Here is a 70,400-nt window from a genome sequence, read left to right as displayed (position 1 = left end):
GGAATGTGGAGGAGGATGTGCAGTGTCTGAAAACAAACTGCAGCTTCTTCTCTTCCCCCATTCACTCTCTGAAACTAGTCTTAAAGGTGCAAAACTACTTTTCAGCATGAACAGAACAAGATGATTGGGGATAAAAGCATCATAATATCAATCTAGGACAGATGGGAATTTCCATGTTTAAAGCTCTTTTTGGTCGCCTGCACAAGGGTTCAATGGAGTTCAACTTTGATCCTGCACTTTGATATTGAGAAGGATTTATTTCTGGAATTAAAGAATGTAACAAATTCCCACTGAAAAGATAAGGGAATGTTGCTGTCCCTCCCCAGCTCTGCAGCCCTACCTGGTGTCCCTTCCCATCAGCTGGGAATGCAGGGCCGGCTCTGCTGGACAGAAGGGGAAGGATGCTCCCTGTGATCCCAACCCCTCTCCTGCCATCCAGAGGCACCAACCCTGCAGGGATTTGGGAAATCTCTGCCACCCCGTGCTGGGTGTGTCCCCAGGGATTAAGGTGTCCCATTCTTTGCAGGCAAGAGCTCCCTGAAAACACCATGGAACTCATCTGCTGAGCCAGAGGAGATGGAGTTCATTCCCTGGGGCTGAGGCCATGAGGGTCATTGCATGGGGAATAGAGCTGGGGAACAGCACTGAGCCCAGCTGCACTGCTTGGAGCCATGTGGATCCTGGAGGGAGCAGGAAAGCCATGCTCCAATGTTCTCCCTGCAGAGCATCCCACAAAAATCACCCAAGGCAATGCCTGTGCTCCCTTCTACTGCAGGAATACAACATGACGGGTAGGGTGATCCTATGGATATTGATTAACTGGGAAGAGCCAGGAAACCTTCAGCCTCTGTGCCGAGGTCCTTCAGCAGAGCAGTGGAAGTGATCAGCAGGCTCACACCCCCATGTCCATGGCAGGATCATCTCTGTGGGCACTGTTTCCTTCTGGCTCCTCAAAGACCCTCTGGAGGGAGAGCCGGAAGGACTGCACGGAGCATGGCCTCCAGCGCCTCCCTGCCAAGAAGTAGATGAAGGGTTTGATGCTGCTGTTGATGCAGGTGAGCAGGAAAAAAACCTGTGAGGACACAGCGATGTAACTGAGCTGCTGCAGGAAATTGCAGAGGCTGAGGAGGAGAGTGAAGAGCACCATGAGGAGGATAACAATGTCGCGCCTCATGGGTTGCTGCAGCTGGGGGCACCACTTGGCCTTAATGAAATCTGTGCTGGAAACAAGCATGGGTGCAACAAAGAGGAGTAAGATGATGATGTTTGTGGAGATGAAAACTGCCTGGCAGTGCTTCTGCTGGTGTGATGGGCACAGGAATGTCACAGTGGGAATGACAGTGAATACAGCAAAGATGGCACAGTATTGGACACTGTCTACCACCCACCTCAGGCGCTCGGGAAGCTCCCTGCAGCAGCAGCGCCAGCAGAGCTTGTAAGCATTCAGCAGAGGGCTGCCGAGCATCAGCCAGAACAGTGCCCAGTAGTAGGAGACCACTGAGAGCTGGAAAAGGAAACTCAGGTACAGCGGGTGCAAGATAGGAGAGCAGGACACTTCCTCCACCAGGAAGAGGAGGGTGGAGGGGACTGTGGAGAGAAGGAAGAGGAAATCAGTGACAGCCAGGACAAAGAAGCCATAGTTGGGGCATTTCCGGTTGAGGAGGCAGAGCACAGCCCCATTTCCAGCCAGCCCACAGAGGCAGATGAGCAGTGTCACACTGTGTATGGCCACGCTGGTGACATCCGTCTCACACAGATCATCTCCTTCAGTGGGTGAGGCAGGAGATGGGGACACGGTGGTCACCTCCATGGATGGACGCTGGGCAGGCAGTGGGATGTGGCCCTGGCTGTGGTCAGAGTGGCTGGGCAGTCGGTGCTTGGAGAATCCAGGGATGGACCATGTGGCTCCTCAGCAGCTCCCTGCAGTGGGAAGGATTCAATGGGGAGGAGTGAGATGTGCAGGGGAGGAGGGCAGTGACAATGGTGGGGTGTGAGAGGGAGGTGGGAGGGTTTGGCTGTTTGGCAGAGGATGCAGAAGCAAAGCTCAGGGCAGACAAGGAGGGACCTGGGTAGGGCCCTGCGGTCAGCAGGAGTGGGTGTCAGGAACAGAGCAGCTGCTGCAGGAGAGGAAGGTGGGGTAGGGAGGAAGGCAAACATTCCACTGCCCTGTTCCCTGTGGGGCAGCAGCAGGCAAAGGGGTCTGTGCAGATCAGCGGCGCTTCCTGGTCCCTCTTGCTCCTTTGGGATCCATGTCCTAAAGCGGCTCCTGCCAGGTCAGGGACATGAAGGAGAAAGTGCCCAGGTCACCAGGAGCTCCCCATTCCCGTCCTGCTGGCTCCTCTCTCTGTGCCCTGTCCTGGTGTTGCTTCCCAAGTCTTGGTGAAGTCATGGGGGAGTAGGAAATTGCCTCTTTGTCTATAGCTGTATTTCACTTCCTCTGAGTTGTCTTGAACATTTTTTCCTGCCATAGAGGAAGTAGCTTGACATGCAGATTTCTTTTCATGGCTCCTCATTTCCTCCCGATTAGAAACTCTTTTCCAAATTGGACATTCTCAAAACGCTTTCCCTCTCTCAGCAAGTTTCTACCATTCCTCATTTATCTACCCAGAGGAGTCACTGTCCCTCCAGCAGCAGAGAGCTGCTGGTGGTGCTAGAATGCTGCTGGCAGTGCTGGAAGTGCTCACAGCACTGTGCAAGCATGTGTGTGCTTCTCAGAATCAACTCCCATTCTGGGTTGATTTTCAGGATCATTGCCAAAAGCTTCCCTGGCCCCATGAAAGCAAAGAGAGCTGAGAATTCCCATTTCTGTCATTGCAATGCAGGCTCACACATCCAAGGGAAGGACAGAACTCAGTTGCTTGCAGTCAGGTAAGCAGGTCAGCAGCACTTAGAGCCCACCCTGATTGCTGCCAATCCCCTTGATGATGCAATGAAAGCTATTAGGGACCAGGTTTTGGGGTGCTGTGATCCCCTTTCTACCCCTTCATTAGAGCTCAACCTCCTCCTCAGACATGGGAGCCCTTGTGTTTGTTTTTAACCTGACCCCATCCCGCTGGGCAACCTGTGGCAGGGCCTGAGCACCCTAACAGGGAAGGATTTCTGCCCTAATTTCCAATCTGACCCCACCCTCTGTCAGAGGGAAGCCATTCCCCCTTGTCCTGTCACTCCATGCTCTTGTCCAAAGTCCCTCTCCACCTCTCCTGGAGCCCCATTAGCTCCTGGATCATGAAGTGTTTGCCCTTGAAAGGATTGGGCTGGTGAGGGGATGTGAGATTGCATAGCTGGGGACACAAACAGGGGCCAGCAGTTTCCAGCAGGAGCATCCCAGATCCCTGAGGCACATGTCAGCCTGGGTAGGAATCATCTCACCTCATCTTTCTGGGAGTTCCTTGTAATTCACTGTACGCTGCTGTCTGACTGCCAGAGGAGTGTAGATGACTGAAATGAAATCTGCAGTTTTCTAAGGATTAAAGCCAAGAGAGCAGCATGGATTTGCCTCTGAGAAGAAGTGACATTGCTGACATCCTAAATAATCCATCAGCTGTGTGCCACTACTCCAGCCCACACACAGAATTTATTATTGCACAAATCTGTTTGGAAACTGTGTGGTGAAGGAGATGTGCCACTGAAATTGTGACATATACACGGCAAAATTAGATTTGATTTAGAAAGAAAAGTTTAACAGGGCATTTGTAGTGCAGGGTCCTAAGGATCCAGCCAAGGAATGAGAGGGAAGAAGTTCAGGCAGTTCAAAAGACAAAAATTTTGGAACTGGGGTTGCTTTAAAAATCGAAGAGAAGCTGAGATGGAGCCCAAGTGCTTTGGGCACAGGTGTGGTTGCTGAGGCTCTCTCCCATTGCTCATTTCCCAGGCAGAGTGAAGAGCAGCTGAGGAGCAGAGCCCTGAGCCCATGGCAGGCTCTGAGGCAGCTGCCTGTGTGTGAGAGCCCTGGAGAACACGAGGCAGCACGGAGAGCAGGGGCTGTGGCAGGAGCTGGGACAGAGCCCGCGCCGGACGCTGCTCGGGCTCAGCCCGCGGGCTGCGCTCCCCTTTCCCAAGGGACCATTCCAGGGAACCTCCTGCAGATCCCGGCCCAGGGACAGCAGCTGGAGCCTGGCAGCTGAGGGCAGTGCACTGCGGGCAAGTTCTCCAGGCTGCCAGAGGAAACCAGGTCAGACTCTTCTCTTCCACCTTCATCAGGGCCCCCTCATTGGGTGGAACTTGGTTATTGATTTTGGGGGCAGAACTGAGGTCTGTAGGGAATTCAAACCTATAAACACTGTGGGAAAAGGGAGGGAATATTGTAATGAGTGTCCTGCTGAAGGAATGCAGCAGCTCAGTGATATCAACTGACACCTGAGAGTCCAGCTCAGATCCATCCCAAAGCCATTTGCTCTCTGATATCTCCATGGGCAATCCTCTCCTTCTCTAGTTGTTTTCCTGCTCCAGCTCTGTCCTGTCCACAGCCAGGAAGGAGGTATCTCCCTGGCTTTTGTGCCAGGCACACAGGACCAGGCTCCCACATCCTCCTTGCCATCTGTCCTGTCCCTCACCCTTCCCTGTGCTGCTCCACATGGAAGCTGTGCGTGGGAAAAGATGGGAAAGCCACAATGGGGGACAGCAGCGTTGCTCTGGTGTGTCTGTTTGTCAGCCCTGCAGCTGTGTGAGGGCAGGAGAAGCAGCAGAGGTGTCACCATGAGCACTTTGTCCCCTGGCACGGAGGGAGCCAGCCCTGCCTGCTGGAGCCAGCCCGGTGGGAAGGCATCCCAGGGGAGCTGGAATGAGGAGAGCCACGACAGCTGGAGCCAGTGTGACAGCAGGCAGTGGAGCAAAGTGCCTGTCCCGCTGCTGCTGCTGCTGCTGCTGCTGTGCCTGTGTGGGATGGTGGGAATGGGGCTGTGCTCTGGCTCCTTGGCCAACAGCAGTGCCCACCCTCTGATTGACTTCCTGGCTGGGAGCTGTGCAAAGGAATTCACCCCCTCTGTTAGTGCTGCCTTCCAGAGGGCTTTTGAGGCTTTTGTGCCAGAGTCAGGGCATAGAGACAATACAGTGGAATCATCAACAGGTGGATTCATTATGAAAGATAGTCAGCATAAAATAGAACCATAAAATATCCAGAGTTGCAAGGGAGCCACAACGAGCTTGGAGTTGAGCTCCTGGCCCTGCTCAGGACATCCGAACAATCCCAGCCTGTTCCTGAGAGCATTGTGCAAATGCTCCTTGAGCTCTGTCAGGCTGGTGCTGTGTGCAGCAGGGGCACTCCTGCCTGGCTGGATGCTTGATGTTATGAGGATTTCTCATGGAATGGTTTGGGATGTGTCCAGAATTAGGGTAAATTTGGGAGGAAACCTTAAAATGGGATCTTTCTAGAAAACAAATTCAAGCAGTTCCCCCCTCACCCCCAGCTGGTTCAGGAAAAGTTTTCCTGAGAGAAAAGTGGAAAACACTGTTTATTTAACAAGGAAAGTATTCACAAGCACAAGAAATGGAAACAATATTCAACAATAAAATCTCTTGATGTTCTGAAGCGTTGGCAAATTCAGGAAGTCCTTGTTGTGGAGTGTAGTTTGGCTCACTCAGTCCCTTATCAGTCCTTCTGGTGCTGTAAATTCCCTGGCCCAGGCCCGGCCTGGTGGGCCACAGGTGTGAGCTCCTGGTGCTCTGCTGGGTGTTCAGTCCTGGGTAGATTTGAACAGGTCCAAAGAAAAAGCAAAAAATCCCACAGTCCAGGGAATTTCTTTTCCTCAGCTAGCTAAAACTAACTAAAAGCAAAGGAGAGTTCTGTCCCAATGTCTGTCCGTCTGGAGACAGCACAGTCCATGAGCAGGAATGTGGAGGAGGATGTGCAGTGTCTGAAAACAAACTGCAGCTTCTTCTCTTCCCCCATTCACTCTCTGAAACTAGTCTTAAAGGTGCAAAACTACTTTTCAGCATGAACAGAACAAGATGATTGGGGATAAAAGCATCATAATATCAATCTAGGACAGATGGGAATTTCCATGTTTAAAGCTCTTTTTGGTCGCCTGCACAAGGGTTCAATGGAGTTCAACTTTGATCCTGCACTTTGATATTGAGAAGGATTTATTTCTGGAATTAAAGAATGTAACAAATTCCCACTGAAAAGATAAGGGAATGTTGCTGTCCCTCCCCAGCTCTGCAGCCCTACCTGGTGTCCCTTCCCATCAGCTGGGAATGCAGGGCCGGCTCTGCTGGACAGAAGGGGAAGGATGCTCCCTGTGATCCCAACCCCTCTCCTGCCATCCAGAGGCACCAACCCTGCAGGGATTTGGGAAATCTCTGCCACCCCGTGCTGGGTGTGTCCCCAGGGATTAAGGTGTCCCATTCTTTGCAGGCAAGAGCTCCCTGAAAACACCATGGAACTCATCTGCTGAGCCAGAGGAGATGGAGTTCATTCCCTGGGGCTGAGGCCATGAGGGTCATTGCATGGGGAATAGAGCTGGGGAACAGCACTGAGCCCAGCTGCACTGCTTGGAGCCATGTGGATCCTGGAGGGAGCAGGAAAGCCATGCTCCAATGTTCTCCCTGCAGAGCATCCCACAAAAATCACCCAAGGCAATGCCTGTGCTCCCTTCTACTGCAGGAATACAACATGACGGGTAGGGTGATCCTATGGATATTGATTAACTGGGAAGAGCCAGGAAACCTTCAGCCTCTGTGCCGAGGTCCTTCAGCAGAGCAGTGGAAGTGATCAGCAGGCTCACACCCCCATGTCCATGGCAGGATCATCTCTGTGGGCACTGTTTCCTTCTGGCTCCTCAAAGACCCTCTGGAGGGAGAGCCGGAAGGACTGCACGGAGCATGGCCTCCAGCGCCTCCCTGCCAAGAAGTAGATGAAGGGTTTGATGCTGCTGTTGATGCAGGTGAGCAGGAAAAAAACCTGTGAGGACACAGCGATGTAACTGAGCTGCTGCAGGAAATTGCAGAGGCTGAGGAGGAGAGTGAAGAGCACCATGAGGAGGATAACAATGTCGCGCCTCATGGGTTGCTGCAGCTGGGGGCACCACTTGGCCTTAATGAAATCTGTGCTGGAAACAAGCATGGGTGCAACAAAGAGGAGTAAGATGATGATGTTTGTGGAGATGAAAACTGCCTGGCAGTGCTTCTGCTGGTGTGATGGGCACAGGAATGTCACAGTGGGAATGACAGTGAATACAGCAAAGATGGCACAGTATTGGACACTGTCTACCACCCACCTCAGGCGCTCGGGAAGCTCCCTGCAGCAGCAGCGCCAGCAGAGCTTGTAAGCATTCAGCAGAGGGCTGCCGAGCATCAGCCAGAACAGTGCCCAGTAGTAGGAGACCACTGAGAGCTGGAAAAGGAAACTCAGGTACAGCGGGTGCAAGATAGGAGAGCAGGACACTTCCTCCACCAGGAAGAGGAGGGTGGAGGGGACTGTGGAGAGAAGGAAGAGGAAATCAGTGACAGCCAGGACAAAGAAGCCATAGTTGGGGCATTTCCGGTTGAGGAGGCAGAGCACAGCCCCATTTCCAGCCAGCCCACAGAGGCAGATGAGCAGTGTCACACTGTGTATGGCCACGCTGGTGACATCCGTCTCACACAGATCATCTCCTTCAGTGGGTGAGGCAGGAGATGGGGACACGGTGGTCACCTCCATGGATGGACGCTGGGCAGGCAGTGGGATGTGGCCCTGGCTGTGGTCAGAGTGGCTGGGCAGTCGGTGCTTGGAGAATCCAGGGATGGACCATGTGGCTCCTCAGCAGCTCCCTGCAGTGGGAAGGATTCAATGGGGAGGAGTGAGATGTGCAGGGGAGGAGGGCAGTGACAATGGTGGGGTGTGAGAGGGAGGTGGGAGGGTTTGGCTGTTTGGCAGAGGATGCAGAAGCAAAGCTCAGGGCAGACAAGGAGGGACCTGGGTAGGGCCCTGCGGTCAGCAGGAGTGGGTGTCAGGAACAGAGCAGCTGCTGCAGGAGAGGAAGGTGGGGTAGGGAGGAAGGCAAACATTCCACTGCCCTGTTCCCTGTGGGGCAGCAGCAGGCAAAGGGGTCTGTGCAGATCAGCGGCGCTTCCTGGTCCCTCTTGCTCCTTTGGGATCCATGTCCTAAAGCGGCTCCTGCCAGGTCAGGGACATGAAGGAGAAAGTGCCCAGGTCACCAGGAGCTCCCCATTCCCGTCCTGCTGGCTCCTCTCTCTGTGCCCTGTCCTGGTGTTGCTTCCCAAGTCTTGGTGAAGTCATGGGGGAGTAGGAAATTGCCTCTTTGTCTATAGCTGTATTTCACTTCCTCTGAGTTGTCTTGAACATTTTTTCCTGCCATAGAGGAAGTAGCTTGACATGCAGATTTCTTTTCATGGCTCCTCATTTCCTCCCGATTAGAAACTCTTTTCCAAATTGGACATTCTCAAAACGCTTTCCCTCTCTCAGCAAGTTTCTACCATTCCTCATTTATCTACCCAGAGGAGTCACTGTCCCTCCAGCAGCAGAGAGCTGCTGGTGGTGCTAGAATGCTGCTGGCAGTGCTGGAAGTGCTCACAGCACTGTGCAAGCATGTGTGTGCTTCTCAGAATCAACTCCCATTCTGGGTTGATTTTCAGGATCATTGCCAAAAGCTTCCCTGGCCCCATGAAAGCAAAGAGAGCTGAGAATTCCCATTTCTGTCATTGCAATGCAGGCTCACACATCCAAGGGAAGGACAGAACTCAGTTGCTTGCAGTCAGGTAAGCAGGTCAGCAGCACTTAGAGCCCACCCTGATTGCTGCCAATCCCCTTGATGATGCAATGAAAGCTATTAGGGACCAGGTTTTGGGGTGCTGTGATCCCCTTTCTACCCCTTCATTAGAGCTCAACCTCCTCCTCAGACATGGGAGCCCTTGTGTTTGTTTTTAACCTGACCCCATCCCGCTGGGCAACCTGTGGCAGGGCCTGAGCACCCTAACAGGGAAGGATTTCTGCCCTAATTTCCAATCTGACCCCACCCTCTGTCAGAGGGAAGCCATTCCCCCTTGTCCTGTCACTCCATGCTCTTGTCCAAAGTCCCTCTCCACCTCTCCTGGAGCCCCATTAGCTCCTGGATCATGAAGTGTTTGCCCTTGAAAGGATTGGGCTGGTGAGGGGATGTGAGATTGCATAGCTGGGGACACAAACAGGGGCCAGCAGTTTCCAGCAGGAGCATCCCAGATCCCTGAGGCACATGTCAGCCTGGGTAGGAATCATCTCACCTCAGCTTTCTGGGAGTTCCTTGTAATTCACTGTACGCTGCTGTCTGACTGCCAGAGGAGTGTAGAAGATGACTGAAATGAAATCTGCAGTTTTCTAAGGATTAAAGCCAAGAGAGCAGCATGGATTTGCCTCTGAGAAGAAGTGACATTGCTGACATCCTAAATAATCCATCAGCTGTGTGCCACTACTCCAGCCCACACACAGAATTTATTATTGCACAAATCTGTTTGGAAACTGTGTGGTGAAGGAGATGTGCCACTGAAATTGTGACATATACACGGCAAAATTAGATTTGATTTAGAAAGAAAAGTTTAACAGGGCATTTGTAGTGCAGGGTCCTAAGGATCCAGCCAAGGAATGAGAGGGAAGAAGTTCAGGCAGTTCAAAAGACAAAAATTTTGGAACTGGGGTTGCTTTAAAAATCGAAGAGAAGCTGAGATGGAGCCCAAGTGCTTTGGGCACAGGTGTGGTTGCTGAGGCTCTCTCCCATTGCTCATTTCCCAGGCAGAGTGAAGAGCAGCTGAGGAGCAGAGCCCTGAGCCCATGGCAGGCTCTGAGGCAGCTGCCTGTGTGTGAGAGCCCTGGAGAACACGAGGCAGCACGGAGAGCAGGGGCTGTGGCAGGAGCTGGGACAGAGCCCGCGCCGGACGCTGCTCGGGCTCAGCCCGCGGGCTGCGCTCCCCTTTCCCAAGGGACCATTCCAGGGAACCTCCTGCAGATCCCGGCCCAGGGACAGCAGCTGGAGCCTGGCAGCTGAGGGCAGTGCACTGCGGGCAAGATCTCCAGGCTGCCAGAGGAAACCAGGTCAGACTCTTCTCTTCCACCTTCATCAGGGCCCCCTCATTGGGTGGAACTTGGTTATTGATTTTGGGGGCAGAACTGAGGTCTGTAGGGAATTCAAACCTATAAACACTGTGGGAAAAGGGAGGGAATATTGTAATGAGTGTCCTGCTGAAGGAATGCAGCAGCTCAGTGATATCAACTGACACCTGAGAGTCCAGCTCAGATCCATCCCAAAGCCATTTGCTCTCTGATATCTCCATGGGCAATCCTCTCCTTCTCTAGTTGTTTTCCTGCTCCAGCTCTGTCCTGTCCACAGCCAGGAAGGAGGTATCTCCCTGGCTTTTGTGCCAGGCACACAGGACCAGGCTCCCACATCCTCCTTGCCATCTGTCCTGTCCCTCACCCTTCCCTGTGCTGCTCCACATGGAAGCTGTGCGTGGGAAAAGATGGGAAAGCCACATTTGGGGGACAGCAGCGTTGCTCTGGTGTGTCTGTTTGTCAGCCCTGCAGCTGTGTGAGGGCAGGAGAAGCAGCAGAGGTGTCACCATGAGCACTTTGTCCCCTGGCACGGAGGGAGCCAGCCCTGCCTGCTGGAGCCAGCCCGGTGGGAAGGCATCCCAGGGGAGCTGGAATGAGGAGAGCCACGACAGCTGGAGCCAGTGTGACAGCAGGCAGTGGAGCAAAGTGCCTGTCCCGCTGCTGCTGCTGCTGCTGCTGCTGCTGCTGTGCCTGTGTGGGAGGGTGGGAATGGGGCTGTGCTCTGGCTCCTTGGCCAACAGCAGTGCCCACCCTCTGATTGACTTCCTGGCTGGGAGCTGTGCAAAGGAATTCACCCCCTCTGTTAGTGCTGCCTTCCAGAGGGCTTTTGAGGCTTTTGTGCCAGAGTCAGGGCATAGAGACAATACAGTGGAATCATCAACAGGTGGATTCATTATGAAAGATAGTCAGCATAAAATAGAACCATAAAATATCCAGAGTTGCAAGGGAGCCACAACGAGCTTGGAGTTGAGCTCCTGGCCCTGCTCAGGACATCCGAACAATCCCAGCCTGTTCCTGAGAGCATTGTGCAAATGCTCCTTGAGCTCTGTCAGGCTGGTGCTGTGTGCAGCAGGGGCACTCCTGCCTGGCTGGATGCTTGATGTTATGAGGATTTCTCATGGAATGGTTTGGGATGTGTCCAGAATTAGGGTAAATTTGGGAGGAAACCTTAAAATGGGATCTTTCTAGAAAACAAATTCAAGCAGTTCCCCCCTCACCCCCAGCTGGTTCAGGAAAAGTTTTCCTGAGAGAAAAGTGGAAAACACTGTTTATTTAACAAGGAAAGTATTCACAAGCACAAGAAATGGAAACAATATTCAACAATAAAATCTCTTGATGTTCTGAAGCGTTGGCAAATTCAGGAAGTCCTTGTTGTGGAGTGTAGTTTGGCTCACTCAGTCCCTTATCAGTCCTTCTGGTGCTGTAAATTCCCTGGCCCAGGCCCGGCCTGGTGGGCCACAGGTGTGAGCTCCTGGTGCTCTGCTGGGTGTTCAGTCCTGGGTAGATTTGAACAGGTCCAAAGAAAAAGCAAAAAATCCCACAGTCCAGGGAATTTCTTTTCCTCAGCTAGCTAAAACTAACTAAAAGCAAAGGAGAGTTCTGTCCCAATGTCTGTCCGTCTGGAGACAGCACAGTCCATGAGCAGGAATGTGGAGGAGGATGTGCAGTGTCTGAAAACAAACTGCAGCTTCTTCTCTTCCCCCATTCACTCTCTGAAACTAGTCTTAAAGGTGCAAAACTACTTTTCAGCATGAACAGAACAAGATGATTGGGGATAAAAGCATCATAATATCAATCTAGGACAGATGGGAATTTCCATGTTTAAAGCTCTTTTTGGTCGCCTGCACAAGGGTTCAATGGAGTTCAACTTTGATCCTGCACTTTGATATTGAGAAGGATTTATTTCTGGAATTAAAGAATGTAACAAATTCCCACTGAAAAGATAAGGGAATGTTGCTGTCCCTCCCCAGCTCTGCAGCCCTACCTGGTGTCCCTTCCCATCAGCTGGGAATGCAGGGCCGGCTCTGCTGGACAGAAGGGGAAGGATGCTCCCTGTGATCCCAACCCCTCTCCTGCCATCCAGAGGCACCAGCCCTGCAGGGATTTGGGAAATCACCGCCACCCCGTGCTGGGTGTGTCCCCAGGGATTAAGGTGTCCCATTCTTTGCAGGCAAGAGCTCCCTGAAAACACCATGGAACTCATCTGCTGAGCCAGAGGAGATGGAGTTCATTCCCTGGGGCCGAGGCCATGAGGGTCATTGCATGGGGAATAGAGCTGGGGAACAGCACTGAGCCCAGCTGCACTGCTTGGAGCCATGTGGATCCTGGAGGGAGCAGGAAAGCCATGCTCCAATGTTCTCCCTGCAGAGCATCCCACAAAAATCACCCAAGGCAATGCCTGTGCTCCCTTCTCCTGCAGGAATACAACATGACGGGTAGGGTGATCCTATGGATATTGATTAACTGGGAAGAGCCAGGAAACCTTCAGCCTCTGTGCCGAGGTCCTTCAGCAGAGCAGTGGAAGTGATCAGCAGGCTCACACCCCCATGTCCATGGCAGGATCATCTCTGTGGGCACTGTTTCCTTCTGGCTCCTCAAAGACCCTCTGGAGGGAGAGCCGGAAGGACTGCACAGAGCAGGGCCTCCAGCACCTCCCTGCCAAGAAGTAGATGAAGGGTTTGATGCTGCTGTTGATGCAGGTGAGCAGGAAAAAAACCTGTGAGGACACAGCGATGTAACTGAGCTGCTGCAGGAAATTGCAGAGGCTGAGGAGGAGAGTGAAGAGCACCATGAGGAGGATAACAATGTCGCGCCTCATGGGTTGCTGCAGCTGGGGGCACCACTTGGCCTTAATGAAATCTGTGCTGGAAACAAGCATGGGTGCAACAAAGAGGAGTAAGATGATGATGTTTGTGGAGATGAAAACTGCCTGGCAGTGCTTCTGCTGGTGTGATGGGCACAGGAATGTCACAGTGGGAATGACAGTGAATACAGCAAAGATGGCACAGTATTGGACACTGTCTACCACCCACCTCAGGCGCTCGGGAAGCTCCCTGCAGCAGCAGCGCCAGCAGAGCTTGTAAGCATTCAGCAGAGGGCTGCCGAGCATCAGCCAGAACAGTGCCCAGTAGTAGGAGACCACTGAGAGCTGGAAAAGGAAACTCAGGTACAGCGGGTGCAAGATAGGAGAGCAGGACACATCCTCCACCAGGAAGAGGAGGGTGGAGGGGACTGTGAGGATAAGGAAGAGGAAATCAGTGACAGCCAGGACAAAGAAGCCATAGTTGGGGCATTTCCGGTTGAGGAGGCAGAGCACAGCCCCATTTCCAGCCAGCCCACAGAGGCAGATGAGCAGTGTCACACTGTGTATGGCCACGCTGGTGACATCCGTCTCACACAGATCATCTCCTTCAGTGGGTGAGGCAGGAGATGGGGACACGGTGGTCACCTCCATGGATGGACGCTGGGCAGGCAGTGGGATGTGGCCCTGGCTGTGGTCAGAGTGGCTGGGCAGTCGGTGCTTGGAGAATCCAGGGATGGACCGTATGGCTCCTCAGCAGCTCCCTGCAGTGGGAAGGATTCAGTGGGGAGGAGTGAGATGTGCAGGGGAGGAGGGCAGTGACAATGGTGGGGTGTGAGAGGGAGGTGGGAGGGTTTGGCTGTTTGGCAGAGGATGCAGAAGCAAAGCTCAGGGCAGACAAGGAGGGACCTGGGTAGGGCCCTGCGGTCAGCAGGAGTGGGTGTCAGGAACAGAGCAGCTGCTGCAGGAGAGGAAGGTGGGGTAGGGAGGAAGGCAAACATTCCACTGCCCTGTTCCCTGTGGGGCAGCAGCAGGCAAAGGGCTCTGTGCAGATCAGCGGCGCTTCCTGGTCCCTCTTGCTCCTTTGGGATCCATGTCCTAAAGCGGCTCCTGCCAGGTCAGGGACATGAAGGAGAAAGTGCCCAGGTCACCAGGAGCTCCCCATTCCCGTCCTGCTGGCTCCTCTCTCTGTGCCCTGTCCTGGTGTTGCTTCCCAAGTCTTGGTGAAGTCATGGGGGAGTAGGAAATTGCCTCTTTGTCTATAGCTGTATTTCACTTCCTCTGAGTTGTCTTGAACATTTTTTCCTGCCATAGAGGAAGTAGCTTGACATGCAGATTTCTTTTCATGGCTCCTCATTTCCTCCCGATTAGAAACTCTTTTCCAAATTGGACATTCTCAAAACGCTTTCCCTCTCTCAGCAAGTTTCTACCATTCCTCATTTATCTACCCAGAGGAGTCACTGTCCCTCCAGCAGCAGAGAGCTGCTGGTGGTGCTAGAATGCTGCTGGCAGTGCTGGAAGTGCTCACAGCACTGTGCAAGCATGTGTGTGCTTCTCAGAATCAACTCCCATTCTGGGTTGATTTTCAGGATCATTGCCAAAAGCTTCCCTGGCCCCATGAAAGCAAAGAGAGCTGAGAATTCCCATTTCTGTCATTGCAATGCAGGCTCACACATCCAAGGGAAGGACAGAACTCAGTTGCTTGCAGTCAGGTAAGCAGGTCAGCAGCACTTAGAGCCCACCCTGATTGCTGCCAATCCCCTTGATGATGCAATGAAAGCTATTAGGGACCAGGTTTTGGGGTGCTGTGATCCCCTTTCTACCCCTTCATTAGAGCTCAACCTCCTCCTCAGACATGGGAGCCCTTGTGTTTGTTTTTAACCTGACCCCATCCCGCTGGGCAACCTGTGGCAGGGCCTGAGCACCCTAACAGGGAAGGATTTCTGCCCTAATTTCCAATCTGACCCCACCCTCTGTCAGAGGGAAGCCATTCCCCCTTGTCCTGTCACTCCATGCTCTTGTCCAAAGTCCCTCTCCACCTCTCCTGGAGCCCCATTAGCTCCTGGATCATGAAGTGTTTGCCCTTGAAAGGATTGGGCTGGTGAGGGGATGTGAGATTGCATAGCTGGGGACACAAACAGGGGCCAGCAGTTTCCAGCAGGAGCATCCCAGATCCCTGAGGCACATGTCAGCCTGGGTAGGAATCATCTCACCTCAGCTTTCTGGGAATTCCTTGTAATTCACTGTACGCTGCTGTCTGACTGCCAGAGGAGTGTAGAAGATGACTGAAATGAAATCTGCAGTTTTCTAAGGATTAAAGCCAAGAGAGCAGCATGGATTTGCCTCTGAGAAGAAGTGACATTGCTGACATCCTAAATAATCCATCAGCTGTGTGCCACTACTCCAGCCCACACACAGAATTTATTATTGCACAAATCTGTTTGGAAACTGTGTGGTGAAGGAGATGTGCCACTGAAATTGTGACATATACACGGCAAAATTAGATTTGATTTAGAAAGAAAAGTTTAACAGGGCATTTGTAGTGCAGGGTCCTAAGGATCCAGCCAAGGAATGAGAGGGAAGAAGTTCAGGCAGTTCAAAAGACAAAAATTTTGGAACTGGGGTTGCTTTAAAAATCGAAGAGAAGCTGAGATGGAGCCCAAGTGCTCTGGGCACAGGTGTGGTTGCTGGGGCTCTCTCCCGTTGCTCATTTCCCGGGCAGAGTGAAGAGCAGCTGAGGAGCAGAGCCCTGAGCCCGTGGCAGGCTCTGAGGCAGCTGCCTGTGTGTGAGAGCCCTGGAGAACACGAGGCAGCACGGAGAGCAGGGGCTGTGGCAGGAGCTGGGACAGAGCCCGCGCCGGACGCTGCTCGGGCTCAGCCCGCGGGCTGCGCTCCCCTTTCCCAAGGGACCATTCCAGGGAACCTCCTGCAGATCCCGGCCCAGGGACAGCAGCTGGAGCCTGGCAGCTGAGGGCAGTGCACTGCGGGCAAGTTCTCCAGGCTGCCAGAGGAAACCAGGTCAGACTCTTCTCTCCCACCTTCATCAGGGCCCCCTCATTGGGGGAACCTGGTTATTGATTTTGGGGGCAGAACTGAGGCCTGTAGGGAATTCAAACCTATAAACACTGTGGGAAAAGGGAGGGAATATTGTAATGAGTGTCCTGCTGAAGGAATGCAGCAGCTCAGTGATATCAACTGACACCTGAGAGTCCAGCTCAGATCCATCCCAAAGCCATTTGCTCTCTGATATCTCCATGGGCAATCCTCTCCTTCTCCAGTTGTTTTCCTGCTCCAGCTGTGTCCTGTCCACAGCCAGGAAGGAGGTATCTCCCTGGCTTTTGTGCCAGGCACACAGGACCAGGCTGCCACATCCTCCTTGCCATCTGTCCTGTCCCTCACCCTTCCCTGTGCTGCTCCACATGGAAGCTGTGGGTGGGAAAAGATGGGAAAGCCACATTTGGGGGACAGCAGCGTTGCTCTGGTGTGTCTGTTTGTCACCCCTGCAGCTGTGTGAGGGCAGGAGAAGCAGCAGAGGTGTCCCCATGAGCACTTTGTCCCCTGGCACGGAGGGAGCCAGCCCTGCCTGCTGGAGCCAGCCCGGTGGGAAGGCATCCCAGGGGAGCTGGAATGAGGAGAGCCACGACAACTGGACCCAGTGTGACAGCAGGCAGTGGAGCAAAGTGCCTGTCCCGCTGCTGCTGCTGCTGCTGCTGTGCCTGCGTGGGATGGTGGGAATGGGGCTGTGCTCTGGCTCCTCGGCCAACAGCAGTGCCCACCCTCTGATTGACTTCCTGGCTGGGAGCTGTGCAAAGGAATTCACCCCCTCTGTTAGTGCTGCCTTCCAGAGGGCTTTTGAGGCTTTTGTGCCAGAGTCAGGGCATAGAGACAATACAGTGGAATCATCAACAGGTGGATTCATTATGAAAGATAGTCAGCATAAAATAGAACCATAAAATATCCAGAGTTGCAAGGGAGCCACAACGAGCTTGGAGTTGAGCTCCTGGCCCTGCTCAGGACATCCGAACAATCCCAGCCTGTTCCTGAGAGCATTGTGCAAATGCTCCTTGAGCTCTGTCAGGCTGGTGCTGTGTGCAGCAGGGGCACTCCTGCCTGGCTGGATGCTTGATGTTATGAGGATTTCTCATGGAATGGTTTGGGATGTGTCCAGAATTAGGGTAAATTTGGGAGGAAACCTTAAAATGGGATCTTTCTAGAAAACAAATTCAAGCAGTTCCCCCCTCACCCCCAGCTGGTTCAGGAAAAGATTTCCTGAGAGAAAAGTGGAAAACACTGTTTATTTAACAAGGAAAGTATTCACAAGCACAAGAAATGGAAACAATATTCAACAATAAAATCTCTTGATGTTCTGAAGCGTTGGCAAATTCAGGAAGTCCTTGTTGTGGAGTGTAGTTTGGCTCACTCAGTCCCTTATCAGTCCTTCTGGTGCTGTAAATTCCCTGGCCCAGGCCCGGCCTGGTGGGCCACAGGTGTGAGCTCCTGGTGCTCTGCTGGGTGTTCAGTCCTGGGTAGATTTGAACAGGTCCAAAGAAAAAGCAAAAAATCCCACAGTCCAGGGAATTTCTTTTCCTCAGCTAGCTAAAACTAACTAAAAGCAAAGGAGAGTTCTGTCCCAATGTCTGTCCGTCTGGAGACAGCACAGTCCATGAGCAGGAATGTGGAGGAGGATGTGCAGTGTCTGAAAACAAACTGCAGCTTCTTCTCTTCCCCCATTCACTCTCTGAAACTAGTCTTAAAGGTGCAAAACTACTTTTCAGCATGAACAGAACAAGATGATTGGGGATAAAAGCATCATAATATCAATCTAGGACAGATGGGAATTTCCATGTTTAAAGCTCTTTTTGGTCGCCTGCACAAGGGTTCAATGGAGTTCAACTTTGATCCTGCACTTTGATATTGAGAAGGATTTATTTCTGGAATTAAAGAATGTAACAAATTCCCACTGAAAGGATAAGGGAATGTTGCTGTCCCTCCCCAGCTCTGCAGCCCTACCTGGTGTCCCTTCCCATCAGCTGGGAATGCAGGGCCGGCTCTGCTGGACAGAAAGGGAAGGATGCTCCCTGTGATCCCAACCCCTCTCCTGCCATCCAGAGGCACCAGCCCTGCACGGATTTGGGAAATCACTGCCACCCCATGCTGGGTGTGTCCCCAGGGATTAAGGTGTCCCATTCTTTGCAGGCAAGAGCTCCCTGGAAACACCATGGAACTCATCTGCTGAGCCAGAGGAGATGGAGTTCATTCCCTGGGGCTGAGGCCATGAGGGTCATTGCATGGGGAATAGAGCTGGGGAACAGCACTGAGCCCAGCTGCACTGCTTGGAGCCATGTGGATCCTGGAGGAAGCAGGAAAGCCATGCTCCAATGTGCTCCCTGCAGAGCATCCCACAAAAATCACCCAAGGCAATGCTCCTGCTCCCTTCTCCTGCAGGAATACACTAATAAAGGCAGGGTGATCCTGTGGATATTGATGAATCAGGAGGTTCAGGCCTTAATGAAATCAGTTGTGCCAGAAATGACCACAGGTGCAACAAAGAGGAGCAGCACGATGATGTACATGGAGATGAGAGGAACACGGCAGTGCTCCTGCAATAGTGGGCACAGGGATGTTACCATAAAAATGACAATGATGAGAAGACCGAAGGCCCACTTATGGACACTGATCTGCCCCCGCCTCGGGCACTCGGGAAGCTCCCTGCGGCAGCAGAGCCAGCAGATCTTGCACATATACAGCATTGTGCTGTTGACTATCAGCCACAACAGCCCTATGTAGTAGGAGATCGCTGATATAATGAAAAGGACACTCAGGTACAGCAGGGGCAGAATAGGAGAGCAGGACACGTCCTCCACCAGCAGGAGGAGGGCAGAGGGGACCACAAAGAGGAGGTAGAGGAAGTCAATGACAGCGAAGCCAAAGATGCCAGAGTTCCTCGTTTTCAGGCTGAGGAGGCCGATGACAGCCCCATTCCCAGCCAGCCCACAGAGGCAGATGAGCAGTGTCACACTGTGTGTGGCCATGCTGGGGACATCTGTCTCACACAGATCATCTCCTTCAGTGGGTGAGGCAGGAGATGGGGACACGGTGCTCACCTCCATGGATGGACGCTGGGCAGGCAGTGGGATGTGGCCCCTGGCTGTGGTCAGAGTGGCTGGGCAGTCAGTGCTTGGAGAATCCAGGGATGGACCATGTGGCTCCTCAGTAGCTCCCTGCAGTGAAAAGTGTTCAGTGGGGAGGAGTGAGATGTGCAGGGGACGAGGGCAGTGGAAATGCTGGGGTGGGAGAGAGATGTCGGAGGGTTGGGCTGGTGTGCCAGATCGAGAAATAACAGAGAACAACATTTTCAACTCTTTTGGACTTGCTTAAAGACTAACTGGGGAAAAAGATAAAAATATGTAAGGATGTGGAGCCCAGGGATAAACGTGGCTGGAGCCAGTGCAGAAATAGATAAGGAGGTCCGCAGTATTTTTAGAGAAAGTTCTGTAACACGAAGCAACAGTCCATGGCTGAAGGAAAAGTTCAAGACATGGTCACCTTTAATGTCTCAGCAATTAGGGAATACAACCACCAGAAGCCCCTCTGAAAAAACCTCCAGGATCAGAAAAGGACTTCCAGAAGGAAGAGTTTGCATGGAAATGAGTTCTAGGAAAATAATGTTTATGTTCTAGATAAGAAAAACTTTTAATGTATGGTTATAATGAATAAAAAGGATGTTGTGAAGTCTCACAACACAAACAGAAATAAGGAGAGATCCTTCTGTGTGTCCTGCTGCCCAATAATTCCCTTGGTAACACCATTGGTTGATGTTAGGAACTTTATTCTGTCTGATTTTGATATCACTCCAGATCCATCCCATCCCATCCCATCCCATCCCGATGGGTTCCCAGTCTCTGGCCTCTCGCTGGCTGCAGGTGTGGCCTGTTGGGCTCTGCTGCTGTCCAGTGGCAGATTTGGGATTGGTGGCACCCAGAGCCCTCCTGCCCCCTCCAGCCCCTGTCTGCCTGATGCCTTGGGCTGGCTCCCTGGAACAGAGGCCAGAGCAGGTGAAGAGAATAAAAGGAGGCATTGATGAAAGGCCTTCAAAAGGTTCACCTTGGGCTCTCAAAGCCTCCGAGAGGGGCTGCACCCAAAATGGACAATGGTCATGAGTTTTCCAGACAGATATCAGTTTGGTCCATTTACAAATCTGGGGTTAATCCTCCAATGACAGCTTCAGGTAATGAAGTCATTTAGCCCCAGTTTGCCCTGCCCAATTCACTTTTGTCTGTACTTTTCTAGGCCTGAGGCAGTAGAGTGTCCGTGAATTTCAGGCCTAGAGGGATTGTTTTGTCTGACCAAAATGTGCAGATAGTTAACTAACACTTTCCATGGAGTTTAGAGTAATGCACTAATGCAGTACAGGATATGAAAAATAGAAAGGCTAAAATCCTAAGGCATCATGCCCCCTCTGACATCCTCTAGAAATTCCCCCCAGGCTGCCTTCCCCTCCAGACAGCCCCGCTCCTCTCCTGCCCCACTCAGGAGCCCCAGCAGTGTTTCTGCTCCTCCTGGCAATTCCATGCTTCTCCAGCCCAATGAAGAGCAGTGGAGCCATCCCTGTAGTGCCTCTGGTTTGTGTCCAGAGGAGATTGGGGGGCTGGAGAGCAGGGATGGAGCTGGGGAGGGGCATCTCCAAGAGAAAGACGGCCCCAAAGCCTTCCGGGGCAGGCTGGGGTGAGCAGCCCGTGGGGAGAGACTGGAGCTTCAGGCCCGGGGCTGGGAGGGATGGGAAGGACGGGAGGTGTGTGGGCTGCATGGGGAGTGGGATGGGAGGGTGGTGTGGGAGGGGTGGGACATGATGGAGCTGCTGGGAAGATGTGGTGGGAAGGTGTGGGGTGTGGTGGGGCTGGAGAGAAGGTGTGGGGTGTGGTGGGGCTGGTGACCTCAGGGAAGCCCCAGGGAGGGGGTGATGCCCCGTGGAGCCCATGGTGACAAACACAGGTGTCACCCGGCTCCTGGAAGGGGGTGGCTGTGCTGAGGATCACGGCCTCCTCCTCTCCTTGCTGCTGCACCACCTGAGCCTGCTGAGGGAGCAGCTGAAGGCAGTGGAGAGGAAAAATTTCTGAAGGCAGAGACACCTTTGCACCTGGGTCACAAAATTGAAAACTGAATATCTTTGAGGAGATCTCTGCTGTGACACTCACAGAACACTCGGAGTGGGGAATGCTGAGCCCCTGGGCCATCCTGTTTGTGCCAGCCCAGCTCTGGGCACTGGGGATCATGTTTGCTCCAAGGAGCACAAGCCACAGCTGTGTCCCCTCTGACACTCAGACTTCTAAGTCTTATAGCAAATGTGTCTTAGACTAGTAACAATTTTGAATCAAAATTGTGAACATAATGGAAATATATTTGCGATAGATATGTCGAAAGAAAGAAGAGTTTTCAGGCATTTTTATACACTACTGCGAGAAACAGAATTCACTGCTTAGAGTTTTTAATATTTAATAATAATAATAATGATAGTTTTTAAATGTTCAATAATATTAATAGTAATAGCATAAAAAAGGACACTTTCCAGGGCTGGGTTGCTCCTGGCAAAGAGCCAAATAATAGGGAGAGAAGGGAATGTTGTGTATACAGACAATATTATTTTTGTACTGTTACATTGCTGAAATGCATGCATATTCATGTGTTTCATGCATTATTCAAACAGTCTTGCGAGCTTTCTGATGTTTCAGCAACTCCTTTGCCTGATTTTTTCACACTCCGGCTTCTCTGCATGACATCCTGGGTTCAGGTCAATGTGTTTTATTTCTTCTTGTGCCTCCACGCTGCTGTTTCCCATCCTCTGATGAGATTTTACTGCGTCCTCCTTAAATCTAACATGGTATTCTCTAATTGTCCTCCTGGGCTGTGGTTTGAGTCATGGTTATCACTTGGACAGGTTGGTCAGTGGATGCCTTACACTGTTTTTAGTTACACAAAACCATTTTTCACATCTTATGTTTTGCTGAGGTCTGTTATACAATACATTCCTCACAGTATTATTTCCAAAAGTGATACATAGATATTATATTCATTACACTACTATTTCTGTGAGCAATACAGTGCATACATAAGTTGATAGATTATATTATACTAAGATGCAGCTAAAAATAGTTCTAATTCATACGATTTCTAAATAATTATAATCAATAACAACATGCTAGGCTAATACATAAATGCAAAAGCCAATATTATCTGGTCAATTCCAGACTACAATATCCAAGATTTTTTAATAGATACACCCAAAAGTGCCCCCAGTTTCTTACACCAAGGTATAGATGCTTTGTTTCTTTTAATTACTACCAGAATAGGTTGTCTGAGTTTAATGCATAACCCAGGATTTTCCAGCTAAACAATGTTTTATTAAATTTGATGTCTTGGTTAGACAGTTGCCACTGATTATGTCTTCTGAGGTGTACAAGCTTAGGAAATGGCTCTCTTATTGCCATTGCAATTTAACTCTTGCCATTTATTAATCAAGTCCTCTGGTGTGTATAGGCTTCCAAATTCCTAGTTCTCTCAAGATATCATTCTTATTCTTTGGCATCCAATTAATTTTCTAGTTATATGATGACCATGCAAATACTTTATTGAATTTTCTTCTCCAACTATTAAGTAAGATCTCTAAGGCCTATGGGTCAATTGAGTTTTCTACTGACACTCAGCCAACACAGATCTAAATCAAAACCAGCTAAAATCTACAGTCAAATATGCCTTGACTAATTAAACATAGTTCATTATGAAATTTCTAAACAGTCACAGAATTCCTGGCTAACTACCTCTCTGTCCCCTCCCTCCAGCCACATTCCCAGCTGGCAGCAGCAGCCAGAGGAAGCCGGGAAGCGCTGGCAGAGGGGGCAAAGGCAGCTCAGGGTTCACGGTGCTGTTTATTGATATTAGTCCTCAGTGGGATGCAGGAACCAGGTGCCAGGGGGAATTTTGGGATCACAGCCGTGTTGGGAAGGGTTCTTTTGGGGGTAAAGTGCTCCAGGACCTCTGAGGAAGGAGCAAATCCATGCTCCAATGCGCTCCCTGCAGAGCATCCCTCCCACATGGCCCCTATCACTGTCCCTGCTCCCTTTCCCTGCAGGAATAAGGGTGGGAGGGTGATCCTAAGTCGCTGCCCCATGGTCCTGCATGGGGGCACTTGAGGGGTTCAACAGGCTCAGACCCCCCTGTCCATGGTGGCATCATTACTGGGGGCACTGCTCCCTTCTGGCTCCTCAAACACCTTCCGGAAGCGCTCCCTGAGGGACCCCATGGAGCAGCGCCTCCAGCACTTTGTTACTGAGATGTAGATGAAGGGGTTGATGCTGCTGTGCATGCAGGCAAATAGGAGAACAACCCGGGGGGACACAGTGGTGTAGCCGAGCTGCTGCAGGAAATTCCAGAGACTGAGGGGGAGAGTGAGGAGCACAGCAAGGAAGACAATGATGTCAGGCCTCTTGGATTGCTGCTGCTGGGAGCTACCCTTGAAAAGAATGAAGAGGATTGTGCTGGAAATGACCATGGATGGAGCAAAGACGAGGAAGCTGAGGATGTACAGGGAGATGAGAGCCCCACGGCAGCAGAGCTTGTGTTCCTGTGACTGGCACAGGGAATTCACCGCAGAAATGGCAGCAATGGCAGCGATGGCAGTGATGCCCAGACCATGGCACTGACCACCACCCATGAGAGGCCCTGGGGAAGGTGGCAGAAGAGCCCAGGTGGGCAGAGCATGGACCTGCCCCTCTCGATGCTGATGCCGTCAGCCAGTACAGCCCTACACTGTAGAACATCGGGAAGAGGAGGAAAAGGAAGCGTATGGATGCTGGGGGCATGATGGAGGAGCAGGAGAAATCCTCCTGCAGGAAGAGCAGAGTGGAGGGGACCATGAAGATGAGGAAGAGGAAGTTGAGGATGGCCAGTTCAAGGATGTAGGCAGTGATGGGTTTCATGGTGTCCCTGTGGATGCGGAACCCGAGGATCCAGAGCACAGCCCCGTTCCCAGCCAGCCCACAGAGGCAGATGAGCAGTGTCACACTGTGTGTGGCCATGCTGGGGACATCTGTCTCACACAGATCATCTCCTTCAGTGGATGAGGCAGGAGATGGGGACACGGTGGTCACCTCCATGGATGGACGCTGGGCAGGCAGTGGGATGTGGCCCCTGGCTGTGGTCAGAGTGGATGGGCAGTGAGTGCTTGGAGAATCCAGGGATGGACCATGTGGCTCCTCAGCAGCTCCCTGCAGTGGGAAGGATTCAGTGGGGAGGAGTGAGATGTGCAGGGGAGGAGGGCAGTGGGAATTGTGGGGTGTGAGAGGGAGGTGGAAGGGATGGGCTGTTCTGCAGAGGATGTGGAATGGAAGTGCAGTGTAGAGGACGGGGGAGCTGGGGAGGGCCCTGCAGTCACCAGGAGAGGGTGGCAGGAGAAGAGTAGCTGCTGCAGGAGAGGAAGGTGGGGTAGGGAGGAAGGCAAACATTCCACTGACCTGTTCCCTGTGGGGCAGCAGCAGGCAAAGGGGTCTGTGCAGATCAGCAGCGCTTCCTGGTCCCTCTTGCTCCTTTGGGATCCGTGTCCTAAAGCGGCTCCTGCCAGGTCAGGGACATGAAGGAGAAAGTGCCCAGATCACCAGGAGCTCCCCATTCCAATCCTGCTGGCTCCTCTCCGTACCCTATCCTGGTGTTGCTCCCCAAGACTTGGTGGAATCACACGGGAGTGGAGAAGTAAAAACTTGCAGCTTTACCTGCTTCAGAAATTCTGACCCTCTGAGTTATTTATCTTGGGTGTGGTTTTTTGTTTATTTTTTTTCTTTTCCTCAGAGGAAGTGGCTTTTCTCAGAATGTCTAAATGAATTTTTTGTGATTGGCTCCTCTGTCCGTCCTGATGAGAAACACTCCTTCCCTGTAGAGTGTCCCATTCTCCAATTGCCTTCCCTCTCTAGACAGGTTTCTACCATTCCTCATTATTCTTCCCTGAGGGGTCATTATCCCTCCAGCAGCAGAGGGATGCTGGTGGTGCCGGTGGCACAGAAATGCTGCTGGCAGTGCTGGCAGTGTGGGTGAGGTAGCTGCGTGCGTCTCAGAAACAACTCCTGTTCCGTGAAGGGCTCTGAGATCATTGCAAAAACAAAGTCTGGCCTGAGGAAGCACAGTTGAACTGCTTCCTCCTTCTATCCCGATCCCATCCTCATCCCTGCTCACCATCTCCATCCCCACCCCACTCCATTCTCACCCCATCCTATCATATCTCACAGGTTTCCCAGATGGAGCTGTTCCCCCACTCTGAGCGTGGCCTGTCAGGCTCTGCTCTCCTCCAGTGGGAAGATTAGGGATTGCCGGCCTCCAGACCCCCTCCAACCCCCTCTGAGCCTCTCCTGACCCCTACAAAACCACCTCCTTCCCCCCACACCGTCCCTGGTGACACCTGTGTGCTGGAAAAGACCCGATCCTGCCCTGCTCCACCAGGGACCCCCAGCAATGTCCCTGCTCTTCCTGGCCATAGGGTTCTAGGACCCAGGAGGGAGGAGAAAAGCCCAGCTCCAATGTGTTCCTCAGGATCAGACAGGATGATAAACATGGCTGGAGCCAGTGCAGAAAAATATAAGGAGGCCCGCAGTGGTTTTGGGGCAAGTTCTGTAACAAGAAAATTTGTGTCATAGTATGTTTCAGAAATTCTGTATTTGAAACAAATTCTGTAACATGGCCAAAGTAAAAGTTCAAGGCATGGTCGCCATTAATATCTCAATACTCTGGGAATGTGACCACCAGAGACCCCTCTGAATGATCCTCCAGGATCAGGAGAGGGCTTCGAGAAGGAGCTGGATGCATGGAAATGAGTCCTAGGAAAGTGATGTATATGTATTAGATAAGAAAGACATTTTAATGACTCTCTGTGGTTATGATGGATAAAAGCCCTGTTGTAAAGTCTCACCCCGAACAGAAATATGGAAAGATCTATCTGTGTGTCCTATGGAGGTAAAGAATTCCTGATTCCTAATGCTCGACATTGTGTTGCAAAGTTTATTCCAACTGATTTTGGTATCACTCCCAATTCCCAACTCCACTACGCTCCCAATCCCAATCCCATCCCATCCCATCCCATCCCATCCCATCCCATCCCATCTGGCGGCTGCTGCCTGCCTTGAAGCGCTGCCTATTGGGTTCTGCTGCCCTCTAGCCGGGACATTTGGGATCAGCAGCATCCAGACCCTTCTGGACCTCCTTCAGACCCTTTGAGAACTCTCTGACCCTTCTGGACCCCTCTGAGAACCTCCAGGCCTGTGCTGAGACCAGATTTTCCCCTACACTCCCACTCCATCTAGGACCATGAGCAGTGTCTCTCCTGCTCCCAGCCATTCCTGCTTTTGTACCTTGAAAAAAAAAATTCAGCAAAGAAATAACACTTTACAGCATTTAGCTGGAATGGTATCTCATGCCTTAACCTTGCTTCCAGGCCTGCCCCAGTGAGATGTCTCAGGTACTAACACAGCTGAGAGAGCAGCATTTCTGCCACATTTGCCCCAGCAGATGCAGACGTGTGTGCACACAGCCAGCCAGGCAGGCAGAGTGAGTGCAAGGTGCCTGTGACCAATTGCCCTGGCAGGCAGTGAAATGCTCCCTGCGGATCCCTTTGCATCTCCTCCCTGGGCCAAGGGCTGGGCCTGGAGCCCTGGGGGGATGGGCCCAGGAGCCGTGGGTGTTCGGGGATCAGCCCAGGGCAGCAGCCGGGAGAGATCCCAGCTGGGAGAGGCCCCAGTGCCAGGGAGCTTCTGCTCAGCGCTGCTGGGCCCAGCAGAGCTCCAAGGCTCTCCTTTGGGGCCGCTGCTCACAGGGCCCCAAGGCATGGGCGGCACTCACAGCAATGGCTCAGCCTGGCCACACTTGGGGCCGGCAGCTTCCTGGGACAGTGGCAGAGCAGGGATGCTGTGGCATCCAGGGCAGTACAATAATTTGCAAGGCTGTTGATAAAAGCCCAGGAGGTGGTTGGACAGCAGCAGTTGCTGGGAGCAGAGGGTGTTTCTGATCAGCGCCACAGGAGCTGAGCCCAGGGGCTGCTCCTCAAGGCTGAGGCCTCCCAAGCACGGATCAGAGCCCAGAGCGGCCTGGAAAGGGGCTGGGGATGCAGCAGCACAGGGAGGGTGATCCTGTGGGTATTTATTGATCAGGAGACTCAAGGAATCTCTCAGCCACTGTCCTGGGGTCCTTCAGCAGTGCAGTAGGAGGAATCAACAGGCTCAGACCCCTGTGTCCTCAGAGGGATCATCTCCACAGGCAGTGTTTTTTTCTGGCTCCTCAAACACCCTGTGGATTGCCTCCCTTAGGGACTGGATCGAGGAGTGCATCCTGCAGCTCTTCTAGGAGCAGTGTCTCCAGCAGCTCCCCACGGACCAGTCTCTCTTCCAACTCCCCACCAAGAAGTAGATAAAGGGTTTGATGCTGCTGGTGATGCAGGTGAGCAGGAAAACCACCTGAACGGACACAGCGATGTAACTGAGCTGCTGCAGGAGAAACCAGAGACTGAGGGGCAGACTGAAGAGTGCAATGAGGAAGACAACAATGTCAAGCCTCTTGTGTGGCTGCTGCTGGGAGGTAGGCTTGAGATGAATGAAGAGGATTGTGCTGGAAATGAGCATGGGTGCAGCAAATAGGAAGACATTGAGGGTGTACATGGAGGTGAGAACCACCCAGCATTGCTCCTGCTCGTGTGACTGGCACTGGGAAGTCACCATGGGATTGACAGCGATGACAACAAAGAGGAGGGCCCAGAACAGGACATTCATCACCACCAACAGCAAGCGCTCAGGAAATTGGCAACCACAGAATACCAGGCAGAGGACAGACCTGCACCTCTCGATGCTGATGAATGTCAGCCGGTACAGCCCCATGGTGTAGGTGAACAGCGACAGCTGGAAAAGCAAGCTCAAATACATTAGGGGCATTATAGCAGAGCAGGACACTTCCTCCACAAGGAAGAGAAGGGTAGAGGGGACCATGAAGATCAGAAAGAGGACATCGGCGATGGCTTGGTAGAAGTTGAATTCAGTGATGGGATTAATGTGGACTAGCCAGAGGAAAGTCCCGTTCCCAGCCAGCCCACAGAGGCCAATGAGCAGCGTCACAAAGTCCATGGCCACGCTGGAGACATTGATCTCACACTGACCAGGTCCATCAGTTGGTGAGGTTAAAATAGGGGACACGGTGCTCACCTCCATGGATGAATGGATGCGGGACAGGCAGTGGGATGTGGCCCCTGGCTGTGGTCAGAGTGGATGGGCAGTCAGTGCTTGGAGAATCCAGGGAAGGACCATGCGGCTCCTCAGCAGCTCCCTGCAGTGGGAAGGATTCAGTGGGGAGAAGTGAGATGTGCAGGGGAGGAGGGTGGTAGAAATGGTGGGTGAGAGAGGGAGGTGGGAGGGTTGGGCTACTTTGCAGGGGATTGATAAATTAGAGCGAATAAACATTTTCAACTCCCCTGAGGTTGCTCCAAGACTAACTGGTCAGAGAGAAAATTAATATAAAGATGTGGACCTAGGTTGATAAATGTGGCTGGAGCCAGTGCAGACACAGATAAGGAAGCCTGCAGTGGTTTTGGGGCAAGTTCTGTAAAAAGAAGCAAGAGCACATGGCCAAAGGAAAAGTTGAAGGCAAGGTCACCTTTAATATCACAGCACTCAGTGAATATGATCACCAGAGTCCCCTCTGAATGAACCCCAGGACATGAAAGATTCTTCAGTAGGAACTGGATGCCTGGAAATGTGTTCTTGGAAAATGATGTTTATGTACTGGACAAGAAAAAATTTACTATGTATGTATAGTTATAATGGAGAAAAACAGTGTTGTAAAGTCTCACAACACACACACAGAAATAAGGAGAGATCCTTCTGCGTGTCCTGCTGCCTAATGCTTCCTTTGGTAGCGCCATTAGTTGGTGTTAGGAACTTTATTCAGTCTGACTTTTGTATCACACCTCATCCGTATCTCCACCCCACTCTCGATTGCATCCCATCCCATCCCATCCCATCCCATCCCTCCCATCCCTCCCATCCCATCCCGATGGGTTCCCAGTCCCTGGCCTCTCCCTGGCTGCAGGTGTGGCCTGTTGGGCTCTGCTGCTGTCCAGTGTGAGATTTGGGATTGGTGGCACCCAGAGCCCTCCTGCCCCCTCCAGCCCCTGTCTGCCTGATGCCTTGGGCTGGCTCCCTGGAACAGAGGCCAGAGCAGGTGAAGAGAATAAAAGGAGGCATTGATGAAAGGCCTTCAAAAGGTTCACCTTAGGCTCTCAAAGCCTCCGAGAGGGGCTGCACCCAAAATGGGCAATGGTCATGAGTCTTTCAGACAGATTTAAGTTTGGTCCATTAACAAATCAGGGGTTAATCCTCCAATTACAGCTTCAGGTAATGAAGTCATTTAGCCCCAGTTTTGCCTCCCACAATTCACTTTTGTCTGTACTTTTCTAGGCCTGAGGCAGTAGAGTGTCCTTGAATTTCAGGCCTAGAGGGATTGTTTTGTCTGACCAAAATGTGCAGACAGTTAACTAACACTTTTACATGGAGCTTAGAGTTATGCACTAATGCAGTACAGGATATGAAAAATAGAAAGGCTAAACTCCTAAGGCATCATGCCCCTTCTGACATCCTCTAGAAATTCCCCCCAGGCTGCCTTCCCCTCCAGACAGCCCCGCTCCTCTCCTGCCCCACTCAGGAGCCCCAGCAGTGTTTCTGCTCCTCCTGGCAATTCCATGCTTCTCCAGCGCAATGAAGAGCAGTGGAGCCATCCCTGTAGTGCCTCTTGTTTGTGTCCAAAGGAGGTTGGGGGGTTGGAGAGCAGGGATGGAGCTTGGCAAGGGGCATCTCCAAGAGAAAGACGGCCCCAAAGCCTTCCGGGGCAGGCTGGGGTGAGCAGCCCGTGGGGAGGGACTGGAGCCTGAGGCCCGGGGCTGGGAGGGATGGGAAGGATGGGAGGTGGGTGGGCTGCATGGGGAGTGGGATGGGAGGGTGGTGTGGGAGGGGTGGGACATGATGGAGCTGCTGGGAAAATGTTGTGGGAAGGTGTGGGGTGTGGTGGGTCTGGAGAGAAGGTGTGGGGTGTGGTGGGGCTGGTGGCCTCAGGGTAGCCCCAGGGAGGGGGGTGATGCCCCGTGGAGCCCATGGTGACAAACACAGGTGTCACCCTGCTCCTGGAAGGGGGTGGCTGTGCTGAGGATCACGGCCTCCTCCTCTCCTTGCTGCTGCACCACCTGAGCCTGCTGAGGGAGCAGCTGAAGGCAGTGGAGAGGAAGAATTTCTGAAGGCAGAGACACCTTTGCACCTGGCTCACAAAATTAAAAATAAAAGATCTCAGGGGAGATCTGTGCTGTGACACTCACAGAGCACTCGAGGTGGAGAATGCTGAGCCCCTGGGCCATCGTGTCTGTGCCAGCCCAGCTCTGGCACTGGGGATCATGGTTGCTGCAGGGAGCACAAGCCATGGCTGTGTCCCCTCTGACACCAAGATGTGGAAGTCTAACAGCAAAAGCATGTTAGACTAATAATGATTTTGAGTCAAAGTTGTGAACATATTGGAAATACATTTTCCACAGACAGCTTTAAAGAAAAAACACATTTCAGGCATGTTTATGCAATATGATATTAAGGATTTTTTATATATACTCCCGAATGTGGTCCCAATTTCTTATGTCATTGTATAGGTCTTTTGTTTCTTTTAATTAGTACTAGAATATGCCATCTATCTTAGTTAAATGTATAAGCTGGATTTTTTTCCAGTAAACAACATTTTATAAATGTAACGTACAGGACTTGGATATGGCTCTCTTATTGCCATTGCAATTTATATCTTGCAATTTTTTAATTACATCTTTTGGTATGCATAGGCCTTTGAAATCCTAACCTTCTCAAGATATCATTCTTATTCTATGACATCCAATTTTTTCTGGTTATATGATAACCATTCAAAGTACTTTATTGATTTCTTTTCTCCATCTATTGAGTAAGTTCTCTATGGGGTATGCGCTGACAAAGTTTTCTACTGACACTCAGCCAATACAGATCCAAATCAAAACCAGCTAAAAAAACAGTCAAATAAGACTTGAATAATTAAACGTAGTTCATTACAGAAATTTCTAAACAGTCACAGAATTCCTGGCTAACCACCTCTCTGTCCCCTCCCTCCAGCCACATTCCCGGCTGGCAGCAGCAGCCAGAGGAAGCTGGGAAGCGCTGGCAGAGGGGCCAAAAGGAGCTCAGGGTTCACGGTGCTGTTTATTGATATCAGTCCTCAGTGGGATGCAGGAACCAGGGGCCAGGGGGAATTTTGGGATCACAGCCGTGTTGGGAAGGGTTCTTTTGGGGGTAAAGTGCTCTAAGACCTCTGAGGGAGAAGTAAATCCATGCTCCAATGTGCTCCCTGCAGAGCATCCCTCCCACATGGCCCCTGTCACTGACTGTGCTCCCTTTCCCTGCCGGAATAAGGGTGGGAGGGTGATCCTCAGTCACTGCCCCATGGTCCTGCATGGGGGCACCTGAAGGGTTCAACAGGCTCAGACCCCCCTGTCCATGGTGGCATCATTACTGGGGGCACTGCTCCCTTCTGGCTCCTCAAACACCTTCCGGAAGCGCTCCCTGAGGGACCCCATGGAGCAGCGCCTCCAGCACTTTGTTACTGAGATGTAGATGAAGGGGTTGATGCTGCTGTGCATGCAGGCAAATAGGAGAACAACCCGGGGGGACACAGTGGTGTAGCCGAGCTGCTGCAGGAAATTCCAGAGACTGAGGGGGAGAGTGAGGAGCACAGCCAGGAAGACAATGATGTCAAGGCTCTTGGATTGCTGCTGCTGCTGGGAGCTACCCTTGAAGTGAATGAAGAGGATTGTGCTGGAAATGACCATGGATGGAGCAAAGACGAGGAAGTTGAGGATGTACAGGGAGATGAGAGCTCCCTGGCAGAGCTTGTGTTCCTGTGACTGGCACAGGGAATTCACCGCAGAAATGGCAGCAATGGCAGTGATGGAAAGGGCCCAGAGCACGGCACTGACCACCACCCATGAGAGGCCCTGGGGAAGGTGGCAGAAGAACCCAGGTGGGCAGAGCATGGACCTGCCCCTCTCGATGCTGATGCCGTCAGCCAGTACAGCCCTACGCTGTGGAACATCGGGAAGAGGAGGAAAAGGAAGCGTATGGATGCTGGGGACATGATGGAGGAGCAGGAGAAATCCTCCTGCAGGAAGAGCAGAGTGGAGGGGACCATGAAGAGGAGGAAGACGAAGTTGAGGATGGCCAGTTCAAGGATGTAGGCAGTGATGGGTTTCATGGTGTCCCTGTGGATGCGGAACCCGAGGACCCAGAGCACAGCCCCGTTCCCAGCCAGCCCACAGAGGCAGATGAGCAGTGTCACACTGTGTGTGGCCATGCTGGGGACATCTGTCTCACACAGATCATCTCCTTCAGTGGGTGAGATGGCAGGGGGGGACGTAATGCTCATCCACATGGATGGAAGCTGGGCAGGCAGTGGGATGTGGCCCCTGGCTGTGGTCACAGTGGATGGGCAGTGAGTGCTTGGAGAATCCAGGGATGGACTATGCAGCTCCTCAGCAGCTCCCTGCAGTGGGAAGGATTCAGTGGGGAGGAGTGAGATGTGCAGGGAAGGAGGGCAGTGGAAATTGTGGAGTGGGAGAGGGAGGTGGGAGGGTTGGGCTGTTTGGCAGGAGGCTGATAAATAACACAGAGAATAAACATTTTCAGTTCTTCTGAATTTCTTCAAAAGCAAAGTGGCCAAAATTTAGAATGATGTGTTATAGATGGATAATGGGATGATTGGCTCTCAGTTAAGGGATGAATACAGTGTGAATATTAAGTGAAGCTTTATTGATGTATAATTATGTCATTGCAGTCTGTTGTTTAGATGTCCCCTCTTCTCCCCATAGTCCCCTTCTCTCCCCTCTGTACTGTTGCCATCAGAGAGCCTGAGTCATCTAGGACAGGTGGAAAGATGGGGTGTACAAAAGCTTGTTGCTGGGGGGGTAGAGGTGCAACATGAGAACACCTGACCCTCCAGTCAAGCTGCAGGAAAGCAGGCTGCAGCAATAAACACAAAGAAGGGCTGACTGACAGACTTTGGGAGGGGCCAGGTTTAGCTGATGCAACCCCCCGGGGTATCAAAGGTGAAGCCTCCATCTTGAAGATCAGCCAGCCACGTGGTGGGCAGCCATGAGGGAAGCTCCCAGGCCTGCTTCTCCTTATTTAGTCCTTTTGTTGCATTTTTATTAAGGTTTTTGACCATTTAAAATTAAAAAAAGTGGGTGTTTGTTTCTCACAGGATGTAAAGGCTGGCACACAGGATGACAAACATGGCAGGAACCAGTGCAGAAACAGATAAGGAGGCCTGCAGTGATTTTGGGGCAAATTCTGGAACAAAAAACAACAGTGCATGGCCAGAGGAAAAGTGCAAGGCAAGGGTACCTTTAATATGGCAGCATTCATTGAAAGTGAGCACCAGAGAGACACTGCTTAATAAACTTCCAGGATCATAAAACGACTTCCAGGGGAAGGTGGATGCATGGAAATGAGTAGTAGGAAAATGGTGTTTGTGTATTAGATAAAATAACTTCTAAATGGCTACATATGTTTCTAATGGATTAATTCTGTGTTGTAAAATCTCACCATACACACAATACAAGGAGAGATCCCTCTGTGTCCTGTGCAGGTCAAGAATTCCTGCTTCCTCATGCTTTGCATTGTGTTAGGAAGTTTGTTGTGGCCCATTTCAGTATTAGGATACAGACGGGATGCACAGGAAAACAGAGAGGATCTGGGGAGGGCCCCGCGGGCAGCGGGAGAGGGTGTCAGGAACAGAGCAGCTGCTGCAGGAGAGGAAGGTGGGGTAGGGAGGAAGGCAAACTTTCCACTGACCTGTTCCCTGTGGGGCAGCAGCAGGCAAAGGGGTCTGTGCAGATCAGCGGCGCTTCCTGGTGCCTCTTGCTCCTTTGGGATCCATGTCCTAAAGCGGCTCCTGCCAGGTCAGGGACATGAAGGAGAAAGTGCCCAGGTCACCAGGAGCTCCCCATTCTCATCCTGCTGGCTCCTCTCTCTGTGCACTGTCCGGGTGCTGCTTCCCAAGGCTTGGTGGAGTCAAAAGGGAGTAGGAAATTTCATCTTTGGCTACATCAGAATTTCTCTCACTCTGAGTTATTTGTCTTGCCCTTTTTTTTTCTGCCATAGAGGAAGCAGCTCGACATGCAGATTTCTTTGAGTGCCTCCTCATTTCCTCCTGATTGGAAACTCTTTTCCAAATTGGACATTCTCCAAATGCTTTCCCTCTCTCAGCAGGTTTCTACCATTGCTTATTTATCTCCCCTGAGAGGTCCTTGTTCCTCCAGCAGCAGAGAGCTGCTGGTGGGGCTGGTAGCACTGGAATGCTGCTGGCAGTGCTGGAAGTGCTCACAGCACTGTGCAAGCATCTGTGTGCTTCTCAGAAACAACTCCCATTCTGGGTTGATTTTCAGGATCATTGCCAAAACCTCCCCTGGCCCCAAGAAAGCAAACTGAGCTGAGAATTCCCATTTATGAAATTCCAACACAGGCTCACACAGCCCAAGGGAAGGACAGCACTCAGTTGCTTGCAGCCAGGTCAGCAGCACTTAGAGTCCACCCTGATTGCTGCCAATCCCCTTGATGATGCAATGAAAGCTATCAGGGACCAGGTTTTGGGGTGTTGTGATCCCCTTTCCAGCACTTCATCAGGGCTCATCCTCCTCCTCCTCAGACATGGGAGCCCTTCTGTTTGATTTTACCTGACCCCATCCCTCTGGGCAACTTGTGCCAGGCCCTCAGCACCCTCACAGAGAAGGATTTCTTCCCAATATCCAATCTGACCCCACCCTCTGTCAGTGGGAAGCCATTCCCCCTTGTCCTGTCACTCCATGCCCTTGTCCAAAGTCCCTCTCCATCTCTCCTGGAGCCCCATCAGCTCCTGGATCATGAAGTGTTTGCCCTTGAAAGGATTGGGCTGGTGAGGATTAAAGCCAAGAGAGCAGCATGGATTTGCCTCTTCTCAGGAGAAATGCCATTGCTGACATCCTAAATCATCCCTATGCTGGGTACCAGCGCTCCAGCTCACACAGAGAATTTATTATCGCATGAATCTTCCAGGAAACTGTATGGTGAAGGTGAAATACCACTGAAATTTCAGTATACATGTGGGAAAACTAGATTTGAATCAGAAATCAAAGTTGAACAGTACAGTTATAGTGCAGGGTCCTTAGGATCCACCTCAAGAATGAGAGGGGGCAAATTCAGGCTGTTGAAATGACAGGATTTCAGGACTGAGGTTGCTATAAAATAGAATGGAAGCTGAGATGGAGCCCAAGTGCTTTGGGCACAGGTGTGGTTGCTGAGGCTCTCTCCCGTTGCTCATTTCCCGGGCAGAGTGAAGAGCAGCTGAGGAGCAGAGCCCTGAGCCCGTGGCAGGCTCTGAGGCAGCTGCCTGTGCGTGAGAGCCCTGGAGAACACGAGGCAGCACGGAGAGCAGGGGCTGTGGCAGGAGCTGGGACAGAGCCCGCGCCGAACGCTGCTCGGGCTCAGCCCGCGGGCTGCGCTCCCCTTTCCCAAGGGACCATTCCAGGGAACCTCCTGCAGATCCCGGCCCAGGGACAGCAGCTGGAGCCTGGCAGCTGAGGGCAGTGCACCGCAGGCAAGTTCTCCAGGCTGCCAGAGGAAACCAGGTCAGACTCTTCTCTCCCACCTTCATCAGGGCCCCCTCATTGGGTGGAACCTGGTTATTGATTTTGGGGACAGAACTGAGGTCAGTAGGGAATTAAGAGCTCTAAACACTGTGGGAAAAGGGAGGGAATATTGAAACGAGTGTCCTGCTGAAGGAATCCAGCAGCTCAGTGATATCAACTGACACCTGAGAGTCCTGGTCAGATCCATCCCAAAGCCATTTGCTCTCTGATATTTCCATGGGCAATCCTCTCCTTCTCCAATTGTTTTCCTGTTCCAGCTCTGTCATTTCCACAGCCAGGAAGGAGGTATCTCCCTGGCTTTTGTGCCAGGCACACAGGACCAGGCTGCCACATCCTCCTTGCCATCTCTCCTGTCCCTCACCCTTCCCTGTGCTGCTCCACATGGAAGCTGTGGGTGGGAAAAGATGGGAAAAGCCATGTTTGGGGGACAGCAGCGTTGCTGTGGTGTGTCTGTTTGTCACCCCTGCAGCTGTGTGAGGGCAGGAGAAGCAGCAGAGGTGTCACCATGAGCACTTTGTCCCCTGGCATGGAGGGAGCCAGCCCTGCCTGCTGGAGCCAGCCCGGTGGGAAGGCATCCCAGGGGAGCTGGAATGAGGAGAGCCACGACAACTGGAGCCAGTGTGACAACAGGCAGTGGAGCAAAGTGCCTGTCCCACTGCTGCTGCTCTGTGCCTGTGTGGGATGGTGGGAATGGGGCTGTGCTCTGGCTCCTCGGCCAACAGCAGTGCCCTCCCTCTGATTAGTTCCTGGCCGGGAGCTGTGCCAAGGAACTCACCCCCTCTGTAATTGTTGCATTGCAGAGGGCTTTTAAGTATGTGCCTAGGGAATAGGGACAACACAGGGGAGTCATCATCAAGTGAAATCATCATGAAAGAGAACCATCATAAAATAGAGCCACTCTAACCCAGAGTTTGAAGGGAGCCACAAGGAGCAGGGAGTTGAGCTCCTGGCCCTGCACAGGACATCCCAACAATCCCAGCCTGTGCCTGAGAGTAATGTCCAAACGCTCCTTGAACTTTGTCAGGCTGGTGCTGTGTGCAGCAGGAGAACTCCTGCCTGGCGTGGTTGCTGGATGAAGTGAGGCATCCTCATGGAATGGTTTGGGTTGGATAGAACCTTAGAGATCATGTCATTCCATCTCTCCTTCTGGCATGGGCAGGGAAACCCAGGAAAACTTTTGGTTTGAAATCGTTGCTCTTTTGAAAGGAAGCTCAGGTGGGGAGTGGCCTGGGTGACACTGGAAACAAGGAAGGTGCTGGGAAGTTGGAAAAGTACATTGAGGATCATGATCCTCCTGCATTTGCCTGGGGCGAAACTCCCTTGGCTGAACTGTCATTTCCTGGACAAGAGGTTGCACCATGGAAAGTTCCTACTCTCCACTGGGCAGGAAAACAGGAGACATGGAGAGAAAAACCCTCTCAGATGTCAAAGTGTCTCTGTTCTCTTAATTATAAACAAGTCCTTAGGAGTTAAAAATGCTTATGAGCATTATAAATGCTCCTAAGGTGTTTAATCTCATGTGTGTCTCAAAACGTGACTCTACACAAGGCTTTCACCCTCACTTCCCTTTCCAGAAGCAGTGGCACATTGGTTTCCCTGGATTTAAAGCAGTGGGAAAAGGAGGGACAACTTCCCCCTGAGCAAGAGATGTGGCTGCTGCCCAGGTCTCTCCCAGGAGGAATCAGGAGCTCTTGGCACTGCCAACATCCCAAGCATTGCAGGCACGTGCCTTAGGAAGGGCTCTGGTATGAGACAGGGACCTGCCCTGCTCCCAGAGCAGCCAGAGGCTTTAGAATGGGATAAAAGAAGGAAATGAGCCATTTTGGACACTGTTTAACAGGGACAGGCCCTGCAGTGAAGTCTGGATGTGGTTTATTCAACAAATCTGATTGAGGCATAGTTACAGAATGACAAAGATCAGGAGAGGCTGGGCTGTGGCTGGAGCTGCTGTGCAGAGTGGCTGTGCAGCTCCTCCTGAGGGTGGTCAGGTTCAGGATGGAGGTGCTCAAGGGCTTCCCTGGACACTGATGCTGGGGAACCAGAGGATGGATGGCCCCATTCTGCAGAAGAGCAGCAGAACCCCCTAATTTCAATTAATTAAATTAAATGGTCCAAGCATGTGGTGATGGGAATTTCCATATTCCATGTACTTTCTGGATACAGGCACAGGAGTTCAGTGGAGTTCACTATCGACCCTGCACTTTACTCAGAAGGATTCAGTTCTGGAATTCAAGAATGTGAGAAATTCCCAGTGAAAGGATAAGGGAATGTTGCTGTCCCTCCCCAGCTCTGCAGCCCTACCTGGTGTCCCTTCCCATCAGCTGGGAATGCAGGGCCGGCTCTGCTGGACAGAAGGGGAAGGATGCTCCCTGTGATCCCAACCCCTCTCCTGCCATCCAAAGGCACCAGCCCTGCAGGGATTTGGGAAATCACTGCCACCCCGTGCTGGGTGTGTCCCCAGGGATGAAGGTGTCCCATTCTTTGCCGGCAAGAGCTCCCTGGAAACACCATGGAACGCATCTGCTGAGCCAAAGGAGATGGAGTTCATTCCCTGGGCCTGAGGCCATGAGGGTCATTCCATGGGGAATAGAGCTGGGGAACAGCACTGAGCCCAGCTGCACTGCTTGGAGCCATGTGGATCCAGGAGGGAGGAGGAAAGCCATGCTGCAATGTGCTCCCAGCAGAGCATCCCACAAAAATCACGCAAGCCAATGCCTGTGCTCCCTTCTCCTGCTGGAATACAGCACCATGCGGTGGGTGGTATTGATTCATCAGGAGGCTCAAGGAAACCTTCAGCCTCTTTGGGCCCTACTGGGATCCTTGAGGAGAACAGTGGAAGTGATCAGCATGTTCAGACCCCCGTGTCCATGGCAGGATAATTTCTGCAGGCTGTTTTTACTTTTGGCTCCTCAAAGACCCTCTGGAGGGAGAGCTGGAGCGACTGCACGGAGCAGGGCCTCCAGCGCCTCCCTGCCAAGAAGTAGATGAAGGGTTTGATGCTGCTGTGGATGCAGGTGAGGAGGAAAACAATTTGTGAGGACACAGCGATGTAACCGAGCTGCTGCAGGAAATTGAAGAGGTTGAGGAGGAGAGTGAAGAGTGCAATGATGACGACAACGATGTCGCGCCTCTTGGGTTGCTGCTGCTGGCAGCCCTGCTTGGACTTGATGAAATCGACTGTGTGAGAAATGGCCACAGGTGCAGCAAAGAGGAGCAGGATGACGGTGTACAATGGAGATGAAAACTGCCCGGCAGTGCTCCTGCTGCTGTGATGGGCACAGGAATGTCACCGTGGGAATGACAGCAAAGAGAGCAAAGAAGGCCCAGTATTGGACAGTGCCCAGCACCCACAACAGGTGCTCGGGAAGCTCCCAGGGGCAGCAGAGCCAGCAGAGCTTGTACACACACTGCACATTACTGCCACCTATCAACCACAACAGCCCCCAGTAGGGGGACACCACTGACAGCTGGAAAAGGAAATTCAGGTACAGCAGGGGCAAGATATGAGAGCAGGACACATCCTCCACCAGGATGAGGAGGGCAGACGGGACCGCATAGAGGAGGTAGAGGAAGTCCATGACAGCCAGGTCAAAGAAGTCAGAGTTCCTGCTTCTCAGGCTGAGGAGGCCGATGACAGCCCCATTCCCAGCCAGCCCACAGAGGCAGATGAGCAGGGTCACACTGTTTATGGCCACATCAGTGATATCTGTCTCACACAGATCATCTCCTTCAGTGGGTGAGGCAGGAGATGGGGACATGGTGGTCACCTCCATGGATGGACGCTGGGCAGACAATGGGATGTTGCCCCTGGCTGTGGTCAGAGTAGATGGGCAGTCAGTGCTTGGAGAATGCAGGGATGGACCATGTGGCTCCTCAGCAGCTTCCTGCAGTGGGAAGGATTCAGTGGGGAGGAGTGAGGTGGGAGGGCAGTGGCTATTTGGCAGGGAATGTGAAAGAAAAGCTCAGGGCAGAGGATGGATGACCTGGGGTTGGCCCTGCGGTCAGCGGGAGAGGGTGTCAGGAACAGAGCAGCTGCTGCAGGAGAGGAAGGTGGGGTAGGGAGGAAGGCAAACATTTCACTGACCTGTTCCCTGTGGGGCAGCAGCAGGCAAAGGGCTCTGTGCAGATCAGCAGCGCTTCCTGGTCCCTCTTGCTCCTTTGGGATCCATGTCCTAAAGCAGCTCCTGCCAGGTCAGGGACATGAAGGAGAAAGTGCCCAGGTCACCAGGAGCTCCCCATTCCCGTCCTACTGGCTCTCTCTGTGCCCTGTCCTGGTGCTGCTCCCCAAGGCTTGGTGGGGTCATACGGCAGGTGGAAGTTGTTCTACAACTTTGGCTATGTCACAGCTCCACTCCCTCTGAGGTATTTATCTTGATTTTTTTTTTCTTTGCCACAAATGAATTGACTTCTGTCAACAGTCCGCCTGAAGAATTTGCAAATGGCTCCTCATTTCCTTCTCATTAGAAATACTCCTTCCCTGCCAAATTTCCCATACTCCATTCACTTTCTCTCTACCATTCCTTATTTTTCTTGTCAGAGGTGTCAATGTCCCTCCAGCAGCAGAGGGATGCTGGTGGTGCTGGTGGCACTGGAATGCTGCTGGCAGTGCTGGCAGTGCTGTTGAAGCATCTGGCTGCTTGTCAGAAACTGCTCCCATTCTGGGAAGAGCTCCAGAGCCATTGCCAAAATCTTCCCTGGGCCCAAGGAAGGACAACTGAGGCAAGAATTCCCATTTTTGTCATTCCAATGCAGGCTCCCAGAGCCCAAGGGAAGAACAGCACTCAGTGTCTTGTAGCCAGGCTATCAGCAATTGGAGCCCACCTTAACTACTGCCAATCCTCTTGATGATGCAGTGAAAGCTATCAGGGACCAGGGTGCTGTGAACTCCCTGCCAGCCCTTCTCCAGAGCTGCTCCTGCTCCTCCTCAGTCCTGGGAACACTTAGGGGTGTTTTTGTGGCTGTCTGATGCCAGACTGTCCCTCTACCAGCAGAGACACCTTCCACTATGCCAGGTCTCTCCAAACTCCATCCAGCCTGGCCTTGGACGCTTTCAGGGATCCAGGGACGGCCATTGCCTTACTGAGCAACCTGTGCCAGGGCCTTGCCACCCTCAGGGAAGGATTTCTTCCCAATATCCAAGCTAAACCCACCCTCTGTCAGTGGGAAGCCATTGCCCCTTGTCCTGTCATTCCATGCCCTTGTCCAAAGTCCCTCTCCACCTCTCTTGGAGCCCCATCAGCTCCTGGATCATGAAGTGTTTGCCCTTGAAAGGATTGGGCTGGTGAGGGGATGTGAGATTCCATAGCTGGGGACACAAACACGGTGTCAGCAGGAAGGGAGGTGACAGTTCTGGTCCCAGGGCCAGCAGTTTCCAGCAGAAGCATCCCAGATCCCTGAGGCACATGTCAGCCTGGGTGGGAACCATCTTGGAATCCACTGTAGGCTGCTGTGTGAGTCCCAAAGGAGTATAGAGGACGACTCAGATGAAACCTGCAACTTTCTAAGGATTAAAGCCATGAGAGCAGCATTCATTCTCAGAAGAAATTTCATTGCTCAAATCCCAAATCATCCCTCTACTGCGTGCCAGTGCACCAGCTCACACTGAATTTATTATTGCATGGATCCTCTTGGACGCTGCGAGGTGCGTGTCCAGTGCCAAATTATGGTATACAAGTGGGAAAACTAGATTTGAACAAGAAATCAAAGTTTAGCAGCAAATTTGTTGTGCAGGGTCCTAAGGACCCACCCCAGGAAATAGAGGGGACAAGTTCAGGCTTGACCATTCCAGGGAACCTCCTGCAGATCCCGGCCCAGGGACAGCAGCTGGAGCCTGGCAGCTGAGGGCAGTGCACTGCGGGCAAGTTCTCCAGGCTGCCAGAGGAAACCAGGTCAGACTCTTCTCTTCCACTTTCATCAGGGCCCCCTCATTGGGCTGTGTGGTGGTTTTGCACGGGAGGTGTTTACAGAAGTGGCGTCAGTTTCTGTTGAACGCTCAATCTGTAGAGCGACTGGGAAAGCTGTGTACGCCTCTGTGAAAAACACATGTTAAAGATGGAGAATCTCGGGAAAGCTCTTTCTCTTGTGGCAGGTACAGCGGTATCCCAGCTGGGCGGCCCTGCCGTGGAGCCGCCCCCTTCCCGGGGCTGCCCCGGCCCAGCCTCGCCTCTCGGCCTCAGGCAGGGCAGGGCAGGGCAGGCCGCAGAGCCGATGCTGAGCTGAGCTGTGACTCTGACATCTTGCTCAGCCTCGCCTCTGCCTTAGCCTGAGCCCCATGGCCCGAGCCGGACCCCAGGAACAGCCCCGGGCCGGGGCCAGAGGTTCGCCCATCAACTCCTCCCCTCTGGTCCCAGCTCCCCAAAACACCGAGCCCCGTCTGACCATCTACAAGCCTTCAGCAAGGTATTAACTCGTTCAGTCCTTCAGTCCTCCCTTGAGTGAGAGAAAGGAACTACATACAAGCATGTAAAAAGCAACATAAAAACATCAAAGTCAGTAAAGGAACTGTTAGATCCCAGACAGGAGGGATAAGGAGATACCTTGATCTTAAGGCTGCAATCCTCTTGTAAAGTTATAAAGAAAAGACTCTGTTTCCCTATAACACATGAAAACATGAAGAGATGAAGAGTTCCAATTGTGATAAATAGGTATGATTCATGCTGATAAAAATTGAAACAATAATCAATATTGATACACTAATTAATATTTGAGAATAATAAAATAGTTAATAGTTAAAAGTTGTAATGCCAAAGAAGAGAGGGAAAGGAGGGGCTCCAACCCCCCTTCCCAGCAGATGCTCTCAAGGACCACAAGAAAGAAGCTGAAGATACAGTTGCTAAAAATGACCAAGAACCTGGTTGGGTCCCAAGAAAAGGCTAATTATAAGGGATTTATTGTCTTGATATGTAGATGCAGTGATACGTTAGTCTTGGCTTACATTGTTCTGGCTTGGTGCGCATGTGCCACCCAAAGGTGAATTAAAGGACAACGAAGAAGACTACAGAGCCTTCATCAGTGACGACCCCCAAAGACTTGTGCGACCACCAAACTGAGTGGTGGCGCATGCGTGATAAGCAAGGTAATGAGGGCAGAGATAGAGATATGACGAACCGAAAATAGGAGGAGATGGTATTGACACATGGTATATAAAGGGTAATTTTACTTAGCAAGCTCGTACGTGAGGTGGCAAGGGTCCCAGAACTCTGCCCTTGGTGCTGATACCCAGGAATTTCTCAACTCCGGGGAGGTGAATAGTTTCTGGGAAGGAGCTCCCCACCAGACTTTTAAGTAGTCCCAGGGCTAGACCACTCTCCCTTGGGAAAAGAGAGTCTTTTTTACAATAACGCATAAGCAAATTAGTTTTAAGAGCGCACAAAAGAGGCTCCCATCAGAGTGCCAGTTTATAGGTGAGAGAGTACCCATAGAAAACTGCTTTGTGCACGAAGACCCTTGTGAGAAAAGGAGGCTGTGAATATCACGAGGTTCTGGGTCGGGGGCGGCTGTATGCATGTGTGAGTGTGTGTGGAGTATCTGAGACAGGGGCTGGGCAGTCCCGGACCCCCGAAGCAAGTGGGACCTCCCAGTGCCGCATTTTCACGCCGTCCGAGAGGAGGCCGGCCAGAAAAGGAGAGAAGTGAAAGAAAAGTGAATGAGTGGGGACCCTGGGAGGGTTTGACCCAGGGGGAAGGAGGGGATCCCTGGTCCAGCCACCTGTAGGAAGGTCTTTGGGCAGGAGGGATTGACTCAGTAGGGAGACTGAGAAAGAGAGTGAATGAATAGGTTCAATTTCCTTGGAGGGGTAGGTAGCAGACAATTTAGTATGTGATTAGATGGCGAGAGGACGGGGCTAATAGATTGAGAAAGAGGGAGATATAGGAGTGGAATAGGTAGATTGAAAAGGCAGTGTGACAGTGTAGTAAGTGAGGCAGTTGAGCCACGAGGTGAGTGTGGGAAACTAAGACTCTCCTGGCACCAGGGATTTCTTAGTTTGTTGCTGCCAAGAATGAGTCAGGGAAAAAGTAAGTTCCTTGACCCAGGGGCTGCAGATTGTAAGAAAAATTTGCAGTGGTTTGAGGTATCTAGGAACTGTGAGGGGGCTTCTCAGCGGGGGAGCATTCCTCAGGACAGCCCACTGGGGATGATAATACGGTTTTGGGATGAATGGGAATCCCGAAGGGAAGAAAATCAAGAAATTCGGAGGGCAGTGCCTAAAAGACATAATATAGGAAAAGCTTTGAATGAGCATCAGAAAAAATATGAGTACCTGGCAGAATGGTTAAAAAGATTAAAAAGAGACTTGCAATTATATTCAAGTATAGATACTGATACTGCAGTAGGGCAGGTTCTGTTAAAAATTCAGTTTGTGACCAGATCTTGTGGTGACATCACGAAAAAGCTAGAAAAAATAGAAGACTGGCAGGACAGGAGACTTCGAGAGTTACTGAGAGAAGCACAAAGGGTGTTTGTAAAGAGAAATGAGAAAAAGCAGAAATCAGATGCCAGAAATTTTGTGGCAACATTTCAAGAAATGCAGGCAGCTCTGAATACAGAAAATCTGCAGGGAAAAACAAACAGTGGATCTCAGGATCTATTTTTAGGAACACAGGACCTGTGCATTTTTCCCGCCACAAGAAAAGACACTTAAAAAATTCTTGCCCCACTTTGAAGAGTGCGGGACCCACCTGTTTTTATTGACATAAAAAGGGGCACCTGCAAAAAAATTGCAGAAAGAAACAGCAAGATGAGAAAACTTCTCAGGAGAATCAGAGAGGTCAAGAGTTTTGTTTAATGAAGAGGACCGAAATACAACCAGAAGACCCCTTGATAATAAAACTGAAAGTAAGTCCTCAGAGAGGAGAAGTTGTATTTTTAGTCAATACAGGAGTTTCTTGGTCGACAGTGACAAAATTCCCCCAGGGATGTGAGATAAGTAGTGAGCGAGTTTCAGTAATCGGAATTACAGGAGAGGCTTTCCCTGTTCCTGTAATAAAAAGAGTACAAATTGAAACAGATGACAAATTTAGAGTAAATGATTTATTGTTGATACCAGAGGCCGAGAATAATTTGTTAGGCAGAGATCTAATAATAGCCTTAAATTTACAGATAAAACCCTGTGAAGGAAAACTGAAAATTTATTCTTTAACTGAAGAAGATAATCTAGAAATTAATGACATGGGTTGGCATTCAGGTGAAGTGGGAAAAAGTTTAGGGTAAAGGAAAAAGTTTAGTCCCTCCTAGTCAGCACAAGCCTGTGAATTTTATGCATTACTCTGTGCATTATTAATACTAAAAGGGTATGAAGGGACTATTTATACAAACTCCAAATATGCTTTTAGTGTAGTACATACTTTTAGAAAAATTTGGAAAGAAAGGAGACTTATAAACACTCAAGAGAAAGGGTTAGTACACGGGGAATTGATAATTCAGATACTTAAAGCTTTAAAAGGCTCAAAGAAAAATAGTAGTAGTTCATATAAAAGAACACCAGAGAGGGAGTCAGAGAAATAATTTAGCTGATGAAGAAGCAAAAAGAGCGACCTTAAGAAAAAGAGATCCTGAAATCATGACCTTACAAAAAATAGAAATTCAGCAGGAGACACTTTCCCTTCTGCTAGCAGAACTGGCAGCTATAAGGAAATTAGGAGCAACATTTAAAGAGAGAAAGTGAGTTTTTCCTGATGGCAGGATTATGATGCCAAAAATCAGTGGCACATTAGATCTTAGATAACTTGCATAGACGGACACACTGGAGAGCAAGAGCCTTTTGTGATCACTTTTTAAAATTTTATGGGTGTATAAAGACATTTGAAATTAGGAAGCAAATTACCCAGGATTGTCTTACCTGTCAAAAGGTAAATAAGAAAGTGTTGAGGAGCCCTCCCTCTGGAGGATGCAAAACAGCCTACAGGCTATTTGAAAAGATCCAAGTTGATTTTATAGAATTACTTAAAGTAGGTCGGTAGAAATATTTGTTAGTTATAATAGGTCAATTAACTCAGTGAATTGAAGCATTTCCAGCAGCTCGGGCTACAGCTCAAACGGTAGCTAAAATATTGTTAGAACATGCAATTTCAAGAATGTGATAATATGGTAGAATTTAAGTTATTTATATTAACCCTAATTTATTGAGAATGAACTAGGCATCCTGGATGCTGCCGACCGCAATTCCCTTGAGCTCAGAGGCAGAAGAACGCGGGTGGAAAAAGAATAAAAGACTTTCTGAATCAGTGGGAACAACCTAAAAAGATGGAAGATTTCCTCCAGGGTCACCCACCAGCAACACTATTGGAATTGGTTACAGAACTGCAATCCCAACAACTGAGATTGATAACACCTGCTGTTCAAGGGGTCCAAAGACAAGTAAAACGTTGGGAGTGTGGTAAACATGGCTTAAGGTATCATCCCTGGATATGTATCGTTTGCACACTTTGTTTTAACTCATGGTGGAGAGTAATTAGGAGGGAAGAAAAGGAAAGACAAGTGATTTGCTTGCTTTGCTATGGCTATGTATTTAGCCAGCTAATTATAGAATGCATTGCTAGTGATTTTTTGGGATACCTTTGAGACTGGGAGACAGGACCCTTCTAGCAGCAATTAGATTAATAGAGAACTTAGATCAATTGATACTTGCTCTATTGGCTATAGCACAAATAAGAGAACGAGCAATTCACAACATTATAGACCAGTGTCTCATAATTGATAGTTGTTGTGGAGAAGTCTATATACCACATCATAGGTGCATTCCAGGGGCACATTGGTGCCGCGAGTGTGCCTATGGGAGGCGGCAACTTAATGAACTCCCCGCCCTGTAAGCAGAAAATAATTAGTAAAATCTTAGTGTAGTTGGCATATCCCTGAAATTTTGGAGAATATAAATTTATGGTGTTCCAGCCTAACCTTTTCCCTGTTCTTTTCATTTTAATTATTCATTCTTAACTAGCCAGAATGGAGAAAGAGGATCTAAAAAGGGACAAGGAAACTCTGTGGGGCTATGGGTGCCAAGGAAACCAAAAGCACCGGTGACTAGATCCCAGGGTATTACCTTTGCTACTGAGAAGACTGGCATCTCGGCCCTTGGTTGCAACCCAAGGGGCCTTGAGAAAGGTAGAAAGGTAGATTTCCTGAGGATTATTTTCACTGCGATCATTCTGGTACCCTTGGCGGTTGGCCAAAGCCAGAAGGCCACACTGAACAGAGTTTCAGCAATGAAAAAGCAAACAAGGCAAAAACCAAGTCCCAGCAATTTCAACATTTGTGACTATTGCACCCACCCTGTGTGGATTAAAGACAAGATGGAATCTGTGTTTGTGACACACCCGTATGTTAGTTCTGCCTGCTACAATCACAGCAGTTTTATAGATGTTTGTGTTAAAGAAGGAAAGATGTATTGGGTAGAGAAAAATTTGGGATATAATGGACGATCTCCTTATCCCCATGGTAATCAGATTAGCCCTCAATATGAAAGGTTTTTTTGTTTTGAAAGAAATGATAATGGAGATGATCCAAGTATAGGAATAGGAGGCCAGGCACTAAGAGAAAAATTGAAAGAGAAAATAAAGGAAGAAAAAGAAACAAAGGAGAATAGAGGAAAGAACAGGAGAAAAGCGTCAACAGAATTGGCTGAATTATATAAACAGCTAAAACAGTCCTACAAAGATTGGGATTTGCCAGCCTCGAATAAGAATCTGTTTGTGGGATTGATGCAAAGGATTGCTACAGAATTGGAATTATCCAAATGTGGGATTTGTGGAGATCTAAAAATGGCTAAAAGATGGCCGTGGAAAGGTGAGAGCTTAGCTCCACAGCAATTTTTAAAGTGGAACCGCACCCAAATTTCTGGAACATTGAAGAGACCTGAAGGACGGATTTTAAGCCATCAAGTAATTGGAATTATTTGTATAACTCGAGAAGGAAGGGAATTTAATAAAGTAGCAGGGCATACTCCTTGTAAATCCACATTGGTGGTTAATATGGATAATCGTTCAAAAATTTGGTGACCTGAAACCCTGTTGGATATTGGGGACCAATAAAAGAAATAAATTGTGAATGGGATGAACAGATTAATTTATGCTGGTACAAAAGTCCTGGAGCTAACCCCTACCAATCCATCGACAGCCTGAGGTCTTATTGGGAACAACTGGAGAAAACTGATAAGAAATGGAAAGCCTCAGATGGGATATATTGGATTTGTGGGCAATGAGTACACAGTGAGTTACCTCAAAAATGGGGAGGAACCTGTACCTTGGGAACAATACAACCCTCCTTCTTTGTTCTACCAAAGTCTAGGAGCAATGTGTTAAGAACTCCACTGTAGGAAACCCTGCAGTGGAATAAAGGAGATTTGAATTTAAATTTTCCAACAGCAGGAGGGAATCAAAAATGGGGGGAGGACGAATGGCCTGCAGAACAAATTATAGCAAATTATGATCCAGCAACATAGGCTCAAGATGAGTCATGGATATACAGGACCCCAATTTACCTGTTGAATAGTTTAACAAGGCTCCAAGCAGTAGTGGAGGTAGTGTTAAATCATACCTCCGGTGCTTTAAAAATGTTGGCCAGGCAATATACACAAATACGGGCATTTGTGTACCAAAACAGGATCGCCCTAGACCATCTGTTAGCAGAAGAGGAGGAGTTTGTAGAAGATTTAACGAATTTAAGTGCTATGTAGAAATTGATGATTATGAGGAAGCTATCACAGAACTTGCAGAGGAAATTAAAAGAGTAGCTCATGTGCCAGTACAAAAATAGAATTCAATCTTGAAAGCAGATTGGTAGGGTAACCACTTTGGAGGTGTTTGGAGGAAAAAGTTAGAGTTCATGTTGTTATGCTCAATTCTGAGACTTCTGTTTCTGCCGTGTATGATTTTGTGTTCTATTAGGCTAATTCACTCAGTGATTCAGGGGATGCAGATTGCAACAATGTCTCTAGATTCAGAATCAGCAGAAAAAGGAAAACCGAGATCTATAATGGTATTAAAAGCTAAATCGACCCCTGTTAAAGAACAAGGACTTAAAAAGATTGAAATAGACCAGGAAATGCTAACTAAACTTGAAAGAGAGTGTGAAAGACTAGAAGCAGTAATAGAAACGCTGGAAAAGTTTGAAGCAGGAAAGAGACAATGAGAAAACCAAAATTCTGAAAGCTATAAAAATATCAGGGCACAGCTTTTTCAATAAAGCACGAATCATAATTATCAAGAAGAGAAATGGGGGATTTGTGATAAATAGGTATGATTAATGCTGATAAAAATTGAAACAGTTATCAATATTGATACACTAATTAATATTTGAGAATAAAAAAATAGTTAATAGTTAAAAGTTGTAATGCCAAAAAAGAGAGGGAGCAGAGGGGCTCCACCCACCCCCTTCCCAGCAGATGTCCTCAAGGACCACAGGAAAGAAGCTGAAGATACAGTTGCTAAAAATGAGCAAAAACCTGGTTAGGTCCCAGAAAATGCTAATTATAAGGGATTTATTGTCTTGATATGTAGATGCAGTGATACGTTAGTCTTGGCTTACATTGTATAGGCTTGGTGAGCATATGTAACCCAAAGGTGAATTAAAGGACAAAGAGGAAGAGGAGAGGTGTTCATCCAAAATGACCCCCAAAGACTTGTGCGACCACCAAACCGAGTGGTGGCGCATGCGTGATAAAGGTGGTGATGAAGGCGGAGATAGAGATATGACGAACCGAAAATGGGAGGAGATGGTATTGACACATGGCATATAAAGGGTAATTTTCACTTGGCAAGCTCGTACGTGAGGTGGCAAGGGTCCCAGAACTCTGCCCTCCGTACCCCGCGGTTATCGTTTGCTTATGCACTATTATTGGAACCAAATTATCCCTTATTTTAATCAAATGATATTGTATCCAATTTTATATCTTCAATTTTAACTATTCAGTTAAAATTGTTACTACTTTTAATATTGTTTCGGGTTTTTTTATGATGGGATATTGGGCAAACAAAATGATCCCAAAGCCATTTGCTCTCCGATATCTCCATGGGCAATCCTCTCATTCTCCAGTTGTTTTCCTGCTCCAGCTGTGTCCTGTCCACAGCCAGGAAGGAGGTATCTCCCTGGCTTTTGTGCCAGGCACACAGGACCAGGCTCCCACATCCTCCTTGCCATCTGTCCTGTCCCTCACCCGTCCCTGTGCTGCTCCACATGGAAGCTGTGGGTGGGAAAAGATGGGAAAAGCCACGTTTGGGGGACAGCAGCATTGCTCTGGTGTGTCTGTTTGTCACCCCTGCAGCTGTGTGAGGGCAGGAGAAGCAGCAGAGGTGTCACCATGAGCACTTTGTTCCCTGGCACGGAGGGAGCCAGCCCTGCCTGCTGGAGCCAGCCCGGTGGGAAGGCATCCCAGGGGAGCTGGAATGAGGAGAGCCACGACAACTGGAGCCAGTGTGACAACAGGCAGTGGAGCAAAGTGCCTGTCCCGCTGCTGCTGCTGCTGCTGCTGTGCCTGTGTGGGATGGTGGGAATGGGGCTGTGCTCTGGCTCCTCAGCTTCTGCATCCACAGGAACCCCATCACCCCCTGTGTGCTCAGCCTGCCCATGGCTGGCTCCACCTTCCTGCTCTCCATCACCATCAGCCTGGGGATATTTTCTGTCCCAGAGAGCTTCTGCCACCAGCTGGGCTCGTGGGCTGTGCCAGCTGCGCTGAAGGTCCCCATCCTCTTGGCTTTCACTGCTGCTGTCTCCTCTCTGACAGCCCTCAGTGCTGTCACAGCTCTGTTTGTCCTCCCGTGTCCTGCTGGCCCTGCCCCTGCTCCCAGTGCTTCCCGGTGCTCCTGTGTGCCCTGCTCTGGCTGCTCTCCTTGCTGCTCACTGCCACCCTCCATTGCTGCCCTTTGGTGCCCATGGCCTTGGTGCTGAGCTGCCCCTTCTCAGTGCTCAGCCTGCCCTGTTCTGCTCTGGCCCTGCTGGCCAGGCTCCTGTGCTGCTCATGGAAACAGCTCCCAGGGAAGCTCTGTGCCCTGCTCCTGCTGCTCCTGTCATCTCCTTCCCCTTCCTCACTGCTGATTTTGGGCACTGGCTCTTGCTGAGGGCGTTTGACTTCTCTGTCTTTGCCCCCAGCCCCTCTCTCCTGCTCACCTGTGCCCAGAGCAGTGCCCTCCCTCTGAGTGACTGCCTGGCTGGGAGCTGTGCAAAGGAATTCACCCCCTCTGGTAGTGTTGCCTTGCAGAGGGCTTTTGAGGCTTTAGTGCCAGAGCCAGGGCATAGGGACAGCACAGGGGAGTCATCATCAGGTGGAATCATCATGAAAGATATTCAGCATAAAATAGAACCATAAAATATCCAGAGTTGGAAGGAAGCCACAAGGAGCATGGAGTTGAGCTCCTGGCCCTGCACAGGACATGCCAACAATCCCAGCCTGTGCCTGAGAGCATTGTCCAAATGCTCCTTGAGCTCTGTCAGGCTGGTGCTGTGTGCAGCAGGGGAACTCCTGCCTGGGGCTGTAGTGGGTGACACCAGGAATTCTCATGGAATGGTTTGGGTTGTTTCCTGGTTTAGGGTAAATTTGGGAGAAAACCTTCAAATGGGATCACTCTTGAAAAAAAACTCAAGCAGCCCCTCCCCCAGCTGGTTCAGGAAAAGATTTCCTGAGAGAAAAGTGGAAAAAACTTTTTATCTAACAAGCAAAGTATTCACAAGCATAAAAAATGAAAACAATATGAAACAATAAAATCTCTTGCTGTTCTGAAGAGTTGGCAAATTCAGACATTCCTTGTTGTGGAGTGTAGTTTGGCTCACTCAGTCCCTTATCAGTCCCTCTGGTGCTGGAAAATGCCGCGTCCCAGGCCCTGGTGGGCCACAGGTGTGAGCTCCCAGTGCTCTTCTGGGTTTTCAGTCCAGAGTAGGTTTGAACAGTTCCAAGCAAAAGGAAAACCACAGTCCAGGGAACTTCTCTGTCTCAGCCAGCTGAGAAAACCTAAAAGCAAAGGAGAGCTCTGTGCTGCATGTCTGTGCTGCAGACAGCACGGTCTGGGAGCAGGAATGGGGAGGAGTGAGCGCAGCTTCTGGAAACAAACTGCTGCATCTGCTCTGCCCCTCTTTGCTCAAGAACCAGTCTGAGATGTGCAAAACCTATTTCTGGGCTAAACAGATGAATGGGGACACAATTCTTCTCATAAAGTCACTCAGGACATGTTGGAAGAAACTGTGGACATCATCTCATTCCATCTCTCCTTTTGTCATGGGCAGGGACAACCAGAAAACCTTTTGCTTTGAAGTCTTGGTCATTTGAAAGGAAGCTCAGGTAGGGAGTGGCCTGGGTGACAGTGGAGACAAGGAAGGTGCTGAGAAGTAGAAAAAATACATGGACGTATAATGGTCCTTCTGCACTTGCCTTGGGAGGCACTCCCTGGCTGAGTTGTTCTTCCCTGGACAAGAGGTTGCGCCATGGAAAGTTTTGTCTTTTTAATGGACTGGAAGTGGTAGAGATAGGGAGAAAACCCCTCTCAGGTGTCCAAGTCTCTCTCTTATGTTATCTATTAAGAACTCTGTTAATAAATGCTCCTTAGGTGTTTAACCTCACGTGTGTCTCCAAAGCCTGACTCACCACTCAGGGCTTTCACTCTCACTTCCCTTTCCAGAAGCAGTGGAAGGTTGGTTTCCCCTGGATTTAAGGCAGTGGGAAAAGGAGGGACAACTTCCCCCTGAGCAAGAGATGTGGCTGCTGCCCAGGTCTGTGCCAGGAGGAATCAGGAGCTCTTGGCACTGCCAACATCATCCCAAGCATTGCAGGCACGTGCCTTAGGAAGGGCTCTGGTATGAGACAGGGACCTGCCCGGCTCCCAGAGCAGCCAGAGGCTTTAGAATGGGATAAAAAAGGAAATCAGTAATTTTTGACACTGTATAACTGGGACAGATCCTGCAGTGAAGCCTGGATGTTGTTTTTTCAACAAATTCAGAGGCTGGGACTACCACAGTGGAAAGAAACGAAAACCATGAATCCAAATCTGATTGAGGGGTGGTTACAGACTGAGAAAGATCAGGTGAGGCTGGACTGTGGCTGGAGCTGCTGTGCAGAGTGGCTGTGCAGCTCCTCCTGAGGGTGGCCAGGTTCAGGATGGAGGTGCTCAAGGGCTTCCCTGGACACTGATGCTGGGGAACCAGAGGATGGATGGCCCCATTCTGCAGAAGAACAGCACAACCCCCTAATTTCTGTGCAATTCAATGGTCCAAGCATCTGGTGATGGGAATTTCCATATTCCATGTACTTTATGGACACAGGCACACAGGAGTTCAGTGGAGTTCACTATCGACCCTGCACTTTACTCCGAAGGATTCAATTCTGGAATTCAAGAATGTGAGAAATTCCCACAGAAAGGATAAGGGAATGTTGCTGTCCCTCCCCAGCTCTGCAGCCCTACCTGGTGTCCCTTCCCATCAGCTGGGAATGCAGGGCTGGCTCTGCTGGACAGAAGGGGAAGGATGCTCCCTGTGATCCCAACCCCTCTCCTGCTATCCAGAGGCACCAGCCCTGCAGGGATTTGGGAAATCACTGCCACCCCATGCTGGGTGTGTCCCCAGGGATTAAGGTGTCCTGTCGGAGAATGTGGCCTTTGACGTGGATGAGCCATTTGTTGGGTGCAGGGAAAACTCGGGGCTGAATATGAGACATCAGCAAGTTCCGTTTATTGAAGAGAGCATCAGACACTTATACAGCAAGTAATACGCTTATGAATATTCTGTAAGCCAAGCGATCTATTGGTGAAACTATACCATCAACTCTTCCTCATTCCTTTGGGCCTACATTCTCTATTTCCCACATCTCTCTGTCCACTTGTTATCATACCCGGCTAGGCCCAAGGACACGCCATCTTGCAGGTGCAGGACTTGGAATTAGCCACAGCCTTGTACTTTTCCAGTCTCTAGTCAGCTAAATTCCCAACAGTGTCCCATTCTTTGCAGGCAAGAGCTCCCTGGAAACACCATGGAACTCATCTGTTGAGCCAAAGGAGATGGAGTTCATTCCCTGGGGCTGAGGCCATGAGGGTCATGGCATGGGGAATAGAGCTGGGGATACAGCACTGACCCCAGCTGCACTGCTTGGAGCCATGTGGATCCAGGAGGGAGGAGGAAAGCCATGCTGCAATGTGCTCCCTGCAGAGCATCCCGCAAAAATCACCCAAGGCAATGCTCCTGTTCTCTTCTGCTGCAGGAATACAACATGACGGGGAGGGTGATCCTTTGTATATTGATTCATCAGGAGGCTCAAGGAAACCGTCAGCCGCTCTCCTCAGTTCCTACAGCAGAGCAGTGGAAGGGATCAAAGTGCTGTGAGAGTCTGTGCGAAATATCCTTCATGTTTGCTTCATGTTTGGCAGGAAGACCACCGAAAAGTTAAAAACTGTTGAGCCGGTGGGACAGGGGGAATCACGTGCTTCTTAGCTCAGTGTGTCCACAGGTGTTGTTTGCTAACACGCCACGCTGATCTTGAAGGGGCACCCTGCCCTTTCTGAACAATGGACCTGGACTTTCTCCCCACCTCCTGGCCTGTCTGGTTTGAGCTTTGGGGTGGTCCCTCTTCCTAGAGAAGACCCCTCTCGCCTGCCTTCCACCATCATGACAGACAAGCAGAGATGTAGGCCTCTTCATCAAGGAACCAAGACAAGAAACTCCTGTGCAAGAAAACCCCCCTCACACCTTCTTCCAGAGACTGGGATGGAACCCTTCTCAACTCGGGGGAGGTGTGCAGTGTGGGGAGGAAAAGCTGCCCAGAGTAAGCGCAGTGTGAGCACTGGCCGTGAAAACAATGGTACCTGTTGCCTGGCTTGAGTTTGTGTACCCCCTATTCTTTTCCCCCTCGAAGACCTTTGTTTCAGCTGAGAAACCATTCCCCTTCCCCCAACGAAAGATGGTATAACTGGGGTCCTGGTCAGCTGTGCCTTTTGAGATCTCCCTGGACGTGGCCTGGTGAGCTTTCGATGGCTGGACCTCAAAGGATAAAAGCAGCATCACGTTTCAGTAGCTATACCCATCTCCCATCCTTTCCTTCCTCTTTTCCTTATCTTCTCCTTTTTTCCCTGGTTCCCCCCTCACCAACACATTTCTGTTGTGTTTAAGTCAATAAAACTGCATTTGTTGATTTTGTTACTGCAAATCCCCTGTGCCTTTGTTGGTTCTTTTTGCACCTTAAAATCACCGCGTTACCGATTCACTAGGGTGGATCACGACACAATTGGCCTCATGGGACAGGATTCTGGTAGCCAAAGAGATTTGCAGGTTCTGTGTAGTCTGTGTCAGCAGAGAGAGATTCTACCCCGAAAGGGTGTGATTCGAATCTCTCGCAAACTGGACATGCCTAAAAGGCAAATCTCATGCCTAATTGAGTGCTTTGGCTCTGGAATTGGCACAAGATTTTTTGGTGCAAAATAGGGGTAACTGTTACTGCTGTATTTGTGTGTATCTGGACTGTCTAGGAAGGAAGAGACAAAGTTGAAGCAACCACACAGAGCCTTCCAGACAGATTCTTTTCCCTTCACTTACACAGGGGAGTGAGGGGTGGTGCAGCAAAGGCTGAGTGGCTTTCCCCCTGTTGTAGGTCCTGGTCCCCTCACAAAGGATTTGTTTGTGTGCCTGTGTGCATGTGTATACACTGTGTGGAAAGGAAGAGACAAATGTGATGTAACCACACAGAGCCTCCCAGACAGATTCTGTCTCTTCAACTACCCAGGGAAGCGAAGGGGAAGGCTCTGTGATTTGTGTAACTTAAGTTTACAATTAACTCCCTGTTGTAGTTTTGGTCCTTTCACAAAATGACTAAAAACTTCAGTGCAAAAGGTAAAGCTGAATTTTATGCTCTGCTTGCTAAATACAATGCCACACCTTCTCCAGGAGGAGAAGTATGGGCAAACTGCAATTGGTTTAACTTAGAAAATGTTATTGATAGAATATCTTCTTTGCAACATGAAACAAAATTCAAACTGGGCACAAATAAAACCATCCTCTGCTCAGTTTTGGGAGCCTGCCTGACAGCAGCCATAGAAACTCGCTTGAAGTGAAAAAGTGAGGAAACTGCTATAATAGACTCCCTCCAAAACCTAGTTGAAGTTTTGCAAAAACAATTGGATGAAGAAAGAAATGCAAATAATTTGTTATGGGCCACCCTGAGAGAGGAACATGTTAAAAATTCACATAACACTGATTCCCCAAAAGAGGCATAGGAGAAAGGAACTCCTTACATTAGTCAAAATTGCCCTCAAAAAGAATTAACTCTGATGAAAAATTGTGGGAAGCATTGCTGTAATAGCATAAAACTTCTAATTAGAACAGAATGCAACTATATCAATAATGAAGATCTTGACCCGCACAAAACCACTAAAGAAATCCTGTACTCTGCTACTGAATTAACAAAACTTGCAAAGCAGTATGGGCTTCTTCTCCAAAAATCTGAAACAGAACACATTTGTCAAGTGTCTCTCACTGGGGGAGATCAGATTCTTTTGTCAGAACAAGAAGCCGGTGGGTGCTGGGGACATGGGGTGTTCTTAACAATGCCAGACAGATGTATCCCATGGTCCCTAACTCAGCACAAAGCTCATTGAGCAGGGAGGTTTAACCCCTTGGAAAGGAGAGACCCTTTGGTCGGTACCCCCGACCAACTCCTGGAAAACATTCACAAAGCCGGCTGCCTGCAATTGATTCACGAAAAGAAATTAATTTCTTGTTTTGAATCACCAATGTAATCACCTGTAAAGCCTGAAATTATGACCTCTTTAACTCAAGGGCTTTCAGAAACACTTAAACCTACAGCAATTCTCCCTCAGAAAACCATAGTAGCTATGTCTTCTATAGAAAGACCAGATAAACTTCCTAGTAACCAGAATGACCCTTTTTTTCTCCTTTATGACTTGCTGAGAAAAAGAATAAAATGGGATTGGACTTCTCAGAAGGAAACATTGCAATTGCTGATTCTTGAAGTGACAGCTCATCAGGCACTGGACTCTATCCATCCTATAGACCCCTTTCAGGTGGAGTGGGGATTTGCCTCCTCACAGCTTTCAGCACACATTTGGCAGTGGGGTCCTGAGGGTCTGACAAAGCCTGTTGGTTTTTATTCCTGTGGTTTCAAAGATGCTGAGAAAAGGTACACTACCTGGTAAGGGTGTGTGTTTGTGGTTAGCTTGGCTCCCAGGAAGATGGAGGAGAACTGGGCAATCCAAGAAACTGGGAGCTTGGGTAGCAGCCAAAATAAACCTGCCTCTGTGACTAAAGCAACCCCTCCTCTCTCCTCCGCTCCTGCTAACAGAAAGGGAGAAGACAATGCCCAGGTTGAGGAACTGTTAACTGTTTGGAGCATTTTCCAAGGTGACAGACAGAATTACTTTCTTGTCTGTATTTACACCGAGTCCTATGCTATGTTTATATTTGGGTTGGTCGTGGCTGATGCTTTTAAAAGAGCTACAAGAGATAGTAGTGTTAAAGCAATGCAAGGATTGTTTGGAATTTTCCTAAAACCACAGGAAATTCAATCTGATAATGTTTCTCACTTTACTGTCGAAAGTGTGCAGGATTGGGCAAAAGTTGAAAAGACTGAATGGACTTCTCACACCTATTACTATAGATGGGGGATAAATGAGTTTTCCAAATTCACTGCTTTTTGCCCGACAGCTCCAAGCATAATTCCTTCACTACAGGGACCAGATGATTTCAAGAACCCAGCACATTACCCTGGACAACCTGTTTTTGGTGGACCCCCCGCTGCTGTAGGGGAAGTCCCACTGGTGTTCAAAACCTCTCTGACAATTCCATGGTTCTAACTTTTTCTGCCTTTCGTGGCAGAGTCTGTTGTGTTTACTTTTTCAGAAGAACTGCAAGGGACATGAAGACCTGATAAACCATGACAACATGAGAGCTGGACAACAAAAACAATGTTTTCCCTTCCCTTTATGGTAACACCAGGTGATGATATTACACATGACATGTAAATTAATTGAACTTGAATAAATTGGCTGTCACAATTAGAGATTTGATCAAAGTACAGCAACCACTGCAGTCATTCTTATTAGCTTTTGTGAACACACCAGTAGTTGCTATCAAACATATTACCAAACTGGGAGAAGGTAATTGTAAATGATCACCAATTGGTAATTGATGCACTTGGTGCTAGACAAAGCAATGTTTCTTTGGTTCTCAGCTGTATCCAGGCACAATTGTGGATGCAGTCAGTTTTGCTTCAATTATAAGAGAACGTGAAGAAAGCACTTTTCCTACTGAAATTTGGAAAATAATTTGGGACACTGCCACTGACTTTGAAAGAGAATTCCAATCCTGGTGGAACCTAGTGAATTTTGACCTATGACCCCATTTTAAATACAGCCACAGCTTTTTTGTTAACCATACGCAATGCCTCAGTGCATTTGATTTTCCCTGTTATAGCATTAGAACTGAATTACGACAGAGCTGTTCTCTATCCCACAGAACATAGAGGATGGGCCCGTCAGGTCAATGACAAATGGCAAACTGTTAATCTGGAATCTTCTATTGTTCGAGAATAACAGTGGTTCATCTGTGAAAACAATGCAATCATAGCTCAGGATATCTGTTTAGACACAGAGCAAAACATCTGTCATTTTGAGATTTGTCCTAATGAAGCTTCTGAAACAGTTCTTATATACATAGGCAATGGATGTGCATGCTTCAGAAGTATCTGTGATTTTGTGCTTGTAGAAGATGTTGTAGTAGATACAAAGAATCACTCAAACTTCTGTCCTTGTAACTTTACCAAGATTTCAGGATGTGATTTCTCTTGTGAAGCTCCAGTTACCTCTCACTACCTATTGCAATCCGACTACACACTGATTCACAAGCTGATGCCCACTCCCATCGGGATGAACCTCACCCTGGTGAGACATCTGCTGCTCCATCAGGACCTGGTAGAAATTCTCAAGAAAATCAAGGAAAGCAGGCAGAAGACCCTGGTAACTGTTCATCATAACGTGAGACAAATACACCGAGTCATGAAGAGGGTAAAGCAAGATGCCGAGCACAGGTGGTGGGACACATTCTTTGGGTGGTCACCTACTGCCACAGGTGTCCTGAACAGTGTGTGTCATCCCATTGTCATCCTTTTGATTCTAACTGTGCTTGGTTTTATCTTGTCGGCAGCCCTATTCATTATGAAGTGGAACATGATGAAAAAGCTAAGGAGATTGACGTCTATAATCAATGCACACAGCTTAGCCGATGTCCTCTACACTGTGGACATCCCCAAAACATTTGACACAAAACAATTATGAGCAATTTTTGATTCCTGAGTACGATCTTGTGAAGATTATTTTTGATCTTTGGTGAGTTGTTTTAGAAAATAATTTTTAAAGTTAATGCTTATATTATGATTTCTTTCTTGTTCTTGTTTTGATTCTTTCTGATTTGTTTCAACCATTTTTTGAAATTGTTATACAAATGATATAGTTTTAATTAATTAACCATTTCTGAAATTGTTGTAAAAGAATATTATTCAACGATTTGTGAAAATTGTCATGATAATCAATATTAATTATGTTTGTTTATTGCTTCCCTTTTTCCCCTCCGTCTATTATCCTTTCTTTTCCTGCTCGCTTTCTTTCTTTCCTCCTCTTTTCTGACGTCCCTGTTTTTTCCGGGTTATGCTACCAAAGTGCGACGAGTTCTGAAGATTCATCAACGATACTACAGAGTTCTGCTGATGAAGATCCCTCAAGACAATCATGAGTCAAGGGGTCATGTAAGAGTCTGTCCGAAATATCCTTGATTTTTGCGTCACGATTGCCAGGAAGACCACCAAAAGGTCAAAAACTGTTGAGCGGGTGGGACACGGGGAATCACGTGCTTCTTAGCTCAGTGTGTCCACAGGTGTTGTTTGCTAACATGCCACGCTGATCTTGAACGGGCACCCTGCCCTTTCTGAACAATGGACCTGGACTTTCTCCCCACCTCCTGGCCTGTCTGGTTTGAGCTTTGGGGTGGTCCCTCTTCCTAGAGAAGACCCCTCTCGCCTGCCTTCCACCATCATGACAGACAAGCAGAGATGTAGGCCTCTTCATCAAGGAACCAAGACAAGAAACCCCTGTGCAAGAAAACCCCCCTCACACCTTCTTCCAGAGACTGGGACTGAACCCTTCTCAGCTCGGGGGAGGTGTGCAGTGTGGGAGGAAAAGCTGCCCAGAGTAAGCGCAGTGTGAGCACTGAGCCATGAAAACAATGGTACCTGTTGCCTGGCTTGAGTTTGTGTACCCCCTATTCTTTTCCCCCTCGCAGACCTTTGTTTCAGCTGAGAAACCATTCCCCTTCCCCCAGTGAAAGATGGTATAACTGGGGTCCTGGTCAGCTGTGCCTTTTGAGATCTCCCTGGACGTGGCCTGGTGAGCTTTCGACGGCTGGACCTCAGAGGATAAAAGCAGCATCACGTTTTGGTAGCTATACCCATCTCCCATCCTTTCCTCCCTCTTTTCCTTATCTTCTCCTTTTTTCCCTGGTTCCCCCCTCACCAACGCATTTCTGTTGTGTTTAAGTCAATAAAACTGCATTTGTTGATTTTGTTACTGCAAATCCCCTGTGCCTTTGTTGGTTCTTTTTGCACCTTAAAATCACCACGTTACCCATTCACTAGGGTGGATCGCGAGAAGTGCCCAGACCGCTGAGTCCATGATGGACTCATCACTGTGGGCGATGTGTTCTTCAGCCACCTCAAAGACCCTGTTTTCTTCTGCCTCCTCAAAGACCCTGTTCTGCCTCCTCAAAGACCCTCTGAAGGGAGAGCTGGAGGGGCTCCATGGAGCAGGGCCTCCAGCACCTCCCCACCAAGAAATAGATGAAGGGTTTGATGCTGCTGTGGATGCAAGTGAGCAGGAAAACAACTTGTGAGGACACAGTGCTGTAACCGAGCTGCTGCAGGAAATCGCACAGGTTGAGGAGGAGATTGAGGAGCACCATGAGGAAGATAATGATGGCGTACCTCTCGGGTTGCTGCTGCTGGGAGCTCTGCCTGGCGTTAATGAAGCTGACTGTGCTGGAAATGAACATGGGTGCAACGACGAGGAGAAGGATGAGGGTGTACATGGAGATGAGAGCAGCCCGGCAGTGCTGCTGCTCTTGTGATGGGCACAGGAATGTTACTGTGGGAATGACAACCAACAGAGCGAAGAAGGCACAGAATTGGAAACTAAGCACCAGCCACACCAGGCGCAGAGAAGGCTTCCAGCAGCAGCAGAGCCAGCAGAGCTTGTACCACATAAAGGTGTTCTGCATCATCCAGAGCACCCTGTAGGTGGAGACCACTGAGAGCTGGAAAAGGATGTCCAGGTACATCAAGGGCAGGATAGGAGGGCAGGACACATCCTCCACCAGGAAGAGGAGGGCGGAGGGGAGTGCAAAGAAGAGGAAGAGGAAGTCAGTGAAAGCCAGGTCAAAGATGCCAAGGTTGCAGGTTTTCAGTCTGAGGAGCCAGAGCACAGCCCCATTCCCAGCCAGCCCACAGAGGCAGATGAGCAGTGTCACACTGTGTATGGCCACGCTGGTGACATCTGTCTCACATAGGTCATCTCCTTCAGTGGGTGAGGCAGGAGATGGGGACACGGTGGTCACCTCCATGGATGGACGCTGGCAGGCAGTGGGATGTGGCCCTGGCTGTGGTCAGAGTGGCTGGGCAGTCGGTGCTTGGAGAATCCAGGGATGGACCATGCAGCTCCTCAGCAGCTCCCTGCAGTGGGAAGGATTCAGTGGGGAAGAGTGAGGTGCGAGGGTTTTCAGCAGGGCATGTGGAAGAAAAGCTCAGGGCAGAGGAGGGGGGAGCTGGAGGGGGCACTGGGGTCAGCGGGAGAGGGTGTCAGGAACAGAACAGCTGCTGCAGGAGAGGAAGGTGGGGTAGGGAGGAAGGCAAACATTCCACTGACCTGTTCCCTGTGGGGCAGCAGCAGGCAAAGGGGTCTGTGCAGATCAGCGGCGCTTCCTGGTCCCTCTTGCTCCTTTGGGATCCATGTCCTAAAGCGGCTCCTGCCAGGTCAGGGACATGAAGGAGAAAGTGCCCACGTCACCAGGAGCTCCCCATTCCCATCCTGCTGGCTCCTCTCTGTGCCCTGTCCTCGTGCTGCTCCCCAAGGCTAAATGGGGTCATAGGGCAGGCGGAAATTGTTTTACAACTGCAGCTATGTCAGAGCTCCACTCCCTCATTGTTATTTATCTTGATTATTTTTTTTTCTTGGCCCCAAAGGAATTGGCTTTTGTCACAAGTCCACATGAAGGATTTTGCAAATGGCTCCTCTATTTCTTCTGATTAGAAACATTCCTTCCCTGCACAATGTCCCATTCTCCAACTGCCTTCTCTCTAACATTCCTCATTTCTCTTCCCTGAGGGGTCATTGTCCCTCCATCAGCAGAGGGATGCTGGTGGTGCTGGTGGCACTGGAATGCTGCTGGCAGTGCTGGCAGTGCTGGTGAAGAGTCTGGCTGCTTGTCAGAAACTGCTCCCATTTTGGGAAAAGCTCCAGAATCATTGCCAGAACTACCCCTTTGCCCCATGAAGCAAAACTGAGGCAAGAATTCCCATTTTTGCATTCTCCCGCAGGCTCACACAGCTCAAGGGAAGGACAGCACTCTGTTGCTTGCAGCCAGGCTATCAGCACTTGGGGCCCACCCTAATTACTGCCAATCCCCTTGATGATGCAGTGAAAGCTATCAGGGACCAGGGTGCTGTGCACTCCCTGCCAGCCCTTCACCAGAGCTGCTCCTGCTCCTCCTCAGTCCTGGGAACACTTGGGGGCGTTTGTGACACCTGATCCCAGACTGTCCCTTTGCAAGCAGAGATAACTGCCACTATACCAGATTGCTCCAAACCCCATCCAGCCTGGCCTTGGTGACTTTCAGAGATCCAGGGACAGCCACAGCCTCACTGGGCAACCTGTGCCTGGGCCCCAGCACCCTCACAGGGAAGGATTTCTTCCCAATATCCAATCTGACCCCACCCTCTGTCAGTGGGAAGCCAATCCCCCTTGTCCTCTCACTCCATGCCCTCGTCCAAAATGCCTCTCCACCGGTTCTAGAGCTCCATCAGTTCCTGGATCATGAAGTGTTTGCCCTTGAAAAGATTGGGGTGGTGAGGGGATGTGAGATTCCATAGCTGGGGACACCAACACGGTGTCAGCAGGGAAGAGAAGTGACAGTTCTGGTCCCAGGGCCAGCAGTTTCCAGGAGGAGCATCCCAATCCCTGAGGCACATGTCAGCCTGGGTAGGAATCATCTCACCTCAGCTTTCTAGGAATTCCTTGGAATTCACTGTAGGCTGCTGTCTGACTGCCAAGGGAGTGTAGAGGATGACTCAGAGGAAACCTGCAACGTTCCAAGGATTAAAGCCACGGTGTTGTCAATGCAGAGAGATGGGGAGACTGACTTGGTGATCAGAATCCAATTTTATTGTGGGATACAAATCTTTATATACTATTTCAGGGAGACTAGTAATGTGTACTACAATGATTAGGTTAAAATCACATACACAATGTTATGCATCTAACAACATCTCTTGCTTCCAGAGTTTAATGGGATTTTCTTTTTCCGGTAAACCTGCCTTATTAATTCTTTTTGCAATCTAGGTCTAATTTTCAAAGTTCTGTTTGCTTTTGCCAAGGCATTCTGTTATCAAACTCCTATGTTAACCAGGTCCAAAGTCCATCATCTGTCTTGTGTCGCCCAACATTCCAATACTATGGGAGTAGCATTGATTTGCCTCTTCTCAGAAGAAATGACCTGGCAGAACTCCTAAATCATCCATCTGCTCTCTGCCAGTGCTCCAGCTCATGCACAGAATTTATTATTGTATGAATCCTCTTGGAAACTGAATGTTTAAGGTGAAGTACCACTGAACTTGCAGTATACAAGTGGGAAAAATAGATTTGAATCAGAAATCAAAGTTTAACAGGACATTTGTAGTGCAGGGTACCAAAGATCCACCTCAAGAATGAGAGGGGGCAAGTTCAGGCTGTTCAAAAGACAAGATTTTGGGATTGAGGTTGCTATAAAATAGAATAGAAGCTGAGATGGAGCCCAAGTGCTTTGGGCACAGGTGTGGTTGCTGAGGCTCTCTCCCGTTGCTCATTTGCCGGGCAGAGTGAAGAGCAGCTGAGGAGCAGAGCCCTGAGCCCGTGGCAGGCTCTGAGGCAGCTGCCTGTGTGTGAGAGCCCTGGAGAACACGAGGCAGCACGGAGAGCAGGGGCTGTGGCAGGAGCTGGGACAGAGCCCGCGCCGGACGCTGCTCGGGCTCAGCCCGCGGGCTGCGCTCCCCTTTCCCAAGGGACCATTCCAGGGAACCTCCTGCAGATCCCGGCCCAGGGACAGCAGCTGGAGCCTGGCAGCTGCGCAAAGGAATTCACCTCTTCTGTAATTGTTGCATTGCAGAGCTCTCTTGAGCATGTACCTAGGGAATAGGGACAACACCTGGGAGTCATCATCAAGTGGAATGATCATGAAAGAGAACCATCATGAAATAGAGCCACTCTAACCCAGTGTTGGAAGGGAGCCACAAGGTTCATGGAGTTGAGCTCCTGGCCCTGCACAGGACATCCCAACAATCCAGCCTGTGCCTGAGAGCATTGTGCAAATGCTCCTTGAGCTCTGTCAGGCTGGTGCTGTGTGCAGCAGGAGAACTCCTGCCTTGGCTGGATGCAGACTGATGTGAGGAATCCTCATGGAATTGTTTGGGTTAGAAGGAACTTTAGAGATCATATCATTCCATCTTTCCTTCTACCATGGTACAGGACATCCAGGAAAACTTATGTTTGAAATCTTTGCTCTTTTGAAAGGAAGCTCAGGTAGGGGTAGGCCTGGGTGACTGGGAAGTAGAAAACGTACATTGGAGGATCATGATCCTCCTGCATTTGCCTTCGGAGAAATTCCCTGGCTGAGTTGTTCATCCCTGGAAAAGAGGTTGCACCTTGGAAAGTGTCTTTCCAATAAACAGGAAAATGGGAGACAGAGAGAGAAAAACCTTCTCAGATGTCCAGGTGTCTCACTCTCATGTGTATGTCCAAAGCCTGACTCACCGCACAAGGCTTTCACTCTCACCTGCCTTTGCAGAAGCAGTGGCACGTTGTTTTCCCCTGGATTTAAGGCAGTGGGAAAGGAGGGACAACTTCCCCCTGAGCAAGAGATGTGGCTGCTGCCCAGGTCTCTCCCAGCAGGAATCAGGAGCTCTTGGCACTGCCAACATCATCCCAAGCATTGCAGGCACGTGCCTTAGGAAGGGCTCTGGTATGAGACAGGGACCTGCCCTGCTCCCAGAGCAGCCAGAGGCTTTAGAATGGGATAAAAGAAAGAAATGAACCATTTTGGACACTGTTTAACAGGGACAGGCCCTGCAGTGAAGCCGGGATTTTGTTTATTCAACAGATTCAGAGGCTGGGACTACCACAGGGGAAAGCAACAAAAACCATGAATGCAAATCTGATTGAGGGGTGGTTAGAGAATGACAAAGATCAGGAGAGGCTGGGCTGTGGCTGGAGCTGCTGTGCAGAGTGGCTGTGCAGCTCCTCCTGAGGGTGGCCAGGTTCAGGATGGAGGTGCTCAAGGGCTTCCCTGGACACTGATGCTGGGGAAGCAGAGGATGGATGGTCCCATTCTGCAGAAGAGCAGCACAACCCCCTAATTTCTGTGCAATTCAATGGTCCAAGCATCTGGTGATGGGAATTTCCATATTCCATGTACTTGGCACAGGAGTTCAGTGGAGTTCAGAATTGACCCTGCACTTTACTCCGAAGAATTCAATTCTGGAATTGAAGAATGTAAGAAATTCCCACTGAAAGGATAAGGGAATGTTGCTGTCCCTCCCCAGCTCTGCAGCCCTACCTGGTGTCCCTTCCCATCAGCTGGGAATGCAGGGCTGGCTCTGCTGGACAGAAGGGGAAGGATGCTCCCAGTGATCCCAACCCCTCTACTGCCATCCAGAGGCACCAGCCCTGCAGGGATTTGGGAAATCACTGCCACTCCATGATGGGTGTGTCCCCAGGGATGAAGGTGTCCCATGCTTTGCCGGCAAGAGCTCCCTGAAAACACCATGAAACTCATCTGCTGAGCCAAAGGAGATGGAGTTCATTCCCTGGGGCCGAGGCCAGAGCCAAAGGAGATGGAGTTCATTCCCTGGGGCCGAGGCCATGAGGGTCATTCCATGGGGAATAGAGCTTGGGAACGGCACTGAGCCCAGCTGCACTGCTTGGAGCCATGTGGATCCAGGAGGGAGGAGGAAAGCCATGCTGCAATGTGCTCCCTGCAGAGCATCCCACAAAAATCACCCAAGGCAATGCTCCTGCTCCCTTCTCCTGCAGGAGTACAACATGACGGGGAGGGTGATGCTCTGGATATTTATTGATCAGGTGACTCAAGGAATCCCTCAGTCACTGTCCTAGGGTCACTTAGCAGTGCAGTGGGAGGAATTAACAGGTTCAGACCCCCGTGTTCATGGCAGGATCATTTCTCCATGCAGTTTCTTTTTCTGCTCCTCAAAGACCCTCTGGAGGGAGAGCCGGAGGGACCCCATGGAGCAGGGCCTCCAGCACCTCCCCAACAAGAAGTAGATGAAGGGTTTGATGCTGCTGTGGATGCAGGCGAGCAGGAAAAAAACCTCTGATGACACAACGATGTAACTGAGTTGCTGCAGGAAATTCCAGAGGCTGAGGAGGAGAGTGAAAAGCGCAATGATGAGGATAACGATGTCGCACCTTTTGGGCTGCTGCTGCTGGGAGCCCACCTTGGAATTAATGAAATCAACTGTGATTGAAATGAGCATGGGTATAACAAAGAGGAGCAGCATGATGATGTACATGGAGATGAGAGCTGCCCGGCAGAGCTCCTGCTCATCTGATGGGCACAGGAATGTCACTGTGGGGATGACAGCAAAGAGAGCAAAGAAGGCCCAGTATTGGACACTTTCCACCGCCCACGTCAGGCGTAGAAGAAGGTTACAGCGACAGCAGAACTAGCAGAGCTTGTCCATATATACAACACGTCTCCTGGGCATCAGCCATAACAGCGCCCAGTAGTAGGAGACCACTGAGAGCTGGAAAAGGAAACTCAGGTAGAGCAGGGGCATAACAGGAGAGCAGGACACATCCTCCACCAGGAAAAGGAGGGCCGAGGGGACTGTGAGGAGGAGGAAGAGGAAATCAGTGACAGCCAGGACAAAGAAGCCATAGTTGGGGATTTTCAGGTTGAGGAGACCGATGACAGCCCCGTTCCCAGCCAGCCCACACAGGCAGATGAGCAGGGTCACACTGTGTATGGCCACGGTGGTGACATCTGTCTCACACAGATCATCTCCTTCAGTGGGTGAGGCAGGAGATGGGGACACGGTGCTCACCTCCATGGATGGACGCTGGGCAGGCAGTGGGATGTGGCCCCTGGCTGTGGTCAGAGTGGATGGGCAGTCAGTGCTTGGAGAATGCAGGGATGGACCATGTGGCTCCTGAGCAGCTCCCTGGAGTGGGAAGGGTTCAGTGGGGAGGAGTGAGATGTGTAGGGGAGGAGGGCAGTGGGAATGGTGGGGTGTGAGAGGGAGGTGGGAGGGTTGGGCTGTTTGGCACAGGGCAGAGGAGGGGGGACCTAGGGAGGGCCGTGTGGTCACCAGGAGAGGGTGTCAGGAACAGAGCAGCTGCTGCAGGAGCGGAAGGTGGGGTAGGGAGGAAGGCAAACATTCCACTGACCTGTTCCCTGTGGGGCAGCAGCAGGCAAAGGGGTCTGTGCAGATCAGCGGCGCTTCCTGGTCCCTCTTGCTCCTTTGGCATCCATGTCCTAAAGCAGCTTCTCCTAGGTCAGAACCATGCAGAAGAATGTCTCCACATCACCAGGAGCTCCCCACTCCTATCCCTCTCTGCCCTGTCCTGGTGATGCTCCCCAAGACTCAGTGGGGTCACAGGGCAGTCGGAATTGGTTTTATAACTTTGGCTGTGTCAGAGTTCCACAGCTTAGTGTTACTGATCTTGACTTTTTTTTCCTTTGCTACAAAGGAGGTCGATTTTTAAATGGCTGTGCAATATTTTCTGATAAGAAACAGTCCTTCCCAGCTTAAGGTGCATTCTGTAACTGCCTTCCCTCTCACAATATGTTTCTACCATTCCTCACTTCTCTTCTTTGAGAGGTCATGCTCCCTCCTGCAGCAACAGAATGCTGGAGCTGCTGGTGGCGCTGGAATGCTGGCAGTGCTGGTGAGGCAGCTGGGTGTTTCTCAGAAGTAACTCCGAGTCTAGGAATGGCTCCATGATACTTGCAAAAAGATGCCCTGGGCCTAAGGAAGCACAGTTGAGCTGCTTCCTTGTTCTAACCCTTTACCATCCTCATTCCTGCCCCCACTCCCCATCCCCACCCCGCTCCATCCTCACCCCATCCTATCACATCCCACAGGTTTCCCAGATGGAGCTGTTCCCTCACTCTGAGCGTGGCCTGTCAGGCTCTGCTCTCCTCCAGTGCGGAGATTTGGGATTCACGGCTTCCAGACCCCCTGCAACCCGCTCTGACCCTCTCCTGGCCACTCCAAAACAGACTCCAATACCCCAGATGCCCCTGGGACCCCGTCCCCCCCCGAACACCATTGATCTTCCCCTGCTCCACCAGGGACTCCTCGCAGTGCCCTGCTCCTCCTGGCCATAGGGTTCTTGGACCCAGGAGGGAGGAGGAAAGCCCAGCTCCAAGGTGCTCCTCAGGATCACACAGGATGATAAATGTGGCTGGAGCCAGTGCAAAAACAGATTTGGAGGCCTGCAGGGGTTTTGGGGTAAGTTCTGTAAGAAGAAGCAAGAGCACATGGCCAAAGGAAAAGTTCAAGGCAAGGTCACCTTTAATATCACAGCACTCAGTGAATGAGACCACCAGAGACCCCTCTGAATAATCCTCCAGGCCCAGGAAAGGACTTGGAGAAGGAGGTGGATGCATGGAAATGAGTCCTAGGAAAGTGATGTTTATATATTAGATAAGAAAGACACTTTAATGACTCTGTGTGGTTGTGATGGATAAAACCCCTGTTCTAAAGTCTCACCCCAAACAGAAATTTGGAGTGATCCTTCTGTGTGTCGTCTGCTTCCTAATGCTTCTCATTGTGTTGGAAAGTTCATTCTGGCTGATTTTGGTATCACTCCAAATTCCCATCTCCACTCCTCATGCCATGCCATGCCATGCCATGCCATGCCATGCCATGCCGTGCCATGCCATGCCATGCCATGCCATCCCATCCCATGGCCGCTCCCCATGTTGAAGCCCTGTCCCTCAGGCTCTGCTGCTCTCCAATCAGGACATTTGGGATCAGCACCATCCAGATCCTTCCTGGCTCCTCCTGCTCCCTCCCACACGCCCAGACCCCCGGGGACGCTGCCCCCCCTGCCCGCCAGCCCCGCTGCACCCGGGAGCAGGGACATCTCTGCTGTGACACTCACAGAGCCCTCGGGGTGGGGAATGCTGAGCGCCTGGGCCATCGTGTCCGTGCCAGCCCAGCTCTGGCACTGGGCATCATGGCTGCTGCAGGGAGCACAAGCCATGGCTGTGTCCCCTCCCTCCAGCCACATTCCCGGCTGGCAGCAGCAGCCAGAGGAAGCCGGGAAGCGCTGGCAGAGGGGGCAAAGGCAGCTCAGGGTTCACGGTGCTGTTTATTGATATCAGACCTCAGTGGGATGCAGGAACCAGGTGCCAGGGGGAATTCTGGGGTCACAGCCGTGTTGGGAAGGATCCCTTTCAGGAAAGCAGGTTTTAAGTGTTCTGGGAGGTGTAAGAGAGGAGGGAAAGCCATGCTCCAATGTGCTCCCCACAGAGCATCCCTCCCACATGGCCCTTGGCAATGCCCCTGCTGCCTTCCCCTGCAGGAATTGAGGTGGGAGGGTGACCCTGTGGATGTTTATTAATCAAGTGACTCAAGGAAACCCTCAGCCAATGCCCCGGGGTGCTTCATCAGTGCAGTGGAAGGGATCAACAGGCTCAGACTGCCATGAAATCACTGGAATCATTCCCTGGTGGAACCATTGCTGCTGGCAGTGTTTTCTTCTAGCACCACAAAACCCTCCAGAGAGATTTCTTTAGGACCTCATGGAGCAGTTCTTCCAGCATCTCCCTACCTGGAATTAGATGACGAGTTTGATGATGCTTTTGATTCAGGCAAGCAGGAAACCAGGCTGGGAAGGCAGAATGGTGTAGCTGAGCTGCTGCAGGAAATTCCAGAGGCTGAGGGGGAGAGTGATGAGGAGAGAGAGGAAGAAAATAATTTGGAGCCTTTTGGGCTTGCCCTTGTCTGAGCAACATGAGTCCTGAATGCAGAAGAATATACTGGAAATGAGCATGAAGGGAGCAAAGAGGAGGAGGTGGAGGGTGCGCATGGAGATGAGAGGCCATGGCAGTGCTCTTCATGAAACTGGCCCAGGGAAGCCACTGTTGGATTGAGAGCAATGACACCAAAGAAGGCCACTGCAGGGCACTCATCACCATGCATGGCAGGCGCTCAGAAAAGAAAGAGGAGCAGCAGCAGAAGAAACTGAAGGCTGCAGAGCCTAACCCTGACTTGTTCATGAAGAGCACACAGTACAGCCCCAGCACATGAGTGACAGCGGGAAAAGGAAGCTCAAGGACCCCAGGGGCATAATGGCAGAGCAGACCACATCCTCTACAAGGAGGAGCAGTGTGGGTGGGAGCGTGAGGAGGAGGAAGAGGAAGACAGCACTAGCCACGGTGAAGATGAAGTTGGTGGTGAAGCCAATGCGGAGGAGGCAGAGCACAGCCCCGTTCCCAGCCAGCCCACAGAGGCAGATGAGCAGGGTCACACTGTGTATGGCCACGCTTGTGACATCTGTCTCACACAGATCATCTCCTTCGGTGGGTGA

General features: G+C 50.4%; 4 protein-coding genes and 2 pseudogenes across 4 annotated transcripts; all 6 read right to left on the bottom strand.

Moving 5' to 3' along the window:
- Window positions 1-23,019: 23,019 nt before the first annotated feature.
- Window positions 23,020-23,968, bottom strand: LOC128937108 (mas-related G-protein coupled receptor member H-like). Its single transcript, XM_054276472.1, is given in 3 exon segments — window positions 23,020-23,493; window positions 23,496-23,599; window positions 23,602-23,968. Coding segments are annotated over 3 exon segments (945 nt in total).
- A 3,102-nt stretch (window positions 23,969-27,070) lies between these two features.
- On the bottom strand, window positions 27,071-28,048 carry LOC128937064 (proto-oncogene Mas-like; annotated as a pseudogene).
- A 3,323-nt stretch (window positions 28,049-31,371) lies between these two features.
- On the bottom strand, window positions 31,372-32,318 carry LOC128936979 (mas-related G-protein coupled receptor member H-like). The gene is given in 2 exon segments (XM_054276290.1): window positions 31,372-31,949; window positions 31,952-32,318. Coding segments are annotated over 2 exon segments (945 nt in total).
- A 6,104-nt stretch (window positions 32,319-38,422) lies between these two features.
- LOC128936999 (mas-related G-protein coupled receptor member H-like) lies at window positions 38,423-39,344 on the bottom strand. The gene is given in 2 exon segments (XM_054276315.1): window positions 38,423-38,803; window positions 38,805-39,344. Coding segments are annotated over 2 exon segments (921 nt in total).
- Window positions 39,345-60,279: 20,935 nt separating this feature from the next.
- LOC128937107 (mas-related G-protein coupled receptor member H-like) lies at window positions 60,280-62,569 on the bottom strand. Its single transcript, XM_054276471.1, has 2 exons — window positions 62,565-62,569; window positions 60,280-61,000 (listed from the first exon to the last, which is right to left on the bottom strand). The coding sequence occupies exons 1-2, from the start codon at window positions 62,567-62,569 to the stop codon at window positions 60,280-60,282; spliced, it is 726 nt and encodes a 241-aa protein (XP_054132446.1).
- Window positions 62,570-65,990: 3,421 nt separating this feature from the next.
- Window positions 65,991-66,959, bottom strand: LOC128936994 (mas-related G-protein coupled receptor member H-like; annotated as a pseudogene).
- Between the last annotated feature and the right edge of the window lie 3,441 nt (window positions 66,960-70,400).

The sequence above is a fragment of the Melozone crissalis genome, unplaced genomic scaffold (genome assembly GCF_028551555.1).
Source record: "Melozone crissalis strain CALT ecotype California unplaced genomic scaffold, PUWL_Pcris_2 ptg000018l_1, whole genome shotgun sequence".
NCBI lineage: Eukaryota > Metazoa > Chordata > Aves > Passeriformes > Passerellidae > Melozone > Melozone crissalis.
Note: the sequence above shows the minus strand (reverse complement) of the source record. Positions and strands in the feature narration are given on the sequence as shown.